Here is a 69,185-nt window from a genome sequence, read left to right as displayed (position 1 = left end):
TGAAGGTATCTGGGTTGACCTGGGTTGACCTGCACATGTTTTTGGGTTGTCCAGGTCTGTGGAGCAGTAGCCGTACAATCAGGCCGTACGTGCGTTTCCCGGGGCGCAAATTTAAAGGGGGCGGCGGCTCAGTGCTTGGAAACAAAAATAAATAAAAAAACTGCGCCACTATTGGTTTTCTATTATTTATTATTTCATAGAGTTTGGAATGGCCTGAAACTTGCGAATTGGCGCCCCCTGTAGCTGCACGTGCTCCTGTCTTTGAGGAGATGTTGCGAATGTGTGTGAGGGAAAAGGGGAGGGGGGGAGGGACACTTGGAACATGGGGTGCTTTTGGATAACTCAGCTTATTTTAATGATGTCATTCCTGGTTAACTATTGTAGACATTTTTATAACACGTCTTTATTTCCACATTAAATGTAATTTATTTTTTATCTTTTATTTATTTATCTTAGAAGACTTAAGCAAAAGTATGCGTGTGTGAACATTATTTGTATTGTGTACATGTTGACATCTGGACATATTTTTGGAGCCAACAGGTATGTTATGACATCTGAGTATGTCTGAGTGTGTGGACAGGCCCCCGCCCTTATAGAATTGTACTGCATCTGAACCTCACTGTAATGAGTATCACCATCCAGAAACTTGTTGCTTTATGCTGCTTCATGGCCCCCCCCCACCCTTTGTGATCACCATCCTTAGATGACCCCACCCTTATTTTGACGTGTTCTCCCTACCATGACAAAGGTGGATAAAAGTGGAAAGATTTCATTGTAATCCATGGACACCAGTGAAAATCACAAATCATTGAAGAAAAAAAGGTTCAGCGCACTGTCTAGTGGGTCTAGATGACCCAACTCCCAACGTTAAAGTGCCTAGGATAGCACAAGGGTTACGGAGAGCAAAATATTATGCTTCATTTAAAGTTTAACTTGATTTATTCTGGTTTAATATTACTGTCTGTTTTTTTCATATGTATGTTCAAAAAGTTAAGTTTTAAATGTTTAAAAGTTTTAAATGTTTAATTCTAGTGTGTTCAGTAAATCTTGCTCGGCCTGCAACCTAAAGAGTGTTTTGGATTTAGGCCCTGTGTTTAACTGAGTTTGACACCCCTGTAACACCAGTCTATAAAATTAATGTACTTTTTTAGTGTAAAATGGGCAAATAAAAATAGGGAACACAAAATTTTCAAAAAATAAACAAATCCTTACGACACAACTGCCTCTCACCTACTTCAACATAACTCACCCTTGCATGTTGTATAAATGTTCGTGACGACCTGTTGCCTGCAGCATGCCTGTAAAAAAAATGTACATGAACAGCATTGCACCAAACGGTCTTCAACCTTGATATTCTGTGTGGGTACAGGTCGGATCATTTTTTATCCGCGGCAGCCCGTATCCACCCGTGAGGGCAGCTGGGACTAAAACTAAAGTTTTAACAATCAATTTTTGGACTCTACGTACAAAACGGACGTCTATTGAAAGCATGTTAAAAGTCAAATCAGTTGACCAATCAGGGACTTGGACGTATGAATGGCGCCCTTTTTCATTCACTGAAGTGTCAACCGTTGTAAATTTATAGTGAAGGAGAAATTAATAACAGGAAGTCTTTCTTATATTGGAATAGAGCTGTGATAGAAAAAGCCTCGAGCAAGATTTGCAGCACTTCAACATTTCGCACCAAGCCTCTTTCAACTGTAGGTACAAACCATAGCATCAGGAAGTGACAGTCCTGTGCAACACAGTATGCTAGAAGGAAATGAGTACCACATTGCTGGTGTGTTCGTAGCCAAAGACTTTAGGTCTCAGAGCGAGTTCTTTCTGTCCAGAAATATCTAATATATTATAGTAATATATTTTTGGTGCACGTTTTTAGACATTTTTCTGATTTCACCTTCTTGTTAGATGTTTCTCTTCCTTTCACCATATCTGGACCAATCTCTGCTGGCTGCAGATTTCAGTTCCTGCTGGAGGAACTCTAGTGTGCTGATGACATCACAAACAGAAAACCTTATTAAGGCAGGACTTCTCCTTAGGCTCATTAGATCATCTTTGCTTAGAAACTGGAATGTGCCTTACTGGGAAGGCTGCAGGTTGTGCCTGGAAAGAAGCAAACTTACAGACTTTGTGAAAGTAATCGTGAGTTGAGTGAGTTTATTCTTCGGATTCCTCTGTGGCCAGCCGGGCGAGGGCCTCCCCCCGTCTCCCTCTTGGTTGCTTCACATCCTATCATTTACCTTAAAATACTCTAAAAGGTTCATTTCCTCACCTGGGGAAATATCTGTCTTAATTGCGGGAATGTGTGTTAATTGTGTTCAGAGGTCTTTCAGAAAACTGGAATTTATTTTGTAACATTGCTTTGATGCAGCCGTAAATGTGAGAGTAACTGACAACACGAACGATTTTTAATTTTCAGTGATCAGTCTATATCAAACTGTTTCCAGTTCATCCATTACATGAGAGCTCATAAAAATGGAAAAAGGGAGAAAATCTGCTGGTGAGGGTGGCAGCATCCATAAAAAAGCCATAACGAGATGGAAACACAAAGAGTGTTCACTAAGTAACTGAAAACGTATTTAAACACAAGACTGACTTATATCGATTTGTTTAATTTAACCATAAATCCTTTGTTCTGTTAGTTTTTAGGTAAAGGACACAAACCAACTTGACGGCCATGAATTCAAACCCACAGTTGAGTCACACCAAAGACGCTAAAGTTGGGTCTTTAATATAAACTAAGCCTTTGTGCAAGAGGCTCCGATTCAGACTCCTTTCTTGTTTCAAGTTTATTTTTCCTAAACGCACTCAGGATTAGAGGGTGGGATTGGGGGACTAAACCACCAAAGACTTCCCGGATGGGACTGGGTCAAATGAGGAGAACATCCCATTATAAAATCCATGTGTGTGGGACTTTAACTAGCTTCTCATCCCGCCGCGTCCAGCGAGAACAAATGTCCTGGTACTTTAACACAAATACATATGGAGACAAAGACGTGTTGTTTTTTTCTGGGACATCATTTATTCATATATATATATATTACTTGTTTTGTTTGACAAGAAACAAAAGCGATGAGAACATCTGTGATTCCAAAATAATAATAATAGCAATTAAACCTAAAAAAAAAACATCGCAGTACATTTACAGGCTCAATGTTTCCCTGAAACATCCCATTGATAAACTTCCACGATGCCAACCCCTGAGTTGTGGCTGAACATGAGTTGGTGTGAACTTCTCCTTCCTAAATGCACAACTTTAGTTTGGAATTATTAGAAATACACAATAAGAGTCTCAGAAGAGGCTGGGAGATATCAGTGCATGCTGAACACGGAGGCCAGGAGGGCAACAGTGGCAGCAGCGGTGAAGGCCATCTTGGTGGATGGAGCTCCGGAGGTGATGGTGACGGGGTTGCACTTGTCTGAGCTGCAGCAGGAGATTGTGGTGTTGTAGGTGACGCCCAGCAGGGTGGACGAGGTGGTAGCGTTGCACCTTCCAATATCCTCCTGGCAGCCCTGGTTGCTGAACCCTGAGAAGGATGTGAGGGATGGGAAAACTGTGGAGGTAAAAATTGAAAGAAAAAAAAAGATTAAATTTAAGGTTTAGAAGCAAAAGAAAATGTTCACATTTTAAGGTGATTTGCTGAAATTCAACAGTTTCTACTTTTGTTTCTACAGTGATTTCTAAAACTAGAAATACCTGTTGAGGGCCCGACCCCTTCACATGACACAAACCCAGACTTATGCACACACAAAATGATTAGACCTTAATTTTTCTCCTAATGATCAGGGTGCTGATCATTAATGATCACCAATGACTAACTGTGCTATTAATACACTGAACAATTGTGGTGTGAAGCCTCACCTGCTTTTCCGGTGTAGCAGACGCTCGAGCTGTTGCTGCAGGTGACTGTGTCAGAGTTCAAGCACACCCCGAACACGCTGAAGCCGCATTTGTTGCAAACCAGGGATTCAGCTGAAAACAGACACAGGAGCATTAACCAAAGAACGGAAAGAGACTGTGATAAACACCAAAAAAGAAATACAGGTTTATTGTTTTGTTTGTCAAAAATAAAATTCCTTTGTTTGTTGACAGCATCTTTACTGGCCTTTCTTTCACTCCCTTCAATATGATGCAACATCTTTAGCAGCGCACGTCCTACACTGACTTTTTAAACTTATAACAGTTGATCCAACTGAGACAAAGCTTCTCACTAAAACAACTGCAGACTGCATTCATTTTTTGCTTTTTTTCAAAAGTCAGCCAGTTGACATGCGATTCTAGAGTAGAAGTTCATGACTTGGAGGGATTCTGGTGCTGGTTATCTGGGGCCCTGTGACTATGAAATAAAAAAAAGCCTCATGAAACAAAAGCTCAGGGTCACAAAAGGCTAAAAAACACACAAAGTCAGAAAATCCGGGCGACTTACCGGCGATGAAAGAGGCCAGAACAGCGGCGACAACAAACAGGAACTTTCCCATCTTTTAAATAATATGCTCCTTGATTCCAAAGGTAGATTTAAGTAAAATCTTTCCAGTCGAGGTTCGCTGGTCCTTCTTGGCGAGATGCTGAGGGAGGTCAGAAGTGATGTCGTTGCGATCCGGACACCAACATTTAAAGGGTAAAAACCGGTAGAGGGAGGAGACTGCACCCACAAGAGAGGTTTTTCAGGTCTTTTGACTTCAAAGTGCGTCAATAGAAAAGTCACCCAGTTGGGTGTTTTGTGCATGTGTGTTATTTATGAAGGGAGGGAACAATTAAAAGAAAGGAATGCTAGTATCAATGGAAAGATGCGCAACCAAACTGTACTGCAAGATCATCCTCAGCAGATGACAAATACTTAACATTGTTGTACATTGTTCTTTTTACATTTTCTAAGTATGAAGTTTAACTGCTTACCATCTTGTGTTTAATTATCTTGTGAACTTTTCTAATACTTTGTTTTCCTGTGAATTAATTTTAATTAAAGATAATTCTACTACCTCAATCATCTCCTGCTTGCTGGCAGTAACCCCCCTACCAAGGGCCCTACATGTCTAAGTTGCAATTCAAACCGAAAGGGGAGGGGTCTGTTTCCATAAGGCAATCATGGGGGGGGACCACTGCGAAGTAGCTCCTCCCCCTAAGGTGCATCACAGTCTAACCCCCCCATCACCCTAATAAGTGATTGTATGAGAAAGAGGGTTAGTCGAGGACAGCTAGTCCCCCACCACACACAAAGAGAGGGGATCAAAGAAAGCGCCCCTCAGAGCAAGCCCAGGGCTCCGCCCCCAAGTGCTGCCTTTGGAAGAACTCTGGTCAGGTCTCAACGGGACCGAGGCAGCAAACCAGCCGGGGAAAACACTGATTCCCTCAGTGGAGACCCCAAACCTCCAAGGTTTAATCAATTCATATGGACCCTGCCATTTAGCCAAAGCTTTGTTTGCTATTAGCTGTTCAAGTATCAAAACTTTTTTACCTGGTCTCAAATCACGCTAACGATCTTTCTGGTCATGCCCGGATTTTTGATCTCTTTGGGCTCATGTGATGTTCTCTTGTATCAGTTCTCTTTATGCTTCCAAAGGATTTTCTTGATTAGCACTTTGCTAATATTGCATATGTTTTTAGATAAAAACAGGTGTCCTGCCCATGGAATGAGCTAGGTGCAAAACAATAGATGTGCATCCAGTAGGCACTGCAGGCCCTTACCCGTCTCCCACTGAATATACAAAATATCGTTGTCTAGATCAGTGTTTTTCAACCTTTTTTGAGCCACGGCACACTTTAACCTTGACAAAAATCCCGCGGCACACCAGCATCCAAAAAAAAAAAGAAAGCAGAAATTCATGGTCTCTACTGATCGACAGCCCCCCCCCCCCCGCAATGTCACGTGCATTTTGTGATGTGCGCTGGGACACTGGCCCTTTAAGCCAATGCATCATAGGAGATGTAGTGTGAAAACTGCCGAAAAAGGGGAGAAAGACTCGCGTCTGTGAGCTTCATTGTTTTGTTCACGGTCTGACACCGGACTCTGTGGAAAGCTACACCGCTAAAGACGAGCTTTAGCTGATATTTTTTTTTTGGAACTGAGAGACTTTATGAGCAGAATTAAGAACAAGGAAGTGAAGACTTTAACCACTTCTGATTGGTCAGACTGCTGACATGTGATTAAGCCTTCAACAATGATTGGCGGAGACAGTTAAAGGGGCGGGACTTTTCCGCAAACCGCCATAGCTGCAGGTAAATACCGTCATTCTTATCAAAATGTCTTTAATGGAATCAAATAAACACAAAGAAAAGTAATTTTAAGATCTTTTGTATTCCTAACTACTCAGTGTTTTATCAGGGCCTGTTTGGATGAACAAAGAGCTGATTTCCTGGAGATGGAAATTGTTTTTAGATCAGTGAATGACTAATGAGGGTAATTTCCCACGGCACACTTGACCATCTCCCACGGCACACTAGTGTGCCGCGGCACACTGGTTGAAAAACACTGGTCTAGTGCACATGTTGTATCTGCTAATCTACATTTTTATGTTGATGACACAGTCATTTACTATTATGGATCATCTCTTGCTTAGGCCATTGAAACCTTGCAGAAAGCTTTGGTTGCAGCACAGCACTCACTTATTCAGTTAAAATTGGTTCTCAATGCTGACAAGACAAAACTAAAGATGTTTTCAAACTCAAAGAAGGTCCCTGAAACAATTCCAATGGTGTCCACCTTGGATGGAAAGGTCATAGAGGTGGTTCATGAGTACAAGTACCTTGGTGTCTGGATTGACAACTCCCTCACCTTTAAACCTCACATAGAAAAACTTGTAACAAACAAACAAACAAACTTAAACTTGTCTTTTTCTTCCGTAACAAGTTTTGTTTTTCTTTTGAAGTAAAAAAGTGTCTTGTTGCTGTAACTTCTTTTTTTTATCTGTGCTGGATTATGCTGATATTCTGTTTATGAATGCCTCATCTTCAAGTCTCAAAAAGGTTGACAATATGTATCATGCTTCCCTGAGGTTGTAGATCCATGATGCATCATTGTGACCTGTATTCAAGAGTACGATGGCCTTCTCTGGCCACCAGGAGTCAGGGACATTGGTACACTTTTATTTACAAGGCCTTGCTTGGATTACTGCCTCCCTACATTTAGTCTTTAATCACAAGGAGAAGTGTGGAATCTTACTCCTTAGGATCTAAAGATCAGTTGTTGCTTTCTGTTCCATTTGCACAGAGCTGTTGAAAAAAGCCTTTGTCCACTCTGCTCCTTTTGCTTGGAGTATGCTGTAGAAAGACTGGAAACTAACTGAACTGGTATCTTTAAATGTTTTAAGAACAAGCTCAAAGCATCAGAGACTGAAACAATAATGTGCAACTGCTTTTTATGATGTTTGTGGTTTTATAATGTTTTTTTTAATGTATTTTTTGTATTGAAATGTGTTGCCTCTTGGCCAGGACTCCCTTGGAAAAGAGTTTTTTTTTTCCTGGTTAAATAAAAAAAATCTTTAGAGACATTGTCACTTTCAGTTTCAACTTGATTGTACAGAAAAGCCAAAGTAATGTCATGTTGCACACTTGAAAGGATGACCCGGACAAATGTGGATTTTTTAAAGTAAGCCTTTAGTGAGCAGCTGGAACACAAACAGCACACAGTCAACTTCTGTCTCGTGTCTCGGTAAACAGGCTGAGTAGACGCTGCTCTTCTGGCCTACTCAGTTCTTTTACATTTTTGTACAAAATCAAACATCAGTAATAATCCTCTCATCCTTGTGTAATTATGGTGTTAACCACATTTTGCAGAATTTCAACTCCACCAATGCTAACTCGTTCATGTTCGCCCGTAAGCTTAGCTGCTAAGTGCTAGCAATCTCAGTCATAAAGTTGCAAAGCCTCACAAACGAATAGCGACACAAATAATATAAACAACGGCCAACTTCCTATTTTCTCTTAGATCTGGTAGTTCATTTGCTGTCTCTGTTTTACCATATTTTTGCCTACCTGGAACACAAACAGCACACAGTCAACTTCTGTCTTGTGTCTCGGTAAACAGGCTCAGTAGACGCTGCTCTTCTGGCCCGCTCCATAAAGGTAATTTCCCCCTTGTGGCGAGACAGAAGAATTGCTGTACCAGTAATCTGAGTGCTGTTTAATAAACATGAGCATCACTGATTTTACAAATAAAAGAGAACTTACAGGAAAATATGGGGAAAAATATGGGGGTATGTGACAAATTTGGAAACATTTATTCCTTACCCTTACAGTCAGTCAACTGCAAATGTCTAATATCATTTGGCATTTCCCACAAAAAATCCTGACATTCAGGTTTCTGTTTAGTTTCAAAAGACCCTCTATGTTTTTCTTGACGGCGTTGGCGCTGTGATTTCTTTTGGCTGTTGTAGGACCCTACATAAAGATCACAGTGAAAATCTGGAAGAGGTTCATAAACTGGCCTTAACCTGTGACCTACAGCAACAACATTGGTTTGTTATTTGTCCCAGAGTAAGTCAACAAAAGAGGACTATTCCTCCCAATAACACAATCAACTGGCATATTGACCAACACTGCAACTTGCACAAGAAATGCTTGATCATCCAGATCCAAAGTTACTACAGCAATGGCATACGCTTCGTGATTTCCGTTTATCCATTGCTCATATAAACCCCTAAGATGATGATAGGGTCTCTGTAGGCGACTCCCCTGGTGGGACATAAGTGTATGAAGGTCTCATGTGACAATAAATTTGGCCAATAAAGCCTCTGTGATATAGAAGTCCGGATATCATCCAACATAAAACATCTAAAACATATCATATTGACTAAAGGAGACAATAGTTTTGGAATAGATGAACTCAGTTGATAATAGCAGGTTGTCAACACATTTAAGGGAGGGATATGAGACCCCAAACTCTCAGCACACCCACAGTCATCCCATAGTAGGGCTGGCTAATTTTTAGCCAGACCCAAAATATTCTTTTTGCTGGATTAAAATGACCTTCCTGTAAAGAAAAGAAAAACATGTCCTATAAATAAGGTTTACAAATGGTCTCAAAGAAAAAACCGTATAGATAAATTAAGCATAAACTGAATTTGTGATTGTTGTAACCAGATTTTTTCACATAAAATGTTATTTTCACCTAATTGTGAGCGTGAAGACGACTCCTTGTGGAAAGGGAGAAAAGCTCCTGGTAAGGGTGGCAGAATCCATAAAAAAGCCATAACGAGATGGAAACACAAAGAGCTTTTTTTCCAAGTATTTGAAAACGTTTTTAAACACAAGACTGACTTTAACCAATTCATTTAATTTAACCATAAATCCTTTTTTTTTGTTTTTAGGTTAAGGACACAACCAGCTTGACGGCCACGAATTCAAACCCACAGTTGAGTCACACCAAAGATGCTAAAGTTGGGTCCCGTTGCCTCCGAGCTCAGCACTTGTTTTGATTAGTTGGTCTCCTTTCTTGCCTGTCAGTAAATCTGCAGCCTGAAAGTGAACTTTATGACGGATGAGTGTTTTCATCCCCTCTTTCCAGGAAAGAAAAGCAAGAAGCAAATGTCCAGCCAATATTTGTCAGGAAAAACATATTTTTGTTTGGATGATAAGAAATGTTTGATCATTGTGCTGTGAGTCCCCCTGCTATCAGAGCTTTTGGGCTGGGTTTTGACACGCTGAGAAGAACTTCTGCTTTATTCTTGAATATAAACAAAGGCTCCGATTCAGACTCCTTTCTTGTTTCAAATTTATTTTTCCAAAACGCACTCAGCATTAGAGGGTGGGATTGGGGGACTAAACCACCAAAGACTTCCCGGGGGGACTGGTTCAAATGAGGAGAACATCCCATTTCAAAAATCCAGGTGTGTGGGACTTTAACTAGGTTCTCATCCCGCCGCGTCCACCGAGAGCAAACGATCCTGGTACTTTATCATAAATACATATGGAGACAAAGACGTGTTGTTTTTTCTGAGATGACATATATTCATATATATATTACTTGATGATGACAACATCTGTGATTCCAAAATAATAATAATAGCAATTAAACCTAAAAACAAAACATCGCAGTACATTTACAGGCTCAATGTTTCCCTGAAACATCCCATTGATAAACTTCCACGATGTCAACCCCTGAGTTGTGGCTGAACATGAGTTAGTGTGAACTTCTCCTTCCTAAATGTTTAACTTTAGTTTGGAATTATTAGAAATACACAATAAGAGTCTCAGAAGAGGCTGGGAGATATCAGTGCATGCTGAACACGGAGGCCAGGAGGGCAACAGTGGCAGCAGCGGTGAAGGCCATCTTGGTGGATGGAGCTCCAGAAGTGATGGTGACGGGGTTGCACTTCTCTGAGCTGCAGCAGGAGATTGTGGTGTTGTAGGTGACGCCCAGCAGGGAGGCCGAGGTGGTGACGTTGCAGCCTGTGGTGGTGTCCTGGCAGCCCTGGTTGTTGAACCCTGAGAAGGATGTGAGGGATGGGAAAACTGTGGAGGTAAACATAAAAAGAAAGGATTAAAATAGGGTTCAGAAGCAAAGAAATGTTAACAATTTCAGGTGATCTGCTGGAATTAAACAGTTTCTACTTCTTTAGTTCCTTCAGTTGCCCCGAAAGTCATTACTAAAACTAGAAATACCTGTTGATGGCCTGACCACTTCCCCTGACACACACCCACTATCATACACACACAAAAATGATTAGACCGCCATTTTTCTCCTAATGATCAGGGTGATCACCATGACTAACTGTGCTATTAATACACATAGCAATTGTGGTGTGAAGACTCACCTGCTTTTCCGGTGAAGCAGACGCTCGTGTTGGTGCTGCAGGTGACTGTGCCTGAGTTCAAGCACACCCCCAACAAACTGAAGCTGCATTTGTTGCAAACCAGGGATTCAGCTGAAACAGACACAGGAGCATTAACCAAAGCACGGAAAGAGACTGTGATAAACACCAAAAAAGAAATACAGGTTTATTGTTTTGTTGGTCAAAAATAGAATTATTTTGCTTGTTTACAGCATGTTTACTGGCATATCCCTTCAATGTGATGCAACATCTTCAGCAGGGAACAGCCTGCACTGACTATTCAAACTTATACAAGTTGATCCAACTAATAAAAACAAACCTTCTCACTAAAACAACTGCAGACTGCATTAAGTGCATTTTTTTAAATCAGGCAGTTGACATGTGATTCTAGAGTAGAAGTTCATGACTCTGAGGGATCAGATGCTGGTTTTATCTTTTTCCTCATTTCAGTCTTAACCTCTTGAGACCTGGCGTCCACATGCATCACATCGTGTAGATAATTCTGATTAACCCTGATCATGCCTTGTGACTATAAAAAAAAAAAACAAGGCCCCATTAAACAAGAGCTCGGATCTCAAGAGGCTAAAAAACACACAAAGTCAGAAAATCAGTGCGATTTACCGGCGATGAAAGAGGCCAGAACAGCGGCGACAACAAACAGGAACTTTCCCATCTTTTAAATAATTTGCTCCTTGATTCCAAAGGTAGATTAAAAAATATCCTTCCAGTCGAGGTTCGCTGCTCTTTCTTGGCGAGGTGCTGAGGGAGGTCAGAAGTGATGTCATTGCGATCCGGACACCAATATTTAAAGGGTGAAAACCGGTGGAGGGAGGGGACTGCACCCACAAGAGAGGTTTTTCAGGTATTTTGACTTCAAAGTGCGTCAATAGAAAAGTCACCCAGTTGGGTGTTTTGTGAATGTGTGTGTTGTCTATGTGGGGAGGGGACAATTAACAGGAAGGAATGCTAGTATCAATGGAAAGATGCGCAACCAAACTGTACTGCAAGATCATCCTCAGCAGATGACAAATACTTAACATATTTGTTATTCTTTTTACATGTTCTTAGTATAAAGGTTAACTGCTTACCAACTTAATTTAATTATCTTGTGAACTTTTCTAAGACTTTGTTTTTCTTTGAATTAATTTTAATTAAAGGTAATTCTACTACCTCAATCATCTCCTGCTTGCTGGCAGTAACCCCCCTACCAAGGGCCCTACATGTCTAAGTTGCAATTCAAACCGAAAGGGGAGGGGCCTGTTTCCATAAGGCAATAATGGGGTGGGGGGGCCACTGCGAAGTAGCTCCTCCCCCTAAGGTGCATCACAGTCTAACCCCCCCATCACCCTAATAAGTGATTGTATGAGAAAGAGGGTTAGTCGAGGACAGCTAGTCCCCCACCACACACAAAGAGAGAGGATCAAAGAAAGTGCCCTCAGAGCAAGCCCAGGGCTCCGCCCCCAAGCGCTGCCTTTGGAAGAACTCTGGTCAGGTCTCAACGGGACCGAGGCAGCAAACCAGCCGGGGAAACCACTGATTCCCTCAGTGGAGACCCCAAACCTCAGAGGTTTAATCAATTCATATGGACCCTACCATTTAGCCAAAGCTTTGTTTGCTATTAGCTGTTCAAGTATCAAAACTTTTTTACCTGGTCTCAAATCACGCTAACGGTCTTTCTGGTCATGCCCGGATTTTTGATCTCTTTGGGCTCATGTGATGTTCTCTTGTATCAGTTCTCTTTATGCTTCCAAAGGATTTTCTTGATTATCACTTTGCTAATCTTGCATATGTTTTTAGATAACACAGGTGTCCTGCCCATGGAACGAGCTAGGTGCAAAACAATAGATGTGCATCCAGTAGGCACTGCAGGCCCTTACCCATTTCCCCCTGAATATAGAAAATATCGTTATTGAGTACACATTACATATCATTTGGTATTTTCCACACAAAATCCTGACATTCAGGTTTCTGTTTAAGAGTTTCAAAAGACCCTCTATGTTTTTCTTGACGGCGTTGGCGCTGTGATTTCTTTTGGCTGTTGTAGGCGCCCACATAAAGATCACAGTGAAAATCTGGAAGAGGTTCATAAACTGGCCTTAACCTGTGACCTACAGCAACAACATTGGTTTGTTATTTGTCCCAGAGTAAGTTCCACAAAAGAGGACTATTCCTCCCAATAACACAATCAACTGGCATATTGACCAACACTGCAACTTGCACAAGAAATGCTTGATCATCCAGATCCAAAGTTACTACAGCAGTGGCATAAGCTTCGTCATTTCCGTGGACTCACTTATCCATTACCAATATAAACCCCTAAGACGATGATAGGTTTCTGTAGGCGACTCCCCTGGTGGGACATAAGTGTATGAAGGTCTCAGCTGACACATTAATTTTGGCCAATAAAGCCTCTGTGATATCAGTATAGGAGTACTGACATCATCCAACATAAAACATATAAAACATATCAAATTGACTAAAGGAGACGATAGTTTTGCGATGGGTGAACTGATATGATAATAGCAGGTTGTCTATACATTTTAGGGAGGGATAGGACACCCCAAGCTCTCAGCACACCCAGAGTTCCCCCCCTTGGTATTCTACCTGCATCCCATAGTAGGGCTGGCTAATTTTAAGACAGACACTATCTCTCACACCAACCACATGTGAAGACAAAGAGAAGATCCTAAAAAAAAACTATATATCTATATATGTTTTTTGACTGAGATAAAAGGACCTTCCTGTAATGTAAAAAAAAGGTCCTATAAATTCTGTTAACCCCTGTGCTACGTTAGATGACCCCACCCTTACATTGACGTGTTCTCCCTACCATGACAAAGGTGGATAAAGGTGAATAGGATTTCATGTAATCCATGGACACCATTAAAGATCACAAATCATTGAAGAAAAAAGGTTCAGCACACTGTCTAGTGGGTCTAGATGACCCCACTCCCAATGTTAAAGTGCCTAGGATAGCACAAGGGTTAATCTGTGAGTCTCAGTTCATGGCCACGGTGGTCTCAAAGAGCTACAAAGTGCAAAGAAAGAAAATCCTTAGAAATAAATTAAGCAAAAAATGAATTTGTGATTGTTGTAACCAGATTTTTCCACAGTAAATTTTATTTTGGCCTAATTGTGAGCGTGAAGACGACTCCTTATGGAAAAGGGAGAAAAGCTGCTGGTATGGGTGGCAGAATCCATAAAAAAGCCATAACGAGATGGAAACTCGGAGAGTTTTTACTAAGTAACTGAATGCGTATTTAAACACAAGACAGACCTTAATCAATTTGTTTAATTTAACCATAAATACTTTTTTTTTTTGGTAAAGGACACAACCAGCTTGACGGCCATGAATTCAAACCCACAGTAGACTCACACCAAAGACGCTAAAGTTGGGTGCGGTTGCCTCCGAGCTCGACACTTCTTGTGATTAGTTGGTCTCCTTTCTTGCCTGTCAGTAAATCTGCAGCCTGAAATTGAATTTTATGACGGATGAGTGTTTTCATCCCCTCTTTCCAGGAAAGAAAAGCAAGAAGCAAATGTCCAGCCAATAAGATTTGTCAGGACAAACATATTTTTGTTTGGATGATAAGAAATGTTTGATCATTGTGCTGAGAGACCCCCAGTCCATCAGAGCTTTTGGGCTTGGATCTTTGACTGGGTTTTGACACGCTGAGAAGAACTTCTGCTTTATTCTTGAATATAAACAAAGGCTCCGATTCCGACTCGTTTCTTGTTTCAAATTTATTTTTCCAAAACGCACTCAGCAGGAGAGGGTGGGATTGGGGGACTAAACCACCAAAGGCTTCCCGGGTGGACTGGTTCAAATGAGGAGAACATCCCATTTCAAAAATCCAGGTGTGTGGGACTTTAACTAGGTTCTCATCCCGCCGCGTCCACCGAGAAAAAACGATCGTGGTACTTTATCAAAAATACATATGGAGACAAAGATGTGTTGTTTTTTTCTGAGATGACATTTATTCATATATATATTACTTGATGATGACAACATCTGTGATTCCAAAATAATAATAATAGCAATTAAACCTAAAAAAAAAACATCGCAGTACATTTACAGGCTCAATGTTTCCCTGAAACATCCCATTGATAAACTTCCACGATGCCAACCTCTGAGTTGTGGCTGAACATGAGTTGGTGTGAACTTCTCCTTCCTAATTGCACAACTTTAGTTTGGAATTATTAGAAATACACAATAAGAGTCTCAGAAGAGGCTGGGAGATATCAGTGCATGCTGAACACGGAGGCCAGGAGGGCAACAGTGGCAGCAGCGGTGAAGGCCATCTTGGTGGATGGAGCTCCGGAGGTGATGGTGACGGGGTTGCACTTCTCTGAGCTGCAGCAGGAAATTGTGGTGTTGTAGGTGACGCCCAGCAGGGAGGCCGAGGTGGTGGCGTTGCAGCCTTTGGCGGTGTCCTGGCAGCCCTGGTTGTTGAACCCTGAGAAGGATGTGAGGGATGGGAAAACTGTGGAGGTAAACATAAAAAGAAAGGATTAAATTAGGGTTCAGAAGCAAAGAAATGTGAACATTTTCAGGTGATCTGCTGGAATTTTACGGTTTCTACTTTTGTTTTCTACAGTCATTTCTAAAACTAGAAATACCTGTTGAGGGCCTGACCACTTCACATGACACACACACACACTTATGCACACACAAAATGATTACACCGCCATTTTTCATGTGTTGATCGGAATGATCACCAATGACTAACTGTAAAATTACATTTGCAGGTATGAAGCCTCACCTGCTTTTCCGGTGAAGCAGACGCTCGTGTTGGTGCTGCAGGTGACTTCGCCTGAGTTCAAGCACACCCCCAACACGCTGAAGCCGCATTTGTTGCAAACCAGGGATTCAGCTGAAACAGACACAGGAGCATTAACCAAAGAACGGAAAGGGACTGTGATAAACACCAAAAAAGAAATACAGGTTTATTGTTTTGTTTATCATAAATAGAATTCTTTTGTTTGTTTACAGCATGTTTACTGGCCTTTCTTTCACTCCCTTCAATGTGATGCAACATCTTTAGCAGCGCACGTCCTACACTGACTTTTTAAACTTATAACAGTTGATCCAACTGAGAAAAAGCTTCTCACTAAAACAACTGCAGACTGCATTCATTTTTGGTTTTTTTTCAAAAGTCAGCCAGTTGACATGCGATTCTAGAGTAGAAGTTCATGACTTTGAGGGATTCTGGTGCTGGTTATCTGGGGCCCTGTGACTATAAAATAAAAAAGCCTCATGAAACAAGAGCTCAGGTCTCAAGAGGCTAAAAAACACACAAAGTCAGAAAATCTGGGCAACTCACCAGCGATGAAAGAGGCCAGAACAGCGGCGACAACAAACAGGAACTTTCCCATCTTTTAAATAATTTGCTCCTTGACTCCAAAGGTAGATTTAAAAAATATCCTTCCAGTCGAGGTTCTCTGGTCCTTCTTGGCGAGATGCTGAGGGAGGTCAGAAGTGATGTCGTTGCGATCCGGACACCAATATTTAAAGGGTGAAAACCGGTGGAGGAAGGAGACTGCACCCACAAGAGAGGTTTTTCAGGTCTTTTGACTTCAAATGTGCGTCAATAGAAAAGTCACCCAGTTGGGTGTTTTGTGCATGTGTGTTATTTATGAGGTGAGGGAACAATTAAAAGAAAGGACTGCTAGTATCATTGGAAAGATGCGCAACCAAACTGTACTGCAAGATCATCCTCAGCAGATGACAAATACTTAACATATTTGTAATTCTTTTTACATGTTCTTAGTATACATTTTAACTGCTTACCAACTTAATTTAATTATCTTGTGAACTTTTCTAAAACTGTTTTCCTGTGAATTAATTTTAATTAAAGATAATTCTACTACCTTAAATCATCTCCTGCTTGCTGGCAGTGACTTCCAAGCAACCCCCTACCAAGGGTCGTACATGTCTAAGTTGCAATTCAAACCGAAAGGGGAGGGGCCCGTTTCCATACGGCAATCATGGGGGGGGGGACCACTGCCAAGTAGCTCTTCCCCCTAAGGTGCATCACAGTCTAACCCCCCCATCATCTTAATAAGTGATTTTATGAAAAAGAGGGTTAGTCGAGGACAGCTAGTCCCCCACCACACACAAAGAGAGGGGATCAAAGAAAGCCCCGCCCCTCAGAACAAGCCCAGGGCTCCGCCCCCAAGCGCTGCCTTTGGAAGAACTCTGGTCAGGTTTCAACGGGACCGAGGCATCAAACCAGCCGGGGCAACCACTGATTCCCTCAGTGGAGACCCCAAACCTCCAAGGTTTAATCAATTCATATGGACCCTGCCATTTAGCCAAAGCTTTGTTTGCTATTAGCTGTTCAAGTATCAAAACTTTTTTACCTGGTCTCAAATCACGCTAACGATCTTTCTGGTCATGCCCGGATTTTTGATCTCTTTGGGCTCATGTGATGTTCTCTTGTATCAGTTCTCTTTATGCTTCCAAAGGATTTTCTTGATTAGCACTTTGCTAATATTGCATATGTTTTTAGATAACACAGGTGTCCTGCCCATGGAATGAGCTAGGTGCAAAACAATAGATGTGCATCCAGTAGGCACTGCAGGCCCTTACCCCTCTCCCCCTGAATATACAAAATATCGTTGTCTAGATCAGTGTTTTTCAACCTTTTTTGAGCCATGGCACACTAGTGTGCCGCGGCACACTGGTTGAAAAACACTGGTCTAGTGCACATGTTGTATCTGCTAATCTACATTTTTATGTTGATGACACAGTCATTTACTATTATGGATCATCTCTTGCTTAGGCCATTGAAACCTTGCAGAAAGCTTTGGTTGCAGCACAGCACTCACTTATTCAGTTAAAATTGGTTCTCAATGCTGACAAGACAAAACTAAAGATGTTTTCAAACTCAAAGAAGGTCCCTGAAACAATTCCAATGGTGTCCACCTTGGATGGAAAGGTCATAGAGGTGGTTCATGAGTACAAGTACCTTGGTGTCTGGATTGACAACTCCCTCACCTTTAAACCTCACATAGAAAAACTTGTAAAAAACAAACAAACTTAAACTTGTCTTTTTCTTTGTGACGGAGCGCCTCTATGCAGCCACCTGCGCACACACACACGCACACACACACACACAGACACACACACACACACACACAAGCATACCCACGTAGTTTTTCCAGTCCTAATAACCTCTCACCTCATTTTCAGACATTGTGTCGCGAGGCGGGCGCTCCTTGGGTGGGTTGTGTTGAGGGTGCACACTCAATACGCTTTACCGGGAGCCATTTAGAACCGCGAGTGTCAAACAGAGGCGACGCCTGGTCAGCTGTTAAGACGCGACCGGGAGCAGTGGGCGGAAATGACGTCATCAGATAACTGTGTGGGAAAGACAACTTTGTCATGTAAATATTCTGTATTATTGTTTGTAGCATTTTGGGATGAAGGGATTTATCCCTAAAGGGTGTGGAATTATTATATGTTTTTTTTCTTTATTTATTTTCTTTGAAATAGTTGGCAGAAATGGCCATAAGGACAGGAAAATGCCTAATCAGAGGTCTATTGAGAATTCAGCCTAATGGGAGGGGCTTAGACTATATGAGAGGTTAGTTGCCGCGGGCGGGCAAGAGGGAAGACATGAATGTGCTCCTCTCCTGTGTAATGCTGTTGAACGTATGTAAAATTTCACTGAGGATTATTGCACTTGGGGAATTGTGGGGGTAAATAAACCATTTGCAATTGGAACACGACTGCCTGGATCTGCGAAACACCCATCCTCTTCACATTCTTCCGTAACAAGTTATGTTTTTCTTTTGAAGTAAAAAAGTGTCTTGTTGCTGTAACTTTTTTTTTCTGTGCTGGATTATGCTGATATTCTGTATATGAATGCCTCATCTTCAAGTCTCAAAAAGGTTGACACCATGTATCGTGCTTCCCTGAGGTTCATTACCAACTGTAGATCCATGATGCATCATTGTGACCTGTATTCAAGAGTACGATGGCCTTCTCTGGCCTCCAGGAGTCAGGGACATTGGTACACTTTTATTTACAAGGCCTTGCTTGGATTACTGCCTCCCTACATTTGTTCTTTAATCACAAGAAGTGTGGAATCTTACTCCTTAGGATCTAAAGATCAGTTGTTGCTTTCTGTTCCATTTGTACAGAGCTGTTGAAAAAAGCCTTTGTCCACTCTGATCCTTTTGCTTGGAGTATGCTGTAGAAAGACTGGAAACTAACTGAACTGGTATCTTTAAATGTTTTAAGAACAAACTCAAAGCATCAGAGACTGAAACAATAATGTGCAACTGCTTTTTATGATGTATGTGGTTTTATAATGTTTGTTTTCATGTATTTTTTTGTATTGAAATGTGCAACAGAAGTGTATGAAGGTCTCAGGTGACGCAATCAATTTGGCCAATAAAGCCTCTGTGATATAGAAGTCCGGATATCATCCAACATAAAACATCTAAAACATATCAAATTGACTAAAGGAGACAATAGTTTTGGAATAGATGAACACAGTTGATAAAAGCAGGTTGTCAACACATTTTAGGGAAGGATATGTCACCCCAAACTCTCAGCACACCCACAGTCATCCCATAGTAGGGCTGGTTAATTTTAAGCCAGACCCAAAATATTCTTTTTGCTGGATTAAAATGACCTTCCTGTAAAGAAAAGAAAAACATGTCCTATAAATAAGGTTTACAAATGGTCTCAAAGAAAGTCCTTAGAGATAAATTAAGCATAATCTGAATTTGTGATTGTTGTAACCAGATTTTTTCACATTAAATTTTATTTTCGCCTAATTGTGAGCGTGAAGACGACTCCTTATGGAAAAGGGAGAAAAGCTCCTGGTAAGGGTGGCAGAATCCACAAAAAAGCCATAACGAGATGGAAACTCGAAGAGTTTTTACTAAGTAACTGAATGCGTATTTAAACACAAGACTGACCTTCATCAATTCGTTTAATTTAACCATAAATACTTTTTTTTTTTTTGGTAAAGGACACAACCAGCTTGACGGCCATGAATTCAAACCCACAGTTGAGTCACACCAAAGACGCTAAAGTTGGGTGCGGTTGCCTCCGAGCTCGACACTTCTTGTGATTAGTTGGTCTCCTTTTTTGCCTGTCAGTAAATCTGCAGCCTGAAATTGAATTTTATGACGGATGAGTGTTTTCATCCTCTCTTTCCAGGAAAGAAAAGCAAGAAGCAAATGTCCAGCCAATAAGATTTGTCAGGACAAACATATTTTTGTTTGGATGATAAGAAATGTTTGATCATTGTGCTGAGAGACCCCCAGTCCATCAGAGCTTTTGGGCTTGGATCTTTGACTGGGTTTTGACACGCTGAGAAGAACTTGTGTTTAATTCTTGAATATAAACAAAGGCTCCGATTCCGACTCGTTTCTTGTTTCAAATTTATTTTTCCAAAACGCACTCAGCATTAGAGGGTTGGATTGGGGGACTAAACCACCAAAGACTTCCCGGGGGGACTGGTTCAAATGAGGAGAACATCCCATTTCAAAAATCCATGTGTGTGGGACTTTAACTAGGTTCTCATCCCACCGCGTCCACCGAGAACAAACGATCGTGGTACTTTATCACAAATACATATGGAGACAAAGATGTGTTGTTTTTTTTTGAGATGACATTTATTCATTTATATATTACTTGTTTTGTTTGACAAGAAACAAAAGCAATGACAACATCTGTGATTCCAAAATAATAATAATAGCAATTAAACCTAAAAACAAAACATCGCAGTAAATTTACAAGCTCAATGTTTCCCTGAAACATCCCATTGATAAACTTCCACGATGCCAACCTCTGAGTTGTGGCTGAACATGAGTTGGTGTGAACTTCTCCTTCCTAAATGCACAACTTTAGTTTGGAATTATTAGAAATACACAATAAGAGTCTCAGAAGAGGCTGGGAGATATCAGTGCATGCTGAACACGGAGGCCAGGAGGGCAACAGTGGCAGCAGCGGTGAAGGCCATCTTGGTGGATGGAGCTCCGGAGGTGATGGTGACGGGGTTGCACTTGTCTGAGCTGCAGCAGGAGATTGTGGTGTTGTAGGTGACGCCCAGCAGGGAGGCCGAAGTGGTGGCATTGCAGCCTGTGGTGGTGTCCTGGCAGCCCTGGTTGTTGAACCCTGAGAAGGATGTGAGGGATGGGAAAACTGTGGAGGTAAACATAAAAAGAAAGGATTAAAATAGGGTTCAGAAGCAAAGAAATGTGAACAATTTCAGGTTATCTGCAGTTTCTACTTCTTTTGTTCCTTCAGTTGCCCCGAAAGTCATTACTAAAACTAGAAATACCTGTTGATGGCCTGACCACTTTCCCTGACACACACCCACATTCATACACACACAAAAATGATTAGACCGCCATTTTTCTCTTAATGCTGCCTGAATAGGTGTTGATCAAGGTGATCACCAATGACCAACTGTGCTATTAATACACTGAACAATTGTGGTGTGAAGCCTCACCTGCTTTTCCGGTGTAGCAGACGCTCGTGTTGGTGCTGCAGGTGACAGTGCCTGAGTTCAAGCACACCCCCAACAAACTGAAGCTGCATTTGTTGCAAACCAGGGATTCAGCTGAAACAGACACAGGAGCATTAACCAAAGAACGGAAAGAGACTGTGATAAACACCAAAAAAGAAATACAGGTTTATTGTTTTGTTGGTCAAAAATAGAATTATTTTGCTTGTTTACAGCATGTTTACTGGCATATCCCTTCAATGTGATGCAACATCTTCAGCAGGGAACAGCCTGCACTGACTATTCAAACTTATACAAGTTGATCCAACTAATAAAAACAAACCTTCTCACTAAAACAACTGCAGACTGCATTCAGTGCATTTTTTTTAAATCAGCCAGTTGACATGTGATTCTAGAGTAGAAGTTCATGACTCTGAGGGATCAGATGCTGGTTTTATCTTTTTCCTCATTTCAGTCTTAACCTCTTGAGACCTGGCGTCCACATGCATCACATCGTGTAGGTAATTCTGATTAACCCTGATCATGCACTGTGACTATAAAATAAAATAAAAAAAAGCCACATTAAACAAGAGCTTGGATCTCAAGAGACTAAAAAACACACAAAGTCAGAAAATCAGTGTGATTTACCGGCGATGAAAGAGGCCAGAACAGCGGCGACAACAAACAGGAACTTTCCCATCTTTTAAATAATTTGCTCCTTGATTCCAAAGGTAGATTAAAAAATATCCTTCCAGTCGAGGTTCGCTGCTCTTTCTTGGCGAGATGCGGAGGGAGGTCAGAAGTGATGTCCTTGCGATCCGGACACCAATATTTAAAGGGTGAAAACCGGTGGAGGGAGGGGACTGCACCCACAAGAGAGGTTTTTCAGGTCTTTTGACTTCAAATGTGCGTCAATAGAAAAGTCGCCCAGTTGGGTGTGTTGGGCATGTGTGTGTTGTCTATGTGGGGAGGGGACACCTGAAAGAAAGGAATGCAGGTTTCAATGAAAAGATGCGCAGCTAAACTGTAACCCTTGTGCTATGCTAGGAACTTTACCATTGGGGGTTGGGTCATCTGGACCCCACAAGACAGTGCGTTGAACCTTTTTTCTTCAATGATTTGTGATCTTCAATGGTGTCCATGGATTACATGAAATCCTCTTCACCTTTATTCCCCTTTGTCATGGTAGGGAGAACACGTCAATGCAAGGGTGGGGTCATCTAAGATAGCACAAGGGGTATTGCAAGATCATCCCCAGCAGATGACTAATACTTAACATTGTTGTAATTCTTAGTATAAATTTTAACTGCTTACCAACTTAATTTAATTATCTTGTGAACTTTTCTAAGACTTCGTTTTCCTGTGAATTAATTTTAATTAAAGATAATTCTACTACCTTAAATCATCTCCTGCTTGCTGGCAGTGACTTCCAAGCACCCCCCTACCAAGGGTCCTACATGTCTAAGTTGCAATTCAAACCGAAAGGGGAGGGGCCCATTTCCATATGGCAACCATGGGAGGGGGACCACTGCCAAGTAGCCCCTCCCCCTAAGGTGCATTGCCGTCTGAACCCCCCCCCATCACCCTAATAAGTGATTATGATAAAGCTGTCCCCCCTCCAGCCCCCAGCAGTCGGCCCAGGTCACCTCAGCCGAGCACCGAAGCGCCAACCCCCCAGGTCCCCCACCACACACAAAGAGAGGTGAGCAAAGAAAGCGTCGCCACCCAGAGCAAGCCCAGGGCCCCGCCCCCAAGCGCTGCCTTTGGAAGAACTCTGGTCAGGTCTCAACGGGACCGAGGCAGCAAACCAGCCGGGGCAACCACTGATTCCCTCAGTGGAGACCCCAAACCTCCAAGGTTTAATCAATTCATATGGACCCTGCCATTTAGCCAAAGCTTTGTTTGCTATTTGCTGTACAAGTATCAAAACTTTTTTACCTGGTCTCAACTCACGCTAACGATCTTTCTGGTCATGCCCGGATTTTTGATCTCTTTGGGCTCATGTGAGGTTCTCTTGTATCAGTTCTCTTTATGCTTCCAAAGGATTTTCTTGATTAGCACTTTGCTAATATTGCATATGTTTTTAGATAACACAGGTGTCCTGCCCATGGAACGAGCTAGGTGCAAAACTATAGATGTGCATCCAGTAGGCACTGCAGGCCCTTCCCGTCTCCCCCTGAATATAGAAAATATCGTTGTCGAGTACACATTACATAGTATTTGGTATTTTCCACACAAAATCCTGACATTCAGGTTTCTGTTTAAGAGTTTCAAAAGACCCTCTATGTTTTTCTTGACTGCATTGGCGCTGTGATTTCTTTTGGCTGTTGTAGGCGCCCACATAAAGATCACAGTGAAAATCTGGAAGAGGTTCATAAACTGGCCTTAACCTGTGACCTACAGCAACAGCATTGGTTTGTTATTTGTCCCAGAGTAAGTTCCACAAAAGAGGACTATTCCTCCCAATAACACTATCAACTTGCATATTGTCCAACACTGCAACTTGCACAAGAAATGCTTGATCATCCAGATCCAAAGTTACTACAGCAGTGGCATAAGCTTCGTCATTTCCGTGGACTCACTTATCCATCACTGATACAAACCCCTCACACCAACCACATGTGAAGACAAAGAGAAGATCAAAAAAACAAACCCCATATCTATATATGCTTTTTGACTGGGACAAAAGGACTTTCTTGCAATGTAAAAAAAAAAATTCTGTTAAACCCTGTGCTATCTTAGATTACCCCACCCTTACATTGAGGTGTTCTCCCTACCATGATAAAGGTGGAAATATTTCATGTAATCCATGGACACCAGTGAAGATCACAAATCATTGAAGAAAAAAGGTTCACTGTCTAGTGGGTCTAGATGACCCAACTCCCAATGTTAAAGTGCCTAGGACAGCACAAGGGTTAATCTTTGAGTCCCAGTTCATGGCCATGGTGGTCTCAAACAGCTACAAGGTGCAAAGAAAGAAAATCCTTAGAGAGAAAAATAAGAATAAACTGAATTTGTGATTGTTGTAACCAGATTTTCCACAGTAAATTTTATTTTGGCCTAATTGTGAGCGTGAAGACGACTCCTTATGGAAAAGGGAGAAAAGCTGCTGGTAAAGGTGGCAGAATCCATAAAAAAGCCATAACGAGATGGAAACTCGAAGAGTTTTTTCCAAGTAACTGAAAGCGTATTTAAACACAAGACTGACCTTAATCAATTTGTTTAATTTAACCTTAAATACTTTTTTTTTTTTGGTAAAGGACACAACCAGCTTGACGGCCATGAATTCAAACCCACAGTTGAGTCACACCAAAGACGCTAAAGTTGGGTGCGGTTGCCTCCGAGCTCGACACTTCTTGTGATTAGTTGGTCTCCTTTCTTGCCTGTCAGTAAATCTGCAGCCTGAAATTGAATTTTATGACGGATGAGTGTTTTCATCCCCTCTTTCCAGGAAAGAAAAGCAAGAAGCAAATGTCCAGCCAATAAGATTTGTCAGGACAAACATATTTTTGTTTGGATGATAAGAAATGTTTGATCATTGTGCTGAGAGACCCCCAGTCCATCAGAGCTTTTGGGCTTGGATCTTTGACTGGGTTTTGACACGCTGAGAAGAACTTGTGTTTAATTCTTGAATATAAACAAAGGCTCCAATTCCGACTCGTTTCTTGTTTCAAATTTATTTTTCCAAAACGCACTCAGCATTAGAGGGTTGGATTGGGTGACTAAACCACCAAAGACTTCCCGGGGGGACTGGTTCAGATGAGGAGAACATCCCATTTAAAAAATCCAGGTGTGTGGGACTTTAACTAGGTTCTCATCCCACCGCGTCCACCGAGAACAAACGATCGTGGTACTTTATCACAAATACATATGGAGACAAAGATGTGTTGTTTTTTTCTGAGATGACATTTATTCATTTATATATTACTTGTTTTGTTTGACAAGAAACAAAAGCAATGACAACATCTGTGATTCCAAAATAATAATAATAGCAATTAAACCTAAAAACAAAACATCGCAGTAAATTTACAAGCTCAATGTTTCCCTGAAACATCCCATTGATAAACTTCCACGATGCCAACCTCTGAGTTGTGGCTGAACATGAGTTGGTGTGAACTTCTCCTTCCTAAATGCACAACTTTAGTTTGGAATTATTAGAAATACACAATAAGAGTCTCAGAAGAGGCTGGGAGATATCAGTGCATGCTGAACACGGAGGCCAGGAGGGCAACAGTGGCAGCAGCAGTGAAGGCCATCTTGGTGGATGGAGCTCCAGAAGTGATGGTGACGGGGTTGCACTTCTCTGAGCTGCAGCAGGAGATTGTGGTGTTGTAGGTGACGCCCAGCAGGGAGGCCGAAGTGGTGGCATTGCAGCCTGTGGTGGTGTCCTGGCAGCCCTGGTTGTTGAACCCTGAGAAGGATGTGAGGGATGGGAAAACTGTGGAGGTAAACATAAAAAGAAAGGATTAAAATAGGGTTCAGAAGCAAAGAAATGTGAACAATTTCAGGTTATCTGCAGTTTCTACTTCTTTTGTTCCTTCAGTTGCCCCGAAAGTCATTTCTAAAACTAGAAATACCTGTTGATGGCCTGACCACTTTCCCTGACACACACCCACATTCATACACACACAAAAATGATTAGACCGCCATTTTTCTCTTAATGCTGCCTGAATAGGTGTTGATCAAGGTGATCACCAATGACCAACTGTGCTATTAATACACTGAGCAATTGTGGTGTGAAGCCTCACCTGCTTTTCCGGTGTAGCAGACGCTCGTGTTGGTGCTGCAGGTGACAGTGCCTGAGTTCAAGCACACCCCCAACAAACTGAAGCTGCATTTGTTGCAAACCAGGGATTCAGCTGAAACAGACACAGGAGCATTAACCAAAGAACGGAAAGAGACTGTGATAAACACCAAAAAAGAAATACAGGTTTATTGTTTTGTTGGTCAAAAATAGAATTATTTTGCTTGTTTACAGCATGTTTACTGGCATATCCCTTCAATGTGATGCAACATCTTCAGCAGGGAACAGCCTGCACTGACTATTCAAACTTATACAAGTTGATCCAACTAATAAAAACAAACCTTCTCACTAAAACAACTGCAGACTGCATTCAGTGCATTTTTTTTTAAATCAGCCAGTTGACATGTGATTCTAGAGTAGAAGTTCATGACTCTGAGGGATCAGATGCTGGTTTTATCTTTTTCCTCATTTCAGTCTTAACCTCTTGAGACCTGGCGTCCACATGCATCACATCGTGTAGGTAATTCTGATTAACCCTGATCATGCACTGTGACTATAAAATAAAATAAAAAAAGCCACATTAAACAAGAGCTTGGATCTCAAGAGGCTAAAAAACACACAAAGTCAGAAAATCAGTGTGATTTACCGGCGATGAAAGAGGCCAGAACAGCGGCGACAACAAACAGGAACTTTCCCATCTTTTAAATAATTTGCTCCTTGATTCCAAAGGTAGATTAAAAAATATCCTTCCAGTCGAGGTTCGCTGCTCTTTCTTGGCGAGATGCGGAGGGAGGTCAGAAGTGATGTCCTTGCGATCCGGACACCAATATTTAAAGGGTGAAAACCGGTGGAGGGAGGGGACTGCACCCACAAGAGAGGTTTTTCAGGTCTTTTGACTTCAAATGTGCGTCAATAGAAAAGTCGCCCAGTTGGGTGTGTTGGGCATGTGTGTGTTGTCTATGTGGGGAGGGGACACCTGAAAGAAAGGAATGCAGGTTTCAATGAAAAGATGCGCAGCTAAACTGTAACCCTTGTGCTATGCTAGGAACTTTACCATTGGGGGTTGGGTCATCTGGACCCCACAAGACAGTGCGTTGAACCTTTTTTCTTCAATGATTTGTGATCTTCAATGGTGTCCATGGATTACATGAAATCCTCTTCACCTTTATTCCCCTTTGTCATGGTAGGGAGAACACGTCAATGCAAGGGTGGGGTCATCTAAGATAGCACAAGGGGTATTGCAAGATCATCCCCAGCAGATGACTAATACTTAACATTGTTGTAATTCTTAGTATAAATTTTAACTGCTTACCAACTTAAATTAATTATCTTGTAAACTTTTCTAAGACTCCGTTTTCCTGTGAATTAATTTTAATTAAAGATAATTCTACTACCTTAAATCATCTCCTGCTTGCTGGCAGTGACTTCCAAGCACCCCCCTACCAAGGGTCCTACATGTCTAAGTTGCAATTCAAACCGAAAGGGGAGGGGCCCATTTCCATATGGCAACCATGGGAGGGGGACCACTGCCAAGTAGCCCCTCCCCCTAAGGTGCATTGCCGTCTGAACCCCCCCCATCACCCTAATAAGTGATTATGATAAAGCTGTCCCCCCTCCAGCCCCCAGCAGTCGGCCCAGGTCACCTCAGCCGAGCACCGAAGCGCCAACCCCCCAGGTCCCCCACCACACACAAAGAGAGGTGAGCAAAGAAAGCGTCGCCACCCAGAGCAAGCCCAGGGCCCCGCCCCCAAGCGCTGCCTTTGGAAGAACTCTGGTCAGGTCTCAACGGGACCGAGGCAGCAAACCAGCCGGGGCAACCACTGATTCCCTCAGTGGAGACCCCAAACCTCCAAGGTTTAATCAATTCATATGGACCCTGCCATTTAGCCAAAGCTTTGTTTGCTATTATGCAATATTCAATATGCAATATTCATTATCATATTTTACTGATATTTATATTTTTATACACCATGTAAATTTGTTGTCTAATTTTGACTTTAACTTTATTCTATTTATTTTTATTTTCTTTATTATTTCTTCTTCAAATTTTTCTTTTGTCCTTTTTTAACTTATCCTGACATGAGAGATGCCAAAGAAAAATTCCGATGTACCGCATGTGCAAACGGCAATAAAACTTGAATCTTGAATCTTGAATCTTGAATCTAGCTGTACAAGTATCAAAACTTTTTTACCTGGTCTCAACTCACGCTAACGATCTTTCTGGTCATGCCCGGATTTTTGATCTCTTTGGGCTCATGTGATGTTCTCTTGTATCAGTTCTCTTTATGCTTCCAAAGGATTTTCTTGATTAGCACTTTGCTAATATTGCATATGTTTTTAGATAACACAGGTGTCCTGCCCATGGAACGAGCTAGGTGCAAAACTATAGATTTGCATCCAGTAGGCACTGCAGCCCCTTACCCGTCTCCCCCTGAATATACAAAATATCGTTGTCGAGTACACATTACATAGTATTTGGTATTTTCCACACAAAATCCTGACATTCAGGTTTCTGTTTAAGAGTTTCAAATAACCCTCTATGTTTTTTTGACTGTGTTGGCGCTGTGATTTCTTTTGGCTGTTGTAGGCGCCCACATAAAGATCACAGTGAAAATCTGGAAGAGGTTCATAAACTGGCCTTAACCTGTGACCTACAGCAACAGCATTGGTTTGTTATTCGTCCCAGAGTAAGTCTACAAAAGAGGACTATTCCTCCCAATAACACTATCAACTTGCATATTGTCCAACACTGCAACTTGCACAAGAAATGCTTGATCATCCAGATCCAAAGTTACTACAGCAGTGGCATAAGCTTCGTCATTTCCGTGGACTCACTTATCCATCACTGATACAAACCCCTCACACCAACCACATGTGAAGACAAAGAGAAGATCAAAAAAACAAACCCCATATCTATATATGCTTTTTGACTGGGACAAAAGGACTTTCTTGCAATGTAAAAAAAAAAATTCTGTTAAACCCTGTGCTATCTTAGATTACCCCACCCTTACATTGAGGTGTTCTCCCTACCATGATAAAGGTGGAAATATTTCATGTAATCCATGGACACCAGTGAAGATCACAAATCATTGAAGAAAAAAGGTTCAGCACACTGTCTAGTGGGTCTAGATGACCCAACCCCCAATGTTAAAGTGCCTAGGACAGCACAAGGGTGAATCTTTGAGTCCCAGTTCATGGCCATGGTGGTCTCAAACAGCTACAAGGTGCAAAGAAAGAAAATCCTTAGAGAGAAAAATAAGAATAAATTGAATTTGTGATTGTTGTAACCAGATTTTCCACAGTAAATTTTATTTTGGCCTAATTGTGAGCGTGAAGACGACTCCTTATGGAAAAGGGAGAAAAGCTGCTGGTAAAGGTGGCAGAATCCATAAAAAAGCCATAACGAGATGGAAACTCGAAGAGTTTTTTCCAAGTAACTGAAAGCGTATTTAAACACAAGACTGACCTTAACCCTTGTGCTATCTTAGATGACCCCACCCTTACATTGACGTGTTCTCCCTACCATGACAAAGGTGGATAAAGGTGGAAAAATTTCATGTGATCATGGACACCAGTGAAGATCACAAATCATTGAAGAAAAAGGTTCAGCGCACTGTCTAGTGGGTCTAGATGACCCAACTCCCAATGTTAAAGTGCCTAGGACAGCACAAGGGGTTAATCAATTTGTTTAATTTAACCATAAATACTTTTTTTTTTTTGGTAAAGGACACAACCAGCTTGACGGCCACGAATTCAAACCCACAGTTGAGTCACACCAAAGATGCTAAAGTTGGGTCCCGTTGCCTCCGAGCTCGACATTTCTTGTGATTAGTTGGTCTCCTTTCTTGCCAGTCAGTAACTCTGCAGCCTGAAAGTGAACTTTATGACGGATGAGTGTTTTCATCCTCTCTTTCCAGGAAAGAAAAGCAAGAAGCAAATGTCCAGCCAATAAGATTTGTCAGGACAAACATATTTTTGTTTGGATGATAAGAAATGTTTGATCATTGTGCTGAGAGACCCCCAGTCCATCAGAGCTTTTGGGCTTGGATCTTTGACTGGGTTTTGACACGCTGAGAAGAACTGTTTTATATTTTCGAATATAAACAAAGGCATAAATAAATTATCCTGGCACTTTAACACAAATACATATGGAGTCAAAGTCGTGTTGTTTTTTCCGGAGATGCCATTTATTCATATATATATTACTTGTTATGTTTGACAAGAAACAAAAGCAATGACAACATCTGTGATTCCAAAATAATAATAAAAGCAATTAAACCTAAAAACAAAACATCGCAGTACATTTACAGGCTCAATGTTTCCCTGAAACATCCCATTGATAAACCTCTGAGTTGTGGCTGAACATGAGTTGGTGTGAACTTCTCCTTCCTAAATGCACAACTTTAGTTTGGAATTATTAGAAATACACAATAAGAGTCTCAGAAGAGGCTGGGAGATATCAGTGCATGCTGAACACGGAGGCCAGGAGGGCAACAGTGGCAGCAGCAGTGAAGGCCATCTTGGTGGATGGAGCTCCAGAAGTGATGGTGACGGGGTTGCACTTGTCTGAGCTGCAGCAGGAGATTGTGGTGTTGTAGGTGACGCCCAGCAGGGAGGCCGAAGTGGTGGCATTGCAGCCTGTGGTGGTGTCCTGGCAGCCCTGGTTGTTGAACCCTGAGAAGGATGTGAGGGATGGGAAAACTGTGGAGGTAAACATAAAAAGAAAGGATTAAAATAGGGTTCAGAAGCAAAGAAATGTGAACAATTTCAGGTTATCTGCAGTTTCTACTTCTTTTGTTCCTTCAGTTGCCCCGAAAGTCATTTCTAAAACTAGAAATACCTGTTGATGGCCTGACCACTTCCCCTGACACACACCCACATTCACATTTTTCTCCTAATGCTGCCTGAATAGGTGTTGATCAAGGTGTTCACCACTGACTAACTGTGCTATTAATGCACATAGCAATTGTGGTGTGAAGCCTCACCTGCTTTTCCGGTGTAGCAGACGCTTGAGCTGTTGCTGCAGGTGACATTGCCTGAGTTCAAGCACACCCCGAACACGCTGAAGCTGCATTTGTTGCAAACCAGGGATTCAGCTGAAACAGAAACAGGAGCATTAACCAAAGTTCGAAAAGAGACTGTGATAAACACCAAAAAAGAAATACAGGTTTATTGTTTTGTTTGTCAAAAATAAAATTCCTTTGTTTGTTTGCAGCATCTTTACTGGCCTTTCTGGTCCTCCACTCCCTTCAATGTGATGCAACATCTTTAGCAGGGCACAGCCTGCACTGACTATTCAAACTTATACAAGTTGATCCAACTAATTAAAAAAACCTTCTCAATAAAACAACTGCAGACTACATTCAGTGAATTTTTTTTAAATCAGGCAGTTGACATGTGATTCTAGAGTAGAAGTTCATGACTCTGAGGGATCAGATGCTGGTTATCTTTTTTTTCATTTCAGTCTTAACCTCTTGAGACCTGGCGTCCATATACATCAAATTTTGTAGTTAATTCTGATTACGTCGGCCCTGTGACTATGACATTTTAAAAAGCCTTACGAAACAAGAGGTCAAACAGGCTAAAAAACACATAAAGTCAAAAAATCAGTGCGACTTACCGGCGATGAAAGAGGCCAGAACAGCGGCGACAACAAACAGGAACTTTCCCATCTTTTAAATAATATGCTCCTTGTTTCTAAAGGTAGATTAAAAAAAAAATCTTCCAGTCGAGGTTCGCTGTTCCTTCTTGGCGAGATGCTGAGGGAGGTCAGATGTGATGTCCTTGCGATCTGGACGCCAATATTTAAAGGGTATAAACCGGTGGAGGGAGGGGACTTCACCCACAATAGAGGTTTTTCAGGTCTTTTGACTTCAAATGCACGTCAATAGAAAAATCACCCAGTTGGGTGTGTTGGGCATGTGTGTGTTGTCTATGTGGGGAGGGGACACCTGAAAGAAAGGAATGCAGGTTTCAATGGAGAGATACACAACAATACTTTAATGCAAGATAATCTTCAGCAGCAGATAAACACTTAACTTTTTTGTCTTTCTTTTGAACATTTTCTTAGTATAAAGTTTAATCGTTTAGCAACTCATGTCTGATTGTCTTTGACTTTGTTTTCTGTGAATTATTTTTTAAGATAATTCTACTAACTTAAATAATTTCCATTTCTAAAAAACAACATTTCAACAGTCAACTTTAGAACTTTCATTTCATTTGATTTCATGTATCTATTTGTTCCTTTCATGAAAATTATTGATTGTCCAATATGTTTACATGTTTGTTGATCAATATTGAAAATTTTCATGATTGGAAAGGAGCAGAATTGAAGAATACAATTCTTATAATTGTCTGCTCCCTTTTAAACTTTATTTGATGGGGTCTATTAAACAGGAAATAAAAACTAAAACCAATCTGGCCTCAATTGGTTTAACAACTGCTCCTCAGCAGGTTTCCTGTGTGACTTAAGCTATATTGGTTCCAGTTTTAAAAAAATGGTCCTACAGAAGCGTTTCTAAATAGAAAATTTGAGCAGCTGAAGTAGACATTTAGCATAAATTGGACTATTTTGAATCTTTAAATCACCCCAATGGTTCAAATTCAAGGATAAAAAGTAATTGGCCATCGTGAACAAAAATACACACGTGTTTTACCGCTTGGCTGGTAAAACAGAAAAAAGATCTGGCGTTGAAATTTTTTTCATCCTTGATGTTTCAAGGAAAATTTTCAAGGAAAATTTATGACGTCTTGATGTTTCAAGGAAACATCAAGACGTCATAAAAGCTGCAGGAGGGTAGTACTTGTCATGACAAAAGGACAAAGATATTACTTGGTACATTTTGTCTTTGTCTCAAAGTGTGACATCATATCATCATATCATCAAAAGCATCAGCTGCCATCCAACTGTGGAAGCCTGCTTGAAATTCCAGAGTTTAGAAGCTGTTTCCAGGCATGTTTTAAGACAACCTCAAGGTCACGATGACTTTCTTTTTTTTGGTGATATTTGGACCAAAGGATCATAAAGTAATGTCTCCACAAAATGTCCATAAAGTTCAAACACACGAAATCTCACTGCAGAGAGCGTGTGTCATAACCCTGCAGCAAAATGCAAACATTCAAACCATGAAAAGAATGTTGCCGACAGACACATAAATATCAGCAGGCAGGAGATCAAAGACACAAAATTACCTAAAACGTTTGAGAGCACGTCTGCACATTCAGATTGGTATTTAATGAGGAAGACCAAAAATCACATATTAAAGTAAATATTTAGACAAATAATAAAAAAGATCAAGTTCATACCAAAATAACTATCTTAAGTTTCATTGTATCGAGCAATTTTAGCCATTGTTCTTCCATTTTTATTGCTCGAAAGACTGTGTTGAGAAATCTAAACTTTATTTATCTCTATCAACACTTTGATTTAGCGTCTGGGTTTGGCAGTGAGGACAAACGTTCATCTATAATACCTTTGGCAGACTTCAACACAAGTTTTCACCACACAGAACCAGCTGCCAAAGTCTAAAACAGGGACATTGGGACAAACAGGGACATCATCTGAATAAAACTGGTAACGTTTATATGTTGTGTTTTTATTTTGTCTACAGGTTGTATTTGTGTTCATGTCTACTTAAACATGGAGGTAAATTGATTGGAGACCCGAAGATGTCATTCAAAAGTGAGTCAGAGTCTATCTGCCTTTGCTCAAAAGCAACTGGGAATAGCTCCAGCAACCCCATGTTCCTCCCCATGAGTAAGTGGAGATAGAGAACGAATGAATTTTCAATTTTCACGGACACTTTGTGGTTGAAGCACAATCATTATAGCATAAAATAAGTCGGGTGTTGGATATGGCGGGAGGGATTTGCCCCTGGTTGCCGGGATTTGATTTTGGTGTTTCAAGGGTTGGTGGGACACTGGTGGAGCAAGGCGGGGGGGGGGGACTGTTCTCTCGCTGGGCTGGGGCTCGCTGTCTCCATGCTCCTGCACCCCCCATCTTCGCCCCTGGGGGCTCCTGTAGTGGTCTTTCTGGCTCTGATCTGGATAGCTGGTGTCAGGTCCCCCAGATTTGCTTCTCCAAAATGGGGGGAGGCGGGGGGGGGGGGGGGCATCTTCCTGGCAGCCATTATCGCCCTGCCTCCTGAAGGGATTTTGGTGTGGGTGTGACCAGTCGCTCCCCCTCTTTTGTCTAATTCTACACATGACGTAACATCATTGTTGACACAGAAACTCACCTGAGCACGGGTGCCTGCTCACCTTTGCGCAAGCAGGACATATGTAATGAACGATCCTGGGAGAATTTCAGGCAAGCAGCTGAGCAGTGCGTTTACACCTCCCCGCGGGCGTTAGTCGCACCACCCTCCCCCCCGCCTCCACCTGTGAGCTCCGTTAGGGGTAGTTTTATTTTCATTCATTCACCTTTATCTAACCAGGATAGAAAACTCATTGAGATTAAAAATCTCTTTTGCAAGAGCGTCCTGGCCTAGAGGTGCAAGCACAACAATAACACACAATTCTCACTCACACTCAATCATAAAAAAACAGTCTTGAATAAAGTATTTACAGTTTGAAAGCTTTGTCTCACATTCATTTAAACGTTTTTTGAAAGAGCCCAGGGAGATCAATTCTTTCAATTTAAACTCTTTCTGGAGTTCATTCCAAAACTGTGATGCAGCAAATCTAAAAGCCTTTTTTCCCTATCTCTTTGCGCACTCTGTGCAAAGAGAGCAGGAGCATGTCCTGAGAGCGCAGGCTGTAGCTGCTGCTGCTCTTCAGTTCTATGAGCTGCTGGAAATAAGACGGTACCAACCCAAGAATGCATTTGTAAATTAAAAGGTACCAATGTTTCAATCTGCGCTGGGATAAGGAGGGCCAACCTACCTGAGCATACCGAACACAGTGATGGGTAAGTGACATTTGTTATAAAACGCAGTGCACCATGAAAAACAGTGTCCAAAGCATGCAAAGCATCAGCAGAAGCATTCATATAAATCACATCACAAAAAATAAAGTATAGACATAAAAGTGGCAGTGACAAGTTTCTTACGGGCTTCAAATGATAAACATGATTAGATTTTGAAATAAAAGCGTAATTTTAGTCACAGCCTGTGAGCCAGTTTCTGCAAATGTGGTCTAAAAGTTAGACAGCCATCAATTAAAAGTCCAAGGTATTTGTATTCTGTTACTAGTTCAATTAAATGTCCTTCTTTTGAAGTTATACAGCCAAAGCGAGACACAATAAAGTAAATGACATTCAAAGTCTTTTAAAAATGCAATAAAGTAAAAAAGTTTAAACACAAAATTAAAACAATTGGAAAACATTTTATCCAGCGTTCTGCGATCCAGAAAGGTTTTGGAGTTTGGCTGTCCTTTTAGAGAACAGCATACATTTAGTCTTGTTAGAGTTTAAAACCAGTTTTAAAATAATAAAAAGTGTTCTGCAGTCTATTAAAAGCTGATTGGAGCTTTGACATGGCAAACTCAATTGAAAGTGCTGAAGTGTACAAGATGGTATCATCAGCATACAGGTGCAGGTCAGCGATGATACCTTTATCAAGGTCGTTTATATAGATGGTTAAAAGAACCCGCCCCAAGAATCGAGCCTTTTGGAACCCCTGTGGATACTTTTAAAACGTTTGATTTTTGGTTCTGAACCTTTACACACTGTGTCCTGTCAGACAGGTAGTTTGCAAACCACCCAATGTTTTATACCCGAAGTTTTCTATGGAGGTCTTGTTTTATTGTATCTAAATGGAGCCTTATGCCAAACTAAAACAAATATGGAAAATAAAGCATTCTCTACTGCATTAGCTGTCTGACTGAAATAACATATGCTTGACATGTGTGTGCTTGTATGCAAATGTGAGTATCAGCTGATTCATGTCTGTATTGTGTGTGCTGACATGTATGTGTGTGAGGGTTTTTACAGTCAACAAGTATGTTTGTCATATTTGAGTGTGTTCAGATGAGTGTTTTGCAGACAGGCCGTGCCCCTTTTGGGGGACATCTCCATGGGAAAGCTACAGTAAACGTCATGGAACTTGTTGCCTTTTGTGTTCGCAATTCAACCCCCTCCTATGTGTTCAACCATTTCACCGCCGTTATCCTTTCTCGTCCCTACTGTCCCAACATGATAAGGAATTCTGAGGAGCTTGAACTGCTCACAATGTAAACAAGCAACAGGTTTTCCCCTGGCACACACTAGAGCACATCAAGGAGCTGAGTGGGGCAGGATTAGGGTTGACCTACAGTGACCCATGGTCCTGCATCAGCAGGTAAGCTTTGAACAAAATCTAATCAAAGAATGTATTCATTAAACCGCATAGCTTTTATTTCTACAGCGTTTTTGTTGAGGGATGGAGGGAAGGGTATATGCATTTGTATCCGCTTAGTCTGATGGAGAAACACGGAGCCACTTCATTTTGGGCATAACCGGCACGTTTATTCAGAACAGAAACCTTTCAGTACATGCTCCTTGGATCAGGGCATCCGTGTACTTGATGAATTGCACATGTGCAGCTCAGTAGCAGAATCACAGACATTGCTGTCAAGAGATTACCGTGACATACATTGCATGAACACATCCTGAAACATACATTCTAACTTTGCCATAACACATTGAGTAAGGGCGCACATCTATTTTTATATTTTAACAGCTGTTATTTTGATTAGGACAGATTTCAGAGGATTGTAAGGAAAGTTGGTTGTTGCGATGTCATCACATGCTAAACATGAAAGCCAGGATGGAGGCACCGATGGCTGCAGAAAGAGCCATTTTACTGGATGGGGCGGCGTTGAGTAGCACCGTGTTGCATCTGTCTGTGGCATTGCAGCAAGTGTAGTTAGTGTTGTATCCGACTCCTAGGAACGTGTCATTGAGGAAAGTCCCGCATCCTGTGTTGTTCGGCGCACAGCCTTGGATGTTAAAACCCTGGAAGGTTGTGAGCGATGGGAAATCTGAAAAGATAATGTTGAGTCTTTTTAAAAAATGTTCAGGGGTTAACCACATTTTATTTTTGTAACTTGACCTGAAACCCGCGGAAGGAATAAAAAACAACAACTTATTTTGTAGTACTTTTTTTTATTACCCTCAAACTTGCAGATGAACAATAGTTCAATAAAAGTTGCTCTGAAGTGACAAACTTCAATTTGTGTCTCTAGTCTTTTACATAAATGAGAATTGTGTTCCTCATGGCAGTGAACAGAAGACTTACTTGTTCTCAAGGTGAAGCACACATTGGTAGCATTTGTGCAGGTTTGATTTTCTGCATTCATGCAGAATCCCAGTAGACCAAAGGTGCACTTGTTGCAGACCAGGGACTCGGCTGGAAAAAAGCAAAAGGTGAACTCACAGCTTTTTGGAACACAGAAAACCCTATTTGTTGTTAAATTTGTGGGTTTAAATATGGTAAACCCTTTAACACTAGAACTCTGGCTCCAGGTCTGAAGTTTTCCATAAGTCTTTAACGGCTATTCCAGTGGATTCTGTCGCAGAGAAAAGAGGTTTTGCGCTGATAGGCTGATATATCTCTGCATCAGAATCAACTGTTTTCCATTGGTAAATGGTCAAAGAGTTATGGTAGGTCAAAGAGCTTGTGTTATGTAGGTGTTGCCAGCAATTTCTCCAGTGTTCAATGTGTGTGTTCTGAGTGTTAGGCATCCATCATCACCATGTTAACAGCAGAAATAAAGAACTATTATGTTGGTACAAACTAATCTAAAAGTTAATAACGGTTTCAAAATGATACAAGGATAAAATTCTGAATGCAACATTTGGATCTATTCCTTTATTCAATCCAATCCAACTTTGGCAGATGTGAAGATCGAAAGACTTCTTAGTCTACAATATCACTGATGAAAATAGAAACTACCGGTAGTTGCCTGGGAACTCAACAGAAATACTAATCTTAAAGGGCCTATATATTATGCAAAATCAACTTTTTGAGCACTTAAGTGTATCATAATGTTAATTCCTCGCAAAAACAACCCTAAAGTGGTATTTTGGCCTATTCACACATTTCTGAGTTCCTCTCTAAACTTGTGCTCTGACCACCAGCCCCTCCCAATCCACGAAAACGAGTGGGTTCTCACATTGTGACGTTACAAAGTGAAGAACCTCCCCTTCCAGGAAGAGTCTGCAGTGACAGCTCCGCCCCCAGGCTAACACACATGTCCACTTTCTGTGGAGCTAGCGGTGATCAGCTTAACGCTTTAATTTTATATGCACAATATGGACATCCTTTGAAAAGTTCGGATGTTGGTTGTTTTCATGGGCGAAACGCGGACATGCTGTCGAGGCCGGCTCTAGGAGGATGTCATAAACTCCGCTTTTCACAAGGAGTGAAAGGCGGAGCCTCAGAGATCGAGTCATCTTACTTCTGGGTTGGAAAATGAGCAGCAAAAACTAATATTAACTAATGTGTTCATTAGTGTGCCAAAGGTAATATGTTTTCATAAATGTGGTTATAGTTGAAAGGCTTAAAAATAGTATCATATATACCCCTTTAAAGACACTTGTTAACTTTTTAGGTTAAATGTTTTGAAGGCATGGCCTCTGTGTGTTTCTGCTCTGTCATGTTAATCAAAATTGGATTATTTTTACTTTTAATGACTCCTGGTTTCAAATTTCCAAAAATGCCAGCTGCCCCTTTCTTAATTCTCTGGTTATTACCTAATCTCTGACATGATGTTTTTTCTTACCAGTTATGGAAAAGTGCTTCAAAGTTTTGACTTTAAAAATTTGACTTCTTGTTGACATCTTATTCAGTTTATAAAATTATTTTTTTCTTAAAATCTGCTCCAGTCTTTTAAACTAGAATTCCACAAAAATGAATTAATTTTAAGTTTAGTTTTGAGAACTATTTATCTTTCATAAAAAGTATTTTTTATTTCAGAATAAAATACTTTTGGGAATTGCTCTTTTAAGGTTTGTCATTGTGTTTCAACTAATAATGAAAATGTAGTGTTAATGCATCAAAATGAGGTCTTTATTCTATCTAAACCATATGGAGTGCTGATAAACGTAAAATGAATCTTACCAACAATGAAAGACGCAATAGCAACAGCAACAGCAAGCAGCACCTTTCCCATTTTTTTGAGTGGGATTTTGTTCGTAGTTCTCCCCAAAAATACAGAAGAAAGCTTCTTTTGGATAAGGTTCAGAAGTCCTTTACAGCCTGGAGGTAACTGAAGAGATGGGCGTTTGACAGCAGGTATTTATAGGATAAATCAGAGGAATGGATTGGCTTAAACCAAAAAAAGATGAAAATCAGAATGTTTTTTTTGCAACAGTTTCCTTGAGGGAGATAAGGTAGCTTACTGGAAATGTTGCATAGTTTTGGTGAGGTGGAAAAAAAATGAAGCAATACTCTGATAAAAAGTTCCAATGTAATTCTCCTGGTTTTTCTTGGAGTCTGGATGTTTTAATGATAAAATTAAACCTACCGGTAATCGCACAACACTGGTTTATTTCCAATTCAAGTCAATAAGAGGGTTAGTTTGAACCAATAATCAATTAGTAGGGAACTGGTGGTGGAGGACCCAAAATGCAGGAGACCAAGCTTTGTGGCAGGAAATAAAACATTTAATAAACAAACTGAAAAATGACAAAACTATGGGGAGAAACAAACCGGTGATTAAACAGAGCAGATGACCTGACAAGGATGAACAAAACCAAGACACTTAAATAGGCTGAGGGTAGTTGACTGAACTGAAGACGGCTGTGGATCATGAACCTCAAAGTGGAGTGACTGACAAAGGAAACCAGAAACATGACAAAGAAAACTAAACTACTGGATCCTTACAATTATACTAAGATCTGATTCACAGAAGTACAATTTCTTTTCTTCATAATGACAACAAACTAAAAGGTTTCAAGTATTATGACTTTTCTTTTGTGCACATTTCAAATAGAAGCAAATGAAAGTAACATAGAGAGGCCTTTAATAAACTGATTATAAAACAAGTTCATGAATTATAGTAAGCCAAGTAATCTGATATTTAGCAGTTCATGTGCTGGTGATGTTGCATATAAAAAAATAATTAAGAAAAACAGGCTTTACCACTAAAAATGAAGGCATTGTCATTCTTGCATGTAAAAATAGGGCCATTAAGGTACGCTGTAATGGGAGGGGAATGCTGAACACCAATGGAATGTTTTGGTCTTATCAATGCAGGAAGCAGGAAAAACAAGCCAATGTTAGTAGATTTGAGATGACTGAGAACCTGATTGACAGATCTAATACAGTTTTTCTCAGTCGCTTTAGTACAATTCTCAGATCAGAATGAAATTCCCAAAACTATTTGTTCAATCTTCACATCATGTTGTCACTTGTGCACATCATATAAGCAGTTTCTCACTTCTTAGAACAAGTTGCAATTGCTTTGGTATATCCATGCAAATGATTATGTACAATTCTCTGCTATTTGCTACATTATCAATTGTTTATGTCACGTTGATCGAAATGTATTATATAGTTCACTGTGCAATAGTCTTAGTCCTCAAAACACCTAGTCATTAGTTCATCGTATAAGTTATTAACTGCAAAATGGCTGACCAAGTTATCATAATGTGACAAACATATTTCGCTGCATTGCAAGAGAGGATATTCGCTGTGATGTGGATGAGAATTTATGGCCTAACATACAGGAACGACAAGAGGTGTAGGAAGACAACACCAATTCCTACTGCACTGCCTGTACTGTTGGACAGAATATTGTCCTATCTTCTTTTTCCCTTTGTGTTACTGTTTGCAGTGGGTTTTTTCTATGTTGGTATAACATGGTCTGTCAACAAATTAAATTATGAACAATAAAAGTGTAAATGTGAATCTTGTCCAGTCTCTTGCAATCAAACAAAAAAAGCGAATCCAACTCACCACAGTGATTGGTGGACAGCTCCGCCCCTCTCCTGACCCGAGTGTCCAAGACACAAGGCCGAACGTCGCCTGAAACAACTACAAAGTCGATCATCGACCTCCTGCCTAGGGTGTCCTGATGTGACAAGCACAGAAGTCCAAAAACAAAACACCACTCAGGTTCAGATCAGAGGGGGGCACTCCTACCAATCAGGCCCCTGCAGGTGGCACTGTCATTGCCCACGTGGGCATTGAAGTCCCCCAGGAGGACAATGGAGTCCCCCGTTGGGGCACTTTCCAGTATCCCTTCGAGAGACACCAAGAAGGCCTGGTACTCCAAGCTGCTGTTCGGCCCGTAAGCCGAAACCACAGTTAGAGACCTGTGCCCCACCCGAAGGCGGAGGGACATGACCCTTTCGTCCACTGGGGTGAACTCCAACACTTGGCGGCTAAGCTGGGGGCTCACGATTAAGCCCACACCAGCCCGCCGCCTCTCACCTTGAGCAACTCCAGAGTGGTAGAGAGTCCAACCCCTCTCTAAGGACTGAGTTTCAGAGCCCAGGCTATGTGTGGAGGTGAGCCCGACTATATCTAGACGGTATCTCTCAACCTCTTGCACCAGCTCAGGCTCCTTCCCTCCCAGAGAGGTGACATTCCATGACCCAAAAGCCAAGTTCCATGACCGGGGTTTGGGCCACCGAGGCACCTGCCCTCGACTGCCACCCAAACCACAATGCACCGGCCCCTTTTGAGGTCTCCTACGGGTGGTGGGCCCATGGGAGAGTGGTCCCACGTCGCTCCTTCGGGCTGTGCCCGACCGGGGCCCGTGGGAAAAGCCCCGGTCACCAGGTGCTTGCCTGCGAGCCCCAACCCTGGGCCTGGCTCCAGAGTGGGGCCCCGGTGACGCCAATCCGGGCGACGTAATCGGGTCCTTGTTTTACTCATCATCAGGGGGTTCTGAACCGCTCTTTGTCTGGCTCGTCACCCAGGACCTGTCTGCCATGGGTGACCCTACCAGGGGCTTAGGCCCCAGACAGCTTAGCTCCTGGGCTCACTCGAGCTCTCAAACTCCCCCACCACATTAAGGTAGCGTTCACATGTTAGTTCTTAAAGTCCCCCAATATCAAAAACAATATCCAATAAGTCCCTTTCAACCTTACCATGAACAACTTTGCCCAAACTTAAGGTAAATTTGTTGAAAGACGTTGTTATAGATTTACAAAACAAAGAAATACCCATAGATACCAGGATGAAATGCTCTCTTTTTTATTTTTACTAGCAGATGTGATGCAATGACAGAGCACAGGAATCTGCACTTCTCATTTAAGTCAGGTCTTTATTTAGATTTCTGAAATGTCAACATTTTTTTTAAAATGTAATTAACAGCTGTAGAGCTACTCCTTGTTTTAGAGTTTGTCCACCGACGTTCTTTTGGCAGGAACATTTGAAAGTCGTGCTGTCATGAACATCCTGAGAACAAGAACAGCTTGAATCCCCACCGGAGCCGGAATCTATTTTCTTGTATTTACCACGTGGAATGTCTTTCACTTCTGTTTCCATCCTAGTCACTATTGTCACTGTAAAGTAGAAAAGGTGAAAACATGAGTTTTTAATCATTTTAAAGGAGGGAGGGTGCACAGTCATTGCCACACCAAGACCCCTGCTGAAGCAGCAGTGGCAGCCAGGACTCCTCCAACACCCGCACGGTATAGCAGATAAACAAAAACCACCCGCTGGGTAATTACATCCGCCACCGAAGCCAGGGCCAGCAGGATTGCCACAAAAAAGTATTCAAATGAATGCAGGTAAACAATAAAATTTACAAATGATTTATAACATGACCATGCTATTGAGCAGTTTAATCAAAGTAAAAATGAGACGCAAAAATAGTAAGAGACAAGATTTTTTATTCCTGTTTGGATCAAAAGACACTTACAAAGCAAAAAAACAAACATCACAAAACAGCTTGATGTTTTTCTTAAACATGTCATTGCTGCACTTCCATGATGAGTTTCTTAGCCTGAAGTTGAGTTTAAATTAACTAAACCTCATCTAGGACTGAGTAGCTCAAATCACATGGCTTCAGTTCCAACAGAGCTTTTATTAAGGGATAAAACAGATTTCAGAAGATTGTAAAGACAGTTGGTTGTTGTGATGTCATCACATGCTCAACATGAAAGCCAGGATGGAGGCACCGATGGCTGCAGAAAGAGCAATTTTGCTGGATGGGGCGGCGCTGACCACCGTGTTGCATCTGTCTGTGCTGCAGCAGGTGTAGTTGGTGGAGTAGGTGGTGCCCAAGAATGTGCTTGTGAAGACTGCGCCGCATCCTGAGTTGTTAGACGCACAGCCTTGGAAGCTAAAACCCTTGAAGCTTGTGATTGCCGGGAAGGCTGAAAAGATAACGTAGAGTTTCATTTTAAAAATTGTTTCACCTTTTTAAATCAATTTTATTTTGTTTGACCTAAACAAGTGAAAGAAGAAAAATCTTGTGTTTGAATCTTAGACACCTACCAACTTGAAACAGAACTGAGTGGCCGAAAAAGAATTGTGGGCCTTCGGGCAGTGTGGAAAGGACTTACTTGAAACAGAGTTAAAGCAGGTACTGTTCGCATCTGGGCAGGTTTCATTTGCTGCACCCAAGCAGAATCCCAGCAGACCAAAGGTGCACTTGTTGCAAACCAGGGACTCGGCTGGAAACAAACACAAAACAAAGTTACAGCAAAAAGGACAGCAAAGTCATAAAATCAGATTTTGATTTTGTGAAAAACACTCTGGGTATCATTAGTTGAAAAAATGCCATACAAATAAAGATTGAATTGAATTAAATTGAATTGAGTTGAATAGAATTTGATTTAAAAAAAATGTCATTATGATCTCAGTAGTAGGTTTAAAAATCTGGACTTGGTTTTTAAAGTTGGAAACGTTTCCCCCTTTTGTCTAAACGGCTTTGTCAATTCTGAAATAGCCAGTAAAAGAGCTGGTGTATATGTGTTCATGGGGAGGAGTCAGGCCTGAAACTGGATAGTATTGTTTACGTAGACTAAATGGTTTTGGGTCATTAGGAGTCCTTTGTCCTCAGCTGGAGTTGGGGAGACAGTGGAGACCCTCCCCAACCTTGTCATCTCTTTCAGCTGTTAATAACCAGGTGAAACTGGTTTGGTTTGTTTGGGTTTCAGAACACTGCTGTAGATAGAAGGAAGAATAAAGAGACCACCGTTCCTATTAAGAGAGGTTTATCTTTCTTAACAAAGATAGCTTCTTTCACTCCCCGCTCAAATCATCCTTTCTCCCTGGCTAAAATTCAAACCTCACTTTCCTCGAAGGAGTGGTTTGTGGCCTTCAAATAAGGGTGTACTGCAGACTCAGGTCCTCTTGAGTTGGCTCTGAGATGCTGGTACAGCCGCTTTGTGCAGAGGTAGTTTGGTTTCTCCAATGTACTGTTCATTGCAGTTCTCCTTACAGTGCATACAGCACACAACATTGCTCTGTTTGTAGCTGGGAATTTTGACATTTGGATGAACCAGTTTTTGTCAGAGAGTATTAACAGGTTTGAGGTGAACTGGGATGTTGTGTTGTCTGAAAATCCAAGATATAAGGCCCAAGATATAAGGAATGGAAATACTGTTCGCTTTTGGCTTCTTTTTTTGTCCTGTTCCCATGTATGCTGGGATTTGGTGAATGACCAGTTGGGATGTCCACAGGTTCGGAGGGCTTGACGGATATGTTGTTCCTCTTTCTTCCTTCCATCAGAGCTTGTGGGCACCTCTTGGGCTCTGTGTTGTAAAGTCCTGATAACATCTAGTTTGTGTTGTAAAGGGTGGTTTGAATCAAAGTACAGGTCTGATCTGTGTGAGTACGCTTCCTGTACACTTCAACCTGGAGCTGTCTGTCATCTCCAATGATCACTGCACAGTCTAGAAAGGCTAGGATGTTCTTCTTTGCGTCTTCCCGGGTGAACCTGATGTTCTTTTCGACCGCGTTGATACAATCTGTGAAGGCCTCCATTTCCTGGCATTTGATCTTGACTCAAGTGTCGTTCTCATTTCTGAATCAGTGACTTGGAGTGGTACCTGGGAATGACTCCAGAGCTCTTCTCTCATCTTCTTCCATGTACAAGTTGGCCACAATGAGCCCATAGCACAGCCGTGCCTCTGCCTGTAGAAGCTTCCACTGAACTGGAAATATGTGGAGCTGAAGCACACTTCTAGCAATTCGCAGTTGTGGTCTGGTGTCAGTTCTTTCCTGTAGCTTAGAGTCTACTGCAGTAATCTCTTCCTCACTGCATTATGATGTATTTGTCATCTCAGTTGAGGTAAAGTGTTAAAATCTATTTTAAGAGGTACAGTTTAATTCTATTTACAGGTTTAGTTTTCAGTAGTTATTATATGACCAATTTTGAATTTCGTTTTCTTTAAATCTGCTCCAGTTTCCTGAATTAGAGTTCCACAAAATTGACTTTAAAAAACGAAAACTTTTTTTAATTCAATGCAAGAGCTTTATTATTTTTTTCTATTAATTAATGATTAATACAGATATTCTAACTAAATGTTTTTTTTCTATTTTGACTGTTCTTTTATTTGGTCAAAATGTCTTATTTTTCATTATGCAAGTAAAAGGAGTAATATAAAATCATTCTCACCAACAATGAGGGATGCAACAGCAACTACAACAGCAAACATCAGCTTTGCCATCTTCCTGTGTTGATTTGGTTGGCAGTTCTTAGTGAAGAAAGAGTCCTTTAGATAAGGTCCAAACTCCGGTGCTAACTGAAGAGATTGTCATGGCAAAGCTGATATTTATCAGATAGATGAAGAGATGGGATGGTACCAAAACTCCTTTCAAGTTTATCAGGTTTCTTTTTTTTCATTGTTATCTCAAGGAAATGATCATATAGATAACTGCTGACGCTGCATACTTTTGTGGAGGTGGAGCAATGTAAAGTGAAAATCTTTGACTAAATAAATGTTAACAATGCAAATCTTTCCGTTTTCTTTTGCAGTCTGGTTGTTTTCATTGAACAATTAAAGCCAAATATTTTGCAACTTTGGTTTACTTTTGGCTTAATGTGAACCTAAAGGTAGTTTGACCAAAAGCTCTTTGACAGAAATGACCTTTCACTTCAGACATTTGATTTATGGTTCTATGAGAGCAACCTGAATCGTATTTAGCATGACAACCTCTTGCACGACTGACTTGTTCAAGGGTTTGAAATGATTAATTTTTATTTTTAATTTTTACTTTTATTTATTCAACAATGGGGAAATTGTTCTCCGCACTTTAACCCATCCCCTAGGGGGAGCGGGAGACTAGCAGCACTCGGGGGACGACCTGCTCTAACACCTGAGCTAAACTGCCACCCAAACACGGCTGACAAGCCTGACAAGAAAATATTTATGTGATGACACCAAAGAGGTCCGTCTGGTTTACTCTCAAGCTTGACTTGATGTAAGATGAGAACAAGATTTGATCTGTCTTATGACTTGTATAAGGAGTCAACTCCATCACCTGTAGTAGTGGCCTATGTACCTGTGTCCAGTAAGGGTGGAACAATTCATTCTATTTTATTTAAATCTTAACTTCTAGCTGACAATAAGATTCACAGTTGATAGTGGTTTCTTTTGAACCTCAGGAATGAGGTTGTTTATTTATACGTAGATCACAACAATAAGAAAGTTATAAAGCATAAAAACAAACTTGTCATGGTACTTGGGAGAATCTTCTCCTCCTTTTCCCCTTCCCTTCTCTGCTCTTCCTCCCCAGATTGGACCCAGCCACCAAACACCTCCCTGAATGACTGTCTATCCTCCTGGACAATAAATCTATGACTACATTGATTCTTGTGTCCGTGATCTTTCCAGGTTCCAGCAACTCGGCCTGTTTTCGTTCCTCGTAAACATGACAGAACATCATTTAAGGTTTCTAAGCTTAATGTTTGAATGAAACATCTCATTGCTTAACTTTCATGATGAGGCTTTAAACCCAACGTTGTGTTTCACTACCTTAAATCTACTCAAAGACTGAATGTATCAAATCACATGGCTTCAATTTCAATAATGCTTTCATTCTGATTCAGACGGATTTCAGAAGATCGTAAGGAAAGTTGTGATGTCATCACGTGACAGCAAGGACAGAAGCATCAATGGCAACAGAGCCATTTTGCGGATGGGGCAGGGTCGAGCTGCATCTGTCTGTGTCGCAGCAGGAGTAGCTGTAGTGGTAGGGTACTGTTAGGAATGTGGCAGAGCTGGATATGCCATAGCCTGTGTTGTTTGGTACACAGTATGTTAAGCCAGGGACATCTGATAGTGATGGGTTGAGTATTGAGGTAAAAGTGAAAATGTTCAGTTGTAAAGAAAAAAGAGTTTGTTCTGATAACTGTAACCAGAAAACCAGTTTCAATTAGTTTTTTTTAATTAGAATCAAACTTGCCGACCAACAAAGGTTGCCCAAAACTTGAATAAATGTGGCTCTGGGATGACAGAACTCAAACAAGAACACACTACCTAGTTTTTGTTCAAACGAACAAACATTAGGTATTTGTTTTCACGTGTTACTTCAGACCTACAGGTGCTGTTAATGTTGGTGGAGGTTTCATTTGCTGCATTCATCAGACCAAAGGAGGCGGGGTTGGGACTCGACAGGAAACAAAAACAAAGCTAGTATGAAAAAAACACAGAAAAGCTGATTTGTGAATTAAAATGTCAGATGTCCTCAGTTACAATGTGTGTGCTCCGAATGTCAGGGAAAAAGTCCCAAACAGACTTATGTTGTTTATCGACTGAGGATGTGGATCCTTAATTAACTTAAATAGACAGATGCTTTACCTTTAGGTTGTCATGGTGGCCTGTCAGACTCCTCCCCCTCCAGCTCTGCTGCTCATTCTTCTCAGCTGTGACTACTCAACTCATCAAGCCACCTGCTACAAAAGGAGACCCAGCTTCATCATTCTTCGCCAGTCCGTTAACCCTGATGGTGCTTAGTCTCCAGAAGCGCTCTACGTTTGGCCCCCTCGTCTCTGTCTGAGTTAATCTTGTCTCGTCTCGTCTCGTCTCGTCTTCTGCACTCAGGTTTCATTCTCATGCCACGAGAGTCACCTGAGCCTTACCACCTCGAGCAGCAGCAGCAGCAGCAGCCACAGCTCACCACCGCTGACGCCGCCTGCCACTGTGAGCCACAGTCTCTGTGCTCCTCAAGTTCTCCAGCCACGCCACGCATCTACCGAGCCGCCGTGCTCCTCAAGACCACCAGCCATGCCACTCATCTAGCACCCAAGCCACGAACTTTGTCTCGCTCCTTGTTACATCTTACTTACCTTTTCACTTACCTGTCTCTGCCTTCTGGGTTTCAGCATCTGGGTCCGTTCCACGTTCTAGTCATGACACAGGTTTTAAATAAAAAAATGTTACCAGTCTGTTATTGACTGCTTCTTTGTTAGCAAGGTGTCCCTCCCCAGTAGGATGGGGAAGGACACCATGGGTGAGGGATCGTATGGCAGATTCCTCACCATTGTACTAAGGTGAAGTTGTTTCACATTTTCAGGGTCTTCAATTTCTAAATACCTTTTCAAAGAGCCTGCTTGTCTTCCTCTTGGCTTGTTTGAAACAATTTATTGTGCTATATATTCAGACTTTAGTCAGTGAAGAAAAGGGCAGACCAAGTCTCAGGGACCTGGTCTGCAAATGAGCTATTTGCCAGATGGCCTGACATGGCATCGGTCGCATCTTAAACTGTTAAAATGTTTTTTTTCCTGTCCCTTTAAAAAAAAAAAAGTTTGCAAAAACTCTACAAAATCTCTTGTGGAAAAATTCTGGTATGTGAGTCTTTAATTTTCTACGTTTTAATTGGGTTATGTCTGCTAAACTGTTGTCACTTTCACACCTGAATTTACTTTGATCTTTATCACATCTGCTTCTATTTTTTTTGTTTTGCAATTGCACCTGATTTTATTATGATTTTTATATCATCTGTTTTCATTTTATTCTATATCACACGTTTTTTTTTTTTGTTTAATCACACCTGGTTGTAGTTAGACTTTGATCACGTGTGTTAATTACCGGTACCTGCTGTTAGAGAATCAGTCTGGCTTCACTTACTCTCTTAGTCATAGCAAATGGCTTTATGTTGTGGGTTTCTAAAATGTATCATTTAATTAGTATAAGTAATAAAGTAATCTTTAATGTAACTAAATGAGGTCATTGTTCAATGTCGACAGTTTACTTATTGGGTCAGACACTTACAGGCGAACTGTAGCAGTGATGTAAGATCCATGGATCTTACATCAAATGGATCCATGAACGTCTTTGTTTTGCCTCATCTGAGCTGGAATCTGGATCTAAACTGTACGGCTGGATAACTCCGATATTGCTCAAAACAGCAAAATAATGTAATGATCGAACTGAGGCCTCTTTAAGAAGTTTCATGAATGTAAACATTAGAAACAAAATTACTCAGAGACAAAGTCGTTTATTCATATATTGATCACAACATGAAAGTTATAAAGCATCAAAACAAACATCACAGAAAGAGCTTGATGCTTGAATAAAACATGTCATTGCTGAATTTCCATGATGCCTGAAGTTGTGTTTTCTGATTCTAATCAAAGATGAAGTTTATTAAATCACATGCCTTCAATTTCAACAGAGCTTTCATTTGGATTAAGACAGACTTCAGAAGATTATAAGGAAAGTTGGTTGTTGTGATGTCATCACATGCTCAACATGAAAGCCAGGATGGAGGCACCGATGGCTGCAGAAAGAGCCATTTTGCTGGATGGGGCGGCGCTGACCACTGGGTTGCATCTGTCTGTGGCATTGCAGCAGGAGTAGTAGCTGTTGAAGTCGACTCCCAAGAATGTTGAAGCGTAGACTGTGCCACAGAAGGTGTAGTTAGACGTACAGCCTTGCTGGTTGAAACCCTTGAAGCTTGAGAGAGATGGGAAGGCTAAAAAAGAGAATGTAGAGTTTCATATCTGGAAAAGTGTTTTTTACCTTTTTAAATCAATTAAATTTTTGTTTGACCTTAACAAATAATCTTGTATTGGAATGTATTTTAATTAGACACTAGAACTGAGTGGCCAAAACAGAATTGTGGCCCTTCAGTGAAGATAGGACTTACTTGATACAGAGGTATAGCAGGTATTGTTATTCCCTGTGCAGGTTTCATTTGCTGCATTCATGCAGTATCCCAGCAGACCAAAGGAGCACTTGTTGCAAACCAGGGACTCGGCTGGAAACAAACACAAAGTTACAGCAAACAGAGATTCAACACAGACAGATGTATTTATGTGTTTTCTCAATGTAATACTTAAATGAGGCTTTTATTTTGTATAGGTCCGTTTTTGGTCAAACACTTCAAGCTTTTTATTATACAAGTAAACCATAAGTAGTATGTAAAATATAAATTCGTCTTACCAACAATAAAAGACACAATGGCAACAGCAACAACAAGCAGCAGCTTTCCCATCTTTGTGAGGTGATTTGGATTGGAGTTCTCCCCAAAAATAGAGAAGACAGCTTCTTTCAGATGAGGTTTAAAACTCCTTCAAAGCTCAGAGGTAACTGAAGAGATGCATGAGTGACACCAGGTTTTTATAGAATACATCAGAAGAAGGGATGGTGCTAAACAGTAAGTAGATATCTATGCTGTACTTTCACACAGATAAGTTATTATGGTATGGATTACTACAAATACGTTTGAGAAAAAACAAAGTGAAAACCTTTGACAAAACAAAACTGGCACCAAGTAATTCTAGCAGTTTCTTCCTCCAATCTCAAATTTTTCACTTGACAAGAAGAGCCAAATACTCTTGAACTTTCAACCCCCCCCTCCCTTTTTTTAAAACACCAACGTATAAGCACCAACATTTTAAAAAATAAATCTTATTTAAAAAGAATATGTTTGTTTTTTTGTGAGGTTACATGAAATTGCATGTTAATTAACTGAAGGGAAAAAAAATTCAAATAATTTAGTTGAAAATTATCACTGAAAACTGACTTAACTTTTATCATAGTAGTAGGTTTAAGGGCTTTCATCTGGACTTAGTTTTTTAAAGTTAGAAGACATTTGACCTCTCATTCGAAAGACTTTGTCAATTCATTGACAGAGGTCCAGATGTCCACAAGTCCAGACGACAGCCCCTAAACCTGCTACTATGATGGAATCAGCCTGGATGAATGAGAGTCTTCAGAGACATAACTTAACTTTTATTACAACATTTAGAAAAAACAGCTGCAACTTCCAGCTTTTTTGGCCAAAATTATCACAAAAATGCATGTGAGATTGTGGGTGGACTGTACATCAATACAGACCATAGAGTTTCTCCTTTTTTTAATTTTTGGATTCTGGTGTGCCGGGATTTTGATCAAGGAGAAAGTGTGCCTTGGCTCAAAAAAGGTTGAAAAACACTGCTGTATAGGATGTTCCTGCCAACATCAACATTAGAAACAAAATTACTCAGAAATGCGGTTGTTTATTTATATTTGTACCATGGTCTGGGTGAATACTCGTTTCTGATTGGCTGCTGGGTGTGCGTTAAAAAGTGATATACCACAGGACAACCGCACGGTGAAAAAATAAGTTCCAGTCACTTAAATCTTCTGTATCAGTGTGCTGGCTTCTTTAAAACAACCTTTAGCTTCCTCATCTGGACAAAAACAAGCGGTAAGAGGTGAACTTTCTCTCTGAACTGATTTACTTTATTCAACCCATCGGGATGATCAGCACACAAATATCGCTTTATATCCCTGAATAAAGGACTAAAAACTGGTTAATATTTATTTCTTTTGTAAGTGACCATGGGATAAGTGGATTAATGGCCTTCGAAGTATGCATTATAACTTCTTAACGCACTTCGCGGAAGCAACCGTCCTTCGCTTCGTGTCAGATGGTTCGGCCTTCCACGGCGTGCGTTAAAAAGTGATAATGCATACTTTGTCTGCCATTAACCCCTTACGTAGAGCACAACAAGAAGAAACTTATAAAGCGTTAAAAACAAAAATCATATAAAGTTTCTGAGCTTAATGTTTGAATGAAACATCTCATTGCTTAACTTTTTATGATGAGGCTTTAAACCAAATGTCGTGTTTCACTAAACTCAATCTAATCAAAGAATGAATATATCAAATCACATGGCTTCAACTTCAATAATGCATTCATCTGAAAGTGTCACAATATTTTTTGTCCTGTCCCTTTCAAATAAATAAATAATGTTTGCAAAAACTCTACCAATATCTAGCCTGGAAATCTTCTTGTGTGTGAGTCTTTTTAAATTTCGTATGTTTTATTTGGGTTATGTCTGCTAATCTGCTGTCACTTTCACACCTAAATTTACTTTGATCTTTATCAGATCTGGTTCTATTTATTGTAAATGCACCTGGTTTTATTTTTATCGCACCTGTTTTTTTGTTTAATCACACCTGGTTGTAGTTAGATTTTGATCACATTTGTTCCTTTTTTTTTATTTTAGTGGCACCTGTTTTTATTTTAATCTATAACAAACCTAGACTTTTCTTTTATCACACCTGGTTTCATTTTGATCTCTATTACAGCTGTCTCTTTTTTACATTATCATAGTTTGTTTTATTTTGATGTTTATCACATCTTTTTATTATTATTATTTGATCACATCTGGTTTCTTTTAAACGTTTTTCGCACCTGTTTTTTCTTTTCTTTAGCACACCTGGTTTTATTTTGAAACTATCAGAGCTGTTTCTTCTTCTTCGTTGTTAATTACCTGCAGTTAGAAGATCACTAATTCTCTTAGGCATAGCACATGGTTTTGCATTGTAGGTTTCCAAAATTTGTTATCATTTAATTAGTAGAAGTAATAAATTAATCTTCAATGTTACTGAATGAGGTCTTTATTCTATGTCGACAGTTTAATTATTGAGTCATGGCGTTTTCCCATCTTCATTAGGTCATTTGGTTCATAGTTCTCTTCAAAGAGTTGAGAAGAAAGCTTCCTTCAGGTGAGATGCAGAACTCCGTCACTGCAGAGATGCAACGACAGATATTTATAGGAGAAATCGGAGGAAGGGATGGCACCCGACTGTCGAAAGATGTTTATCCAGTTTCATCTCTTTACAGGGATAGAGGTGCAGCTCAAGAAAAAACCCTGCTTCAAAGGTTGTTTTTTTTCTTCCGAAAAATCATTTTATAAACACGATATATAATGCTGAAGATGTCAGGGTTTACTCTGCCTCACAGCACCTGTGTAGCTTAAAATTGAACTGTACCATTTTCTTGATCATTTGCCTAATTTATTATTATCTGATATTAAGGAAATAAAATTTGATTTGAAATCAACTTTAATAGCATCAGGAAGGTTTTAGTTTCGGATGTGGTATTAAAGTTGAACATTGGCTTCTTTTGTCACAGTTTTTTCGTGCGGGGGTGTGTGTGAACATTTTTCCTCCTCCAAAGAAAAACTTTGAGAACCACTGGGCTAAAGGGCCAAATGAGAAAAACTGTTTTTTTGTTTTTGTTTTTGTTATCAATCTGTGTCAGTATCCTGGTCACATGATTTAAATTTAGAAGTCTACAGTATTTAATCATGAATTATACAGTAGGAAACATTTCATTGAGCCCAGTTTTAATATTGACAAAAGGTTATTTTCAAAACCGTCGATTGCTTCATTTTATTTCTGGTCTTAAAAGTAATTTTGGTAAAAACGATGGATTTCTGTTCGATGTAAAGAAATTAAAAGTTTCCCATTACATGAAATAATTCTTTCAATAGTTAATTTGAATTAAGTGTTATTATAAGGGTTAAAAAATGCAGGTTTTGCCTCACCCTCTCTTTGCAAAAACTTTGGACACCCCCAGTGGCAGTTCTGCACTAACTGCAGTAATTAACTCACTGTGCAAGTACTCATCATTAGCATAAGGTGAGTAATCTAAAAGCAAGCAGTGATCCAGGTGTTGCTGCCCTTTTAACCCTTGTGCTATCCTAGGCACTTTAACATTGGGAGTTGGGTCATCTAGACCCACTAGACAGTGCTCTGAACCTTTTTTTTTTCAATGATTTGTGATCCTCACTGGTGTCCATGGATTACATGAAATCTTTCTCCTTTATCCACCTTTGTCATGGTAGGGAGAACATGTCAATCTAAGGGGGGGTCATCTAAGATAGCACAAGGGTTAATTCACACACATTAGCGGCACCTTCTCAAAGACAGGAGCGTGTGCAGCTGCAGGGGATGCTAATTTGCAGGTTTTATTCCTTTACAAACTCTGTGATATAAGACATAAAAGAAAAACGATAGTGGTGCAGATTTTTTTTGTTTCCATTGCCCCCTTTAAATTTGTGCCCCTGGCAATCGCCCTTTTGCCCCGTGCCTAAAACCGCTACTGGACCCCCATGATAAGCTATAAAACACTTGGGTTACTTCTTCAACCCAATTCTTAGTTACTCATGTTGGGAAGTATTTCTATGTTCCTTTTATGGAGAAATACAAATTTTTCATGATTTAATTTCAACCCAATTATCTTGGTTTAAAAATAACCCAACGTGGCTGACTTTTAACTATGAATTTGTGAAAATGTTTTTGCTGAATAAAAATGTAATTAAACAGGTAAAAAAGAGAAGAAAAAGTTTTTTCACATAATTTTTATTTTATTCCTGTCTTTTTTTTAATTCCAACCCTTGAAGATCACATCTTTTGACTTGTCAAAGGTTCGATCTAAACAAACACAATCCAGTCTGAACTAGTTCATCCAGGCAGGTCACCAGGTAAAAAATAAAAAAAATAAAATGAATTAAAAAAAAACTGCAGAAATGGCAGAGTTCACTCGTTTCAACAATAGATTCTATTCATCAGTTTCAAAGCCTAAGCCTGTTTTTCTAAATTTATAAATCAGCTGATCAGGAAGCTTTTCTGCTTTTTAAATCAGAAAAAGAGAAATGTCAAGATCATTTTAAAAGCAAAATAGTTTTTAAAAGCTTGAAATGATATATTCTGAATTAGAATCTGTAAACAGAGACCTCGATCCTAAGTATATAGAGATTCCAAAGAATTCTCATCAGTGCTTATTGTTTATCAGTTTTTAGAGGAAAAGCAAACATACAAATAATAAAAGCAGAATCTTTCCAGAACAAAACCCAAAGTATAATAATCAGAAAGCACACTATCTCCCTTTAAGTGGCACAAATAATACTCTAAAATCATTTAAAATGTTTATGCATGCAATGTTTTGTCTGCATGATAACAAATTGATCACTCACCTAAAAAATGTAGCCCTAGATGTGAGTCTCTAAGATAAATCTAACATGTTCCTCACAGAAAAACACCCAGAAAACCTTTTATCTGTGGGCTCTGTACACAGTTTGAGCTTAATTGAAAGTTAAGAGCCAAATAAGAATACAGGAATGCAAACAGAAATATAAGTGATGTAAAAAATAAACAAAAGCACAATTTCTCTCAGTAGCACTAACCACAAAAACCAAGGGAAAAGCTCTGAGTTGAGTATTTTATTGAATTTTGGAAGGCCTTGTGTTTGTAATGGTTAAACCAAAACCCTGGCTGTGATCAGAGCAGACATGACGGCCACTGCCAGGCTCAGGCTGGTGCCGCCAGGCAGGCGGGGCGCACCGTTGCACAGGTCGCTGTTGCAGCACGTCTTCGTCATTTTATAGACGCTTGTATTGGAGTTGGAAGGGAAGTTCACATCTTCAGTCTGGTTGCAGCTGGCGACCACAAGACACCCCTTCATTTTGATGTCCAAGTATTTAGCTGTGAAAAGGAAACACCAAAAATTAGAGTCATATTTGACTTTTTGGAAAAGGTTAAGTCAGGTGTGGCAGGAAAAACAAGCAGGAGGGGTTGGAACTCTAGAACCAGATTAAAACAGCCCCAAACCCAGGTCAGGCTTTCTCAAGTTTGGTCCTGATGATCTTCCATCCAATCTGTTTTCTTTTTTTGCAACTCAAACACGCTTCTATGTATAGACTATTGTTATCAGGGCCTCTGCAAAGACAGTTTACGTTTGATTTTGACCAGGCTAACCATCAACTTGGGTGGAGATTTGAACTTCTGGATCACAGAAGTCCCTTTGCCAAGGTCTTTCCTAAGGCAAAATCCAGTAGAATCCCTGTTACTGATACCCATTTTTTGTTGACATATTCTGTATAATCCTATATGTTTCATATTTTTTCTTTAGTTCAAGTTACTCAAGTTATAGACTGACCAATCAGATGACTCAAAAGTATGGGGTCTCACGTCAATCGTTAAAAACGTTTGCTTGGCAGATTGTTTGTAGCCCGCTTTCAAGAGGTAGGGGTGTGGACGCCCAACAAACTCACTCCTGATTGGCCAGGGTGGTTGCCATAGAAACGTTGACTCAGACCGACTCTGACCAATCACTGATGAATTCTGGTTCCAACCTGGCGGTGTCCGTCTGAAGTAAACCATTTTCGTAGGGTGATGTCACACACGCTCAATCCAGTTCTCAGATACAGTCAATGGTCTGAGTCAACATTTCTATGGCAATTAAAATAAAAATAAAAAGGTAGTTTGATAGAGCAACATCTCCTGGCCTGAGGCGCTAAGTTGAAAACTGGTGCGCTCTTGTTTACAGAAGAGCAACATATATCCTGGTTACGGAACAATAAACACAAGAAATGAAACGCCGCTTGTCTAACAGTGAAACTCACCCAGTCACATTTCCCCCCCCCTTTAACTGGCGCTCCACTCACCTGCTGTCCCCAGTCCACTGAAACAATGTTCTCCATCTTTGCATGTGATTTTGCTAGTTATGCACAAGTTCCAAAAGCCAATATCACACTTGTAGCACTGAAGTGTCTGACCTGTTAGAGTTGGACAGAAAAGACAAGTTAGTAAAGAAAGATTCATGTGTTTGCTGTTGTACAACCCAGGGTTGTTGGCACAAATCCCAAACCAGGTGTTAAAAAAACCCAAAACAACTTTGTGTTATTAAAAATGGAGCTTGTAGCTAAAAAAAATCTCTCTGCTTGTTCCGTATTTTCCACACTAGAAGGTGCACCGAATTATAAGGCGCATGTGGAGACAAAAGAGTCAGAGATAATTCCATCCGTCTATTTACAATAACACTCAACCATATTTACTAATCCATGTATGAGATGTTCTGGATTACAAGGTGCACTGTTGATTTTTAGAAAAAAATGAAGGCGGAAAACACAGTATGTTTTTTAGAAGCATTTGAAGCCAACTACTGTTTGTGAACCAGATGTTTCACATGTGAGATCTAAAAGGTTTCTTTGCTGTCCATCCATCCATCCATCCATCGATTCATCCAACAATCCATTCATCTTTTCATCTAACATTCATTTGGCTGCTTTTGTTATGATGTGGCTTTTTGTTTTACATTTTTCACGACTCTTTGTCTCATGGGATCCCACAGGGCTCAATTTTTGGGCCGTGTTTTTCTTTTTCTTTTTACCCATTTCCTCTTTAGTTGGAAGGCATATGCTAATAATAATAATAATTGATACTTTATTCATCCCAAAATGGGGAAATTCTTCTCCGCATTTTCACCCATCCTCTGGGGGGAGAGGTGTGCTCAATGACAGAGCACGGGAACATACACTTCTCATTTAAGTCAGGCCTTTATTCAGATTTCTGGAATTTCAACATTGTTTTTGAAATGTGATTTACAGCTTGGGACTTTCCAAACCCTTTCTTAGTGCTACCCCTTGTTTTAGAGTTTGTCCACCGACATTCTTTTGGCAGGAACATTTGAAAGTCGTGCTGTCATGAACATCCTGAGAACAAGAACAGCTACAATCCTCACCGGAGCCGGAATCTATGTCCTAGTATTTACTATGTGGAATGTCTTTCACTTCTGTTTCCATCCTAGTCAAAGCGGTTGGCTGAATGAGTGAGACACCCTTCGGCACAAATGAGTGTCCAGGTCTCAGCAACGGAGCACAGAGGTCGCGACCCCTGAAACTTCTTCTTTTATTTTTTTGTTAGCCCCAGGGCCTGATTGATCGCGCTTAAATCCCACTTTTATTTGTGAGACTGTGACATGTTCGGTTTGAACTCACAGGTGGGAGGAAGTGAATTGTTTTAGCTAAAAAATTTTAACAAACACAGTGCTGTCTAACCCTGTATTTAATACAGGACTGTATGGGGAATCTCAGTCAAAAATATTAGTCCATATAGTTTTATTTTAAGGTAACAAACGGTCCAGTTTGTCAAGAGATTCTGATTATGGTTTTACAATAGAAACTCAAACATATTTGGATTCTTAATTTGATCACTTTCAAACCCCAGAAAGAGCTGCTATTGTCACTGTAAAGTAGAAAAGGTGAAAACATGACAAAACAAAAGATAGTTCATAGATTCACCAGTTTGTAATTAACAGAAAAATCTTAATTTTTTTTTTTGACCAATTTGAAGCTAAATGTATGTACTATAAAACAAAAAGAATCAAAATAAAAGCAAAAAAATCATAGTTTTTAATCATTTTAAAGTTAAATAAACTGAGGTTATGTTTTCTTGTGCCAAAACTTATTTTAAGAAAGTTCACAAGTAACCAGAAATGTCACCAGATGCAGCAAACACAGTGTAGATGAATAAACCGTCTATTCTGGCTCTAAAAGATCAATAAAAGTAGAATAAACAGATTGCTTATCTATCTTTGCATGAGAAACTTTTTTAGGAGTTCATTCAGTGGCATTGTACTGAGACGATAATTGACTTTAATAAAAATAAAATATTTTTTTTAACTAATTGTTGGGCTGTGACGGGGCCCACAAAGGAGCTGCATTCTTGCGGTGGAAACTATGCAGCGTGTGACAAGGCATCACAGCACCGAAACTTTGAAAAAAGAGCAAACCGGTTCCTCCGGTTCCGAGAAAATGCAAACCCTTTTGCGCGGAAGTCATCAATAAAATCTGACATCTTTTTAAAAAATAGAAAATAAAACATAGTGTTGCACTGCAAAACTGGAAGGAAAAAGATATTTTTTTTAGAGAAAAATATCTCATTTTCTGCCTTGAAAGAAAAATAATTTAATCAAAAAAGTTCTTCAACAGCAAAATAATCTTTGTTTGTTTTTCCTATAATAAGAATCCTGGGTGAGACCATTTTTCTGAACCTATTGGCAGATTTTTTTTTTTTTATTTATTTTTGCTTAAGAACACAAGAATTTATGACTAATTTCCACGAGGCTTGTTGTTGTTTTGTGGTTTGTTTTATTAAATGGTGATATAAAGTATGTTGGTGACAGTTTCACTCTGTAATGAGACTAAACCTGGTCCAAGGAAACACATTTCATCTGCTTTATGGTTCTGTGCCAACTCGCACTTTTTTTGACTGGATTGTTCCGGAACGAGCGATGAGCTCACAGAACGCCATGCTCAAAAGGAGCTGCAGAGTTTTTGATGGTAAGGTCAGCAGGTTTCCCCTATCGGTTTCTGGTCAGAGGTTGTCATGGAAACAGACTGGATCATGTGATCCCAGTAGACCATAAACAGGTCTGTTTTAGCTTTGCTACGTGAGCAAAACTCTTTTTGACTTCCATGTGTTTGATGAGCTAAAAGTTTCTAAAAGAAATCATTCAGATCCACCGCTTTTATTCACTTTTCTGGTGTTAGTCGGTGTTAGGCGGTCACAATATCGTACAGAAATTTTCAGGGGAAAAGTAATTTACCCTAAACAGGTGTAACAGGTTCCGTCTTGTTAATGAAACTATGTCAACCTTACAATGTTTTTTTTTTTCAGACATTCAAGACATTTGAGCAGGTGTGAAGTTGTTTTCATTTCTTTTTGCTCAACATGTTTCCAAACTTTTCTCAAAATCAGCGCAGCGGAGAATTTGTTGTATTTGTCTCTCTAGAACTAGAATCTAGAAATAAGTAAATTATTATTAAAATGAGTCCAAATCCTTTTGTTCTACACTCCGGACAATAGAAAAACATTTAAAACTCAACTTTAAATACATTTTATTGACAGAGTTACTTCATACATTAGACTTTAGGAGGATCATAAAAATGGGCCAACTAGTACTAAGATTCTGATTTTGATCACCTTAGAATCGAATCGAATCGAATCGAATCGAATCGAATCGAATCGAATCGAATAGAATAGAATAGAATAGAATAGAATAGAATAGAATAGAATAGAATAGAATAGAATAGAATAGAATAGAATAGAACAGAATAGAACAGAATCTGTCTTTGTCATTGTCACAGTTCCATTTAAATTAAAAGTGCTTCCTGGTCCGTGCAACAATCATATGTTAAATAATCCTTAGTAAAAACTTACTGCTAAAAAATTTTTAAAAATACATAAAAGAGCATCATCGAGTAACTACAAACAGGAATTTAAAATTCCTTTGTTGTTAAATAAAAGTGCATTTCTCACATAAAAGAAGCACCCATAAATATTTTGTTCTAAAATGAGTCATTTTCCATTTATTTCACTTTGTCACTGTAATTAGGAATACTACAATCCATAAAAACTCAAAAATACAAACTGTTTGATTAGAACTAACTAAAAATAATAATGTAAGGATGTGTGACATTCAGTTTGTAGTATTTTCCCTGTTTGAATGCTTTTGTGGAATTCCTCGTTGATAGTTTTAGTGCTTTTTTTCTTATTGTTAGGCTTCCTCTGTATGTGTGTATGGGGTGACTTTATCAAAACACCCTCTGTACAGAAAAGAGGTTTCACCATTTAAAAAAAAAACCTGGACTACTTTTTCTCTTTTCTTTCCGTTTGATTTAAACATTTAGTCAAGTTATCAATTTCCCCCCAACGTGAGTGAGCCTGAGGTCAGATTTGACAGATCTCCACAGTCTGGGGGTCATTTTAGTGACAGCTTCGACTTTGTGTCTGAATTCCTTCACCATGCGGTTCACTGTTCACTACATCGAGTGTTTGCCATTTCTTTTTTGGGAATCCACCATTCCTAAATCCAGGAAATTTTCTAGAAGTCTTTGCGAAAAACCAGAAGTGCATCAATGCTCGCTACATTTGCAAATATAGACCACAATGCATAACGTTTCTTTTTAAAAAATGAAAAAAATACTTCTCTAAATTATTTTTTATAAAATATCTGAGTGTTCGTTATCAGAACACGTGGATTCATAAAAAAAACCTCGTAAAATTGATATTCATTAGGTTTTACTTCCAAATATTCTGATCAAACTTATAAAGTAAAGCTGAGATTTCATTAAGAATCAGTAGATGATCTGAAATGATATAGCTAATAGCTTTTCAAACCATTTTTAGACCTTTAATAATCCCTTGAAATTTAATTTACTCTCAAAAACACAAAATGTGCTCAAATACAATATACTCCTGTAAAATAATTTAGAATGAAAAGAAGAAAAAAGCTTCTTCTTTAGTAGTTTAAGCTTTGTAGACAACAGGAAACAAAACCTTTTAAAAAAACATTTAACCTGATGACTTGCATGTTTGGTTATTTGTTTTTTCCCTGTTTGCATCCTTCTCGTTTGTCTATCTATTTGATCATTTTTATTCTCAAGAGGCTGAAAACAGGCCGTGACTCGACAAAAACGTTAAACCTGAAGGAAATTTGAGCTTCTCCATGTTTTAAATCTCTGTAACTTCCCTGCTCCGCCCAGCTTTCTGCTACTTGTTTGTTGCCGTTTGAAGCTTTAAATGTACAATTAATTTGATTAGGCTTGATTCAGTTATAGTTTTGGAAATAGAAAAAGCTTTGATCGACTGCTGGGAACATGACAAGCATCGTTGCGCAATTGCAGCCGCACCTTTTCCAGCACCTCAACCCTCTGCAATGCGGTCTGGTCGGTCGGCTTGTTCCTGTTTGCCCTAAAGTGCTCTGCAATCCAGTCAGACTAGATTCTCCTCAACAATGAGTTTACACACATACTGATGGGAGATATGCTGGCCGGCGCCGCAGATTTAGGTCTCCCTTAAAGCCACTGGAGTCAGTGCACGGCGGCTTGTTAGCAGTGAAGAAAACCATCATTTCTGTCTCTTCAGGGTCAAACACCAAGAGCTCCGATTCGGCTCAATCAGATCTGATAAAATCTAATCTCAACATCTCCTCTCTTGGTTTTCCACCAAGAGAGGAGCTGGCCTGTTTTTTTTGCGGCATTACTTCCCTCAATCGAAAGCAAATACGTTTTCTGTTGGCTCGCTCCATTCTCTTTGGGGAGGCAGGGTCATGAAAGACATTTCGTGGCATGACAAAGTGAAAAACATTTAAAGATGGAACAACAGTGTCTTTTTAATGTTTAATGTCTGCTTAATCCCGCCGTTTTGTGCCATTGCGCTGCGCCTCATTTCATCTAAGAAAAGGTTTTTTTGTGTTTGTTCAGCATCAGCTCATGCGTCAGGATTACGTAAGGAATGTTCTGCAAAAAGGAACCAGAACTGGTTTGGTGATATGAACGATCAGAGGAGACTTTATTCTTTGTGTTTATTGGATTTTTATTCAAGACACTTTTCAAAAATGATTGTATATTATTAATACACAGAGTTTCTGGATTTTTATCAAGGAAAACATGAATCTTGGTTCAAAAAATGTTGAAAAACACGGATCTGACCCTTGATTTATACGTCGTTTTTCACGACCTTCACACTTTAAACCTTGGTAGTCTCTGAACTTATCGGTCATTTTGCAAATCAGCTCCCTAAACATGGCGTCGGGGTGACACCAAACCCCCTCTTTGGCACAGTTTTCATTCAAAATTAATCACGAATGTTTAAGCGATGACATTTTTTGGCTTAAAGCAAGCATATGAAGAGTTGTGACACATAAATGTAATTCTCCTTCGGACTGAATCCAACATTGTATACAGTTTAGTGGAGTTCGCCTGGTCTTTTTTAGACATTTTTCACATTATTATTGCATGTATGTGTGTATATAGGTGTTTATACTTACTCCATAGTCTTTTTCTTTTATATACTGCTCTCTGTTCCTGTACTGCTGCCGCAATAAGGAAATTTCCCCATCGTGGGACTAATAAAGGAATATCTTATCTTATCTTATCTTATTTAGACATTTTTATTTCGCCTCTATTGATCCTTGCTATAAAAGATCAAAAGAAAAAAACGGTTTGATTTCCTGTTTGTGATTTCTGCAGAATTAATTTGACATATTTGTTTTTTTGGACAGTGATTGTGGAATTGTTGTGTAGCATAATAAAATAAAAAAAGTAGCTGGGGTTAAACTAAAAGAAAATCCGAAAAAACAGCAAATTGTAAAGTAAAGAGAAAAAAATTCTCTCCATAAGAATCCGGGCTACTAAGGGAAGCCCGGTGGAACAGTGACGTTTCTTTCTTTTATTTTATTCACTTTAGTCACCTAAAAGTGTAACTTACTTGGACAAACACTTGACTCCAGAGTCAGTTTTCAGGACTTGAGGGTTTGGGACTTTATAAAAATGTGTTCTTTTTGGCTTCAGGACTTTGCTAGAAGCTCTAAAAATAAATGTTTTCCTTCCAATTCCTTCAAAACACCACTTGCCTGTTGTTCTGTCTCCATACGTTGTTTAAAATTGATCTTTTTTAAAACTCATTTCATACTTTGCACCATCATTGAGTCGTTTTAACTTTCATTTAAGGGAATAGTTAACTTTCAGATGTTTCTTCCTATTCAGGACTATTATTTTAGTCACGCAAAAACTGAATCTTAAGAAAATGAAAATATCTTATTTTTCAAGAAATAAAGTATTTTGCAAGGAAATTTATCTTATCCAGAAAGAATTTCAGTAAGAAAACACATCTTAGAATTTTCTTTCATTTTCTGGCCCTCTTGCTTATTTGAATAAGACTGTTTATTATACATTATATATATTATACATATTTGAAGATGTTTGGACTTATTTTCACGAGGATTGTTTTGCAGGGTAGGGATGCACAACATGACTCACCGCTTCGCGTCACATGAAGGTTTGACTCTCGGAATCGGACAAAAGGAAATTCCCACATTTAAAATCTATTTTTAAATGTTTGACTTCCTTAACACAATAACAGAATATTTAGTGACCTACTGTTCACATCACAAGTTCACTTTAAAAAATAGTAGTTTAATCTGGTTTTCAAACATCTTTTTCCACTTGATTGAAGACAAAACTAACCGACTAGCAACTTTTTTAAAGACATTTTTAAATACAATGAGTTATTTGATCCTAAAAAAATCTTATTTCAAGTAAAAACTTGATTGATTTCTCATTTTTTTACTCATAAAGAACAGACAGACTGTTGTAGAGCTCAAAACAGGGGGGGGGAGTATAAGCATTCATTTATATGTACCTACTTAAAATATAAAAACTTATTTTTAGCGACGCATGTTTATTTTAGGACATAATAGTGAGTGATTCTAGCTCATTTCAAGATCTTAAAAGAGGTGGACATCACAACTTTGTTTGACAAATCTTATTAAGAAACATTCTAGTGTTATAAAGGGCAGATCTGTTCATTTATAACAAGAGAAAAGCATCATCTAGTGTGTCTAGTTTATTTTCTGTTTGAAAGGTTTGCATTTTCTTTTTATTTTATTCTTAACTATGTCATTTGAAGGAAGGGCTTAAATGTTGTGAGTCGGGGTCACATTCACACTGAGCATTGAACTTCTCAAAGCTGTCTTAAAGTCAACTTACACAACATACACATACAAGTCTGTGTATGTTGGTATGAGGTCTGTCTTTTATGCAACATTGTAAATCACAAATAGTTTTTTTTCCTTTTTGCTTTGCTGTTTAATAGACGATTTCTGGCATTAAATATCCATTGGATTTATGGATTTAAGAATTGAAACCTGAAGTCTTCATTTGGATTTTTTCACTACAACTGAACTTAAATGCAAAGAGTTCAGACTTGCCTCCCAAAAAGGAGCCTTGTGAGAGTCTCTGAAACGATCTAAAAAAGCAAAGCTATCTTTGAAATCTCTTACTTACATTGATAAAACTGAGCAGCGGCATAGACGAGCAAGAACAGAAAGCTCTTCTTTGTCTTTGTGGCTGTTTTAACTTCCTGATCACCAGAAAAGTGCATTTATCCTCTGAAGGGACCATTTCTGAATGTAAATATCTTCTAAGCACTGCATACTAATGCCTGGACTCCTGCTGCTGTCTATAGAGGACATTTGGGGCTTTTCAGTGATACCAGATGGGAATTGTAGCTATTTAGTGGATTTTTTAAAAACCCTTTCACTGCCTGTTCCACCAAACATTAGAGCTGATTTGGAAAACATGTTTTTAAAAACATTGACTGTCTATATTACTCCCCCAAAGCAATAGGCAGCATAAAAAAATTATTATGTCTTGGTTGGGTGGGTAAAGGGTTAAAAAAAAGACATTTTTTTTCCATCTCTGGTAGTCAGGTGGATGTTAATGCAGCAGAATCAGTCAGCAGGAAAATATCGTCACTGATTTAACTTGTGTTAGTATGCTGCCCTCTGCTGTTCATACTGCCAAACAACAGGCAGCAACACAAGAAAATCTGCACATTTTATTTAAATAAAAATGATAATAAAGCAAAAAAACTTAAAGCCAAATTTGACCAAAAAAAGTTTTTTTTAATGTTTTTTGGAAAAATTACGTTAAGTTTAAACTTGTTTGTTGGAGAGTCAACATCTCCTTCCTCTTGCCACACCCATCAGGAACGGAGAAGACTGAAAAACACCACCTCCACCCTCGAATTAAGGAGCCTGTAAAGTCAGTTCTGAGCATCTGAAATCTTTCCCGCTGAATCCCACAGAGCTGAAAACATGAGTCACCCGGAAAAAAGTCACTCGGAAAACCAGCCTGACACATAATACTGTACATTATGTGTTTAGACACTAAATATGAATCTGTGAGCTGCTTGCTGGGAATGAGGATGGAGGGGTTTCTCTTCAAATATTTGCACACATTCAAAGCTGCAGGTGCATCTGCTCAAGTTGCACTGAGCTTTAGGGGAAACATGTCAGTGGGCCGTGACCTACTGACTTCAAAAGTGAAGCAGACCATCTGAAATCCTGCAGAAAGGCCAAAGCTTTTTCAGCGGAACGCTTTTGATCTTTTCTCGCAGTGTTAGACGCTGTGGCCAAAAGGTGGACAAAGGTGTTTTCCCAGTTAGAGAGTGTGGTTGAAACAGGATACCAGTAAAGCACAAAAGTCCTCTCACAATGGAAGCAAAATGAGTGTCTCTCTTTGCAAAGGTTGTTTGCAGGCTGTATTCAAGACTTTAGATGCTGTAAGGGGAGTCTCCCGTCACTGGCAGGTCGGGACATGATTCAACCTCCAGTTGTTTGGAAAAAAACAACTTGGGTTGTCCTTCCACAAACAGACTGCAATAACGGCAGTTAGCTAAAGCCTGGGATGTGGAAAGAACGCGCAGCCACAGACTTTGTTTGGTCAGCCAGCAGATCCCACATTAGTGTCAGTCGACTGGGAGGAACCAACGATGCGTCAGACGTTTAAAGCTCCTGCGAGGCTGGATGTTTCCCAACAACTGAGATCTTTAAGCCTAAACCGAGAGATTGTCTGATTCCAGAGCAAACAGGAGCTAATAAAAGAGACGGGAACTTTCTAAGTAGAAAAAAAAAGACTGAAATGTCAAAAAAAGCCAAATAAATAACAACTTAAACTATTAGTTAACCTGGAAAAATGAATTATGTTCTCCAAACGTCTCCCAGTCATTGCATACTACTGAGTTAACTCCCTTTTTTGTCATTGCAGAGGACATTTGGGGCTTTCTCGTGATATCAGATGTGAAAGGGCGGGACTCTGGGAATTGTAGTTTTTAGTGGATTTGAAAGGAAAACTTTTAACTTGTAATATATTTTTCAGAAACACAGAAACATAACAATGAAATAATTGAACCAAGATTCAAACCCTAGAGGTTTTTGCGGCTACATGGATCAGCGTTCAGCCGCTCATCACATCAAACCCTAAAGATGAAAAAATAAACGTGAATTTAAAGCTTTTTTTTTTATTCAACTGTTTGATCACAAACCAATCCTGACATCTACTTTTAATTGATCACAAAGGCAATACAACAATATAATTTCACAATATAGTTATAATAAACAAACTAATTTTTAACAAGATAAATGTGATGTTAAATAATATTTTCCCTCATGAACTGAACCTTTTATCTTTATTTATAGACATGTTTAACGAGTTACAAGTTTAAATATAATTACAGTTTAAATGCATTTTTTTTCCATAAATTAAGGTGTAAAATTGGTAAATAATATCTGATTGACTGGATTGGTTCCTGCATAGAATGATTCTAGATACCTTTTATCTTTATTTGGATTTGCTGGTTTTTATTTTTTGGAACAAATTGGAAATCTAAGCAAACCGAGTCAATTCAATTTTCTTTTTTGAGGAGCGGTTACATAAAATGAAGCTATTTTCAAAGAGTGTTACTGATGCTAATTATTAAGCAGTTATATTTAAGAAAGACAGAGTAAAAACATGTATTTAGGTTTAAATTAGTGAATTTGTTTCAAGCCATATCACCTTTTCTTTTTTTGTTAATCCTCTAAAATATGGATTTGTATAAACCCGGTTTTAAAAGGCTCCGCCCCCTAATCCATATATGACTCTATGACTGACACATCCAGCGGGCTGGGCGCCATCAGCAGCTCAGGCGGATGACCTCATGGAGAAGCTTCACCAGGAGTTTGACCTTTACGGACTCCTGCGCTGCAGCCGAACGAGTCATTTCACCACATTAAGTTTGTGAATGTATTAATTAGTCAAAATAAAAGACACACAAATGTATTTATTCTTGAAAGATGATTGTATATTTTTCATTGACACCTTTTAGTTTGATTTACTTACCAACTAAATGAACACGTATGGCTTAATTAGATAAAATATTGTTAATTTATGCTATCATTTAAATATTAGTCACCAGAGTAAACAAGTGTCCCACCCAGTTTTCAGTCAGACCAAAATTCTAGGAGGGTCACACCCTAATGCCTCCATGCTTTGATTTAGATATGGAAAACACAATAAAAAGAAGAAAAAACGTATTTCACCTCGTCTGGTTTCTGCTGTAAGCGACACTACAAATGTGCATGACATTTTTTTTTTTTTTTTTGCATTAACACATCCGGATGATACTTTTTCTAAGTAACGGTAGAAGCAGAAGACATGAGGATTCAGGCTTACCGACTGCAAAGCAGAGTCCAGCTGCAAACAGGAAAAGAAGTTTGTTCATCTTGAATGAGAGTCGAGAGTGAAGCTCAGGGGAGAAGCTGACCGAATCAGGGAAAAAGTCAGACCGTTATGGAATTTCCTGAGGAGACGAGCAGCTTTTCCCACCTGCCCTGCCCTTTATAACCTGCCACCTCCCATCCCAGAGACAGAGCCGTCCAATCCAGGACTTTCAGGCAGCCTGGAATCAGGAGAGCACAGCCCTGAATGGAAAACATGGATTCAAACTCCTCGCTGAGTAAAAAGCTGAAGGAGAAATTGAAAAGAAAAAAACAGGGGAAATTTGTTAAAAAATGGAATTTTATTTTCTCTGTTGGTTTTGGAAGCATTCAAGGCAGTTTGTTTTCGGTGCATAAATGCACTTTGATGCCATAAACGACTTAATCTTTCCCACCTTGGCCTCCTTGTGTCTGCTAAAATCAGCTGATGAATAAATGTGGGGATGATAATCATTTACAGTGGAGTCTGAGAAAATGCTTCTTCACCCCCACAGTAGTCCAAAAAACACCTCACTTCTAACTAAGTCCCACCGACTCCCATTACGTTGGAGAAGTTTTCAGATGCTTCTTGTTTTTAGCCAAAATTGGCTTCTCCACACCACCATACATGACAGTAACTATGATTTACTACATTAATGAACATCTGTTTGAATTGGATTTCATGCAGCACTCTAAATTAGGTTGTATACCATCCATCCATCCATTTTCTAAAGCTGTATATATATATATATATATAGCTATATATTCCAAGACAGTAACAGAGACTATATATCACATTTTTAAGAGTATGCCTTCGAAAAAACTTTATCTGAATACTACCAGTACTTCAATATGATGACATATATAAAATACAGTCACAAAGTGAGGAACAGCCCCTTCCAGGAGAAGTCTGCGCTGCCGCCCACTTTCTCCCGGTAGCTAGCGGCGATTGGCAAAATGCTTTCAATTTTTTATGTACAGTATGAACGTCCATCTTGTCAAAAGTTTGGATGTTGTTTGTTTTCGTGGGCGAAACACGGACAGGCTGCCGAGGCCAGCTCTTGGTCGACGTCATGTAATGGGCGGCACCCACAAAGGCGGAGCCTCAGAGATCGAGTTGTCTAACTTCTGGGTATCAAATTACCTGCAAAAATAGCCAATATTTCATTAAAAAATGTGTTCTTTAGGTAAAAATAATATCATGTAGATGGATATAGTTTACTCTGGTAAATG

The 69,185-nt window shown here is 39.8% G+C and overlaps 7 protein-coding genes across 15 annotated transcripts; all 7 read right to left on the bottom strand.

Moving 5' to 3' along the window:
- Positions 1-2,999: 2,999 nt before the first annotated feature.
- LOC101157867 lies at positions 3,000-4,609 on the bottom strand. Its single transcript, XM_004073772.3, has 3 exons — positions 4,428-4,609; positions 3,863-3,973; positions 3,000-3,554 (listed from the first exon to the last, which is right to left on the bottom strand). The coding sequence occupies exons 1-3, from the start codon at positions 4,477-4,479 to the stop codon at positions 3,313-3,315; spliced, it is 405 nt and encodes a 134-aa protein (XP_004073820.1). The 5' UTR covers positions 4,480-4,609; the 3' UTR covers positions 3,000-3,312.
- A 5,542-nt stretch (positions 4,610-10,151) lies between these two features.
- Positions 10,152-11,559, bottom strand: LOC111946289 (sperm acrosome membrane-associated protein 4-like). Its single transcript, XM_023959876.1, has 3 exons — positions 11,392-11,559; positions 10,753-10,863; positions 10,152-10,450 (listed from the first exon to the last, which is right to left on the bottom strand). Exons 1-3 carry the CDS (start codon positions 11,441-11,443, stop codon positions 10,209-10,211), a joined length of 405 nt encoding a protein of 134 aa, XP_023815644.1. The 5' UTR covers positions 11,444-11,559; the 3' UTR covers positions 10,152-10,208.
- A 3,166-nt stretch (positions 11,560-14,725) lies between these two features.
- On the bottom strand, positions 14,726-31,891 carry LOC101157376 (sperm acrosome membrane-associated protein 4). 9 transcript variants are annotated; one of them, XM_011480726.3, is made up of 4 exons: positions 17,955-18,098; positions 16,095-16,310; positions 15,534-15,644; positions 14,726-15,254 (listed from the first exon to the last, which is right to left on the bottom strand). In XM_011480726.3, exons 2-4 carry the CDS (start codon positions 16,144-16,146, stop codon positions 15,013-15,015), a joined length of 405 nt encoding a protein of 134 aa, XP_011479028.1. In that variant the 5' UTR covers positions 16,147-16,310; positions 17,955-18,098; the 3' UTR covers positions 14,726-15,012. The 9 variants fall into 9 exon arrangements, 7 of the variants coding, with proteins under 7 accessions (XP_011479028.1, XP_011479030.1, XP_011479029.1 ...); XR_909545.2 differs by lacking the exons at positions 14,726-15,254; positions 15,534-15,644; positions 16,095-16,310; positions 17,955-18,098 and adding exons at positions 25,125-25,321; positions 30,329-30,684; positions 30,969-31,079; positions 31,604-31,891; XR_002291159.2 differs by lacking the exon at positions 16,095-16,310 and having other exon boundaries at positions 17,955-18,116.
- A 4,510-nt stretch (positions 31,892-36,401) lies between these two features.
- Positions 36,402-39,182, bottom strand: LOC101156901. The gene is made up of 3 exons (XM_004073769.4): positions 39,024-39,182; positions 37,200-37,310; positions 36,402-36,942 (listed from the first exon to the last, which is right to left on the bottom strand). The coding sequence occupies exons 1-3, from the start codon at positions 39,073-39,075 to the stop codon at positions 36,704-36,706; spliced, it is 402 nt and encodes a 133-aa protein (XP_004073817.1). The 5' UTR covers positions 39,076-39,182; the 3' UTR covers positions 36,402-36,703.
- Positions 39,183-42,728: 3,546 nt separating this feature from the next.
- LOC101156589 lies at positions 42,729-45,627 on the bottom strand. The gene is made up of 3 exons (XM_004073768.4): positions 45,484-45,627; positions 43,424-43,534; positions 42,729-43,234 (listed from the first exon to the last, which is right to left on the bottom strand). The coding sequence occupies exons 1-3, from the start codon at positions 45,533-45,535 to the stop codon at positions 43,002-43,004; spliced, it is 396 nt and encodes a 131-aa protein (XP_004073816.1). The 5' UTR covers positions 45,536-45,627; the 3' UTR covers positions 42,729-43,001.
- A 3,660-nt stretch (positions 45,628-49,287) lies between these two features.
- Positions 49,288-50,418, bottom strand: LOC101156336. The gene is made up of 3 exons (XM_004073767.4): positions 50,255-50,418; positions 49,959-50,069; positions 49,288-49,784 (listed from the first exon to the last, which is right to left on the bottom strand). Exons 1-3 carry the CDS (start codon positions 50,304-50,306, stop codon positions 49,549-49,551), a joined length of 399 nt encoding a protein of 132 aa, XP_004073815.1. The 5' UTR covers positions 50,307-50,418; the 3' UTR covers positions 49,288-49,548.
- A 4,017-nt stretch (positions 50,419-54,435) lies between these two features.
- On the bottom strand, positions 54,436-68,092 carry LOC101156099 (sperm acrosome membrane-associated protein 4). The gene is made up of 3 exons (XM_004073766.4): positions 67,930-68,092; positions 56,536-56,646; positions 54,436-55,573 (listed from the first exon to the last, which is right to left on the bottom strand). The coding sequence occupies exons 1-3, from the start codon at positions 67,976-67,978 to the stop codon at positions 55,347-55,349; spliced, it is 387 nt and encodes a 128-aa protein (XP_004073814.1). The 5' UTR covers positions 67,979-68,092; the 3' UTR covers positions 54,436-55,346.
- Between the last annotated feature and the right edge of the window lie 1,093 nt (positions 68,093-69,185).

This window comes from Oryzias latipes, chromosome 11, assembly GCF_002234675.1.
Source record: "Oryzias latipes chromosome 11, ASM223467v1".
In the NCBI taxonomy this organism is placed as follows: domain Eukaryota; kingdom Metazoa; phylum Chordata; class Actinopteri; order Beloniformes; family Adrianichthyidae; genus Oryzias; species Oryzias latipes.
This window is presented reverse-complemented; position numbering and strand designations above follow the sequence as displayed.

Bases quoted from the DNA above. Each gene is read 5' to 3' on its own strand.
- LOC101156901 (XM_004073769.4), bottom strand. From the start codon at position 39,075: ATGGGAAAGGTGCTGCTTGCTGTTGCTGTTGCTATTGCGTCTTTCATT. The intron at 37,311-39,023 runs GTAAGATTCATT...GCTTTTTTCCAG, and splicing joins TATTGCGTCTTTCATTGTTG to CCGAGTCCCTGGTCTGCAAC. The intron at 36,943-37,199 runs GTAAGTCTTCTG...TTATCTTTTCAG, and splicing joins GTGCTTCACCTTGAGAACAA to ATTTCCCATCGCTCACAACC.
- LOC101156336 (XM_004073767.4), bottom strand. From the start codon at position 50,306: ATGGGAAAGCTGCTGCTTGTTGTTGCTGTTGCCATTGTGTCTTTTATT. The intron at 50,070-50,254 runs GTAAGACGAATT...GTTTGTTTCCAG, and splicing joins CATTGTGTCTTTTATTGTTG to CCGAGTCCCTGGTTTGCAAC. The intron at 49,785-49,958 runs GTAAGTCCTATC...TCTCTTTTTTAG, and splicing joins CTGCTATACCTCTGTATCAA to CCTTCCCATCTCTCTCAAGC.
- LOC111946289 (XM_023959876.1), bottom strand. From the start codon at position 11,443: ATGGGAAAGTTCCTGTTTGTTGTCGCCGCTGTTCTGGCCTCTTTCATC. The intron at 10,864-11,391 runs GTAAATCGCACT...TGTCTGTTTCAG, and splicing joins TCTGGCCTCTTTCATCGCCG to CTGAATCCCTGGTTTGCAAC. The intron at 10,451-10,752 runs GTGAGTCTTCAC...TTACCTCCACAG, and splicing joins CTGCTTCACCGGAAAAGCAG to TTTTCCCATCCCTCACATCC.
- LOC101157376 (XM_020707051.1), bottom strand. From the start codon at position 31,655: ATGGGAAAGTTCCTGTTTGTTGTCGCCGCTGTTCTGGCCTCTTTCATC. The intron at 31,080-31,603 runs GTAAGTCGCACT...TTTCTGTTTCAG, and splicing joins TCTGGCCTCTTTCATCGCCG to CTGAATCCCTGGTTTGCAAC. The intron at 30,685-30,968 runs GTGAGGCTTCAC...TTACCTCCACAG, and splicing joins CTGCTACACCGGAAAAGCAG to TTTTCCCATCCCTCACATCC.
- LOC101156589 (XM_004073768.4), bottom strand. From the start codon at position 45,535: ATGGCAAAGCTGATGTTTGCTGTTGTAGTTGCTGTTGCATCCCTCATT. The intron at 43,535-45,483 runs GTGAGAATGATT...GTTTGTTTCCAG, and splicing joins TGTTGCATCCCTCATTGTTG to CCGAGTCCCTGGTTTGCAAC. The intron at 43,235-43,423 runs GTAAGTCCTTTC...TTATCTTTTCAG, and splicing joins CTGCTTTAACTCTGTTTCAA to CCTTCCCGGCAATCACAAGC.
- LOC101156099 (XM_004073766.4), bottom strand. From the start codon at position 67,978: ATGAACAAACTTCTTTTCCTGTTTGCAGCTGGACTCTGCTTTGCAGTC. The intron at 56,647-67,929 runs GTAAGCCTGAAT...CAACTCTAACAG, and splicing joins TGGACTCTGCTTTGCAGTCG to GTCAGACACTTCAGTGCTAC. The intron at 55,574-56,535 runs GTGAGTGGAGCG...TCCTTTTCACAG, and splicing joins CAGTGGACTGGGGACAGCAG to CTAAATACTTGGACATCAAA.
- LOC101157867 (XM_004073772.3), bottom strand. From the start codon at position 4,479: ATGGGAAAGTTCCTGTTTGTTGTCGCCGCTGTTCTGGCCTCTTTCATC. The intron at 3,974-4,427 runs GTAAGTCGCCCG...GTCTGTTTTCAG, and splicing joins TCTGGCCTCTTTCATCGCCG to CTGAATCCCTGGTTTGCAAC. The intron at 3,555-3,862 runs GTGAGGCTTCAC...TTACCTCCACAG, and splicing joins CTGCTACACCGGAAAAGCAG to TTTTCCCATCCCTCACATCC.